The sequence below is a fragment of the Vicia villosa genome, unplaced genomic scaffold (genome assembly GCF_029867415.1).
Source record: "Vicia villosa cultivar HV-30 ecotype Madison, WI unplaced genomic scaffold, Vvil1.0 ctg.000305F_1_1, whole genome shotgun sequence".
In the NCBI taxonomy this organism is placed as follows: Eukaryota; Viridiplantae; Streptophyta; class Magnoliopsida; order Fabales; family Fabaceae; genus Vicia; species Vicia villosa.
The window spans coordinates 491,205-563,293 of NW_026705133.1; the positions used below are offsets into that span (position 1 = coordinate 491,205).

The window sequence follows — 72,089 nt, forward strand, 5'->3', positions numbered from 1 at the left end:
ACCCCATATAAACTTGAACCTGTTGATGAGATGATTATCACATATAAACCCTTGTATGAATAGTTCAAGTATGGCCATTCTCATGATATTAAGCACACATCTCACTCTAAGAGTTTCCATATAACACACACCAAGAAATATGTTGCTACACAATCTAGAAAATCTTATGTTAAACCTCATGCTAAATCTCAGTTCAATCAGAACTTGAGAAGGACTAACCTAAAAGGACCCAAAAGAATGTGGGTACCTAAGGATAAGATAATTCCTGTGGTAGATCTCCTTCAAAGCTCAAAAGACAAACATGTCATGGTACCTGGACTCTGGGTGCTCACGACACATGACGGGAAAAAGGTCTATGTTCCAAGATCTGGAACTTAAATCTACTGGAGAAGTAAAGTTTGGAGGGAACTAGAAGGGCAAGATCATTGGCTCTGGAACCATATGCATTGGTAACTCTCCCTCTATAACTAATGTTCTCTTAGTAGATGGATTAGCTCATAAATTATTGTCTATAATTCAATTAAGTGACAATGGTTATGACATAATCTTTAATCAAAAGTCTTGTAAAGCTATTCGTCAGAAGGATGGCTCAATCCTATTTACAGGCAAGAGAAAGAACAACATTTATAAGATTGATCTTTCAGATCTTAAGAATCAAAAGGTTACTTATCTTATGCCTGTTAGTGAAGAGCAGTGGGTCTGGCACAGAATATTAGGTCATGCTAGTTTGAGAAAGATTTCTCAGATTAACAAACTTAATCTGGTCATAGGACTCCCTAATCTGAAATATAAATCAGATGCTCTTTGCGAAGCATGTCAGAAAGGGAAGTTTTCAAAACCTGTATTCAAGTCTAAAAATGTTGTCTCTTCCTCTAGGCCACTAGAACTTCTGCACATTGATCTTTTTGGCCCAGTCAAAACAGCATCGATCAGAGGGAAGAAATATGGATTAGTCATCGTAGACGACTATAGCAAATGGACATGAGTAAAGTTCTTGAAACACAAGGATGAGTCACATACTGTGTTCTTTGACTTATGCACTCAGATTCAATCTGAGAAGGAATGCAAAATCATAAAGGTCAGAAGTGATCATGGTGGTGAATTTGAGAACAGATTCTTTGAAATTTATTTCAAAGAAAATGGTATTGCCCATGATTTCTCTTGTCCTAGAACTCCACAGCAAAATGGAGTTGTGGAACGAAAGAATAGGACTCTACAAGAAATGGCCAGAACCATGATCAATGAAACCAATATGGCTAAGCATTTCTGGGCATAAGCAATTAACACATCATGTTACATTCAGAATATAATCTCTATAAGACCTATTCTAAATAAGACTCCTTATGAATTGTGGAAGAATAGAAAGCCCAACATTTCTTATTTCCATCCATTTGGATGTGTATGCTATATTCTAAATACTAAAGATCATCTGCATAAGTTTGATTCTAAAGCTCAGAAGTGTTTTCTACTTGGATATTCTGAACGCTCAAAAGGCTACAGAGTATACAATACTGAAACTCTGGTAGTTGAAGAATCAATCAATATCAGATTTGATGATAAGCTTGGTCTTGAAAAGCCAAAGCAGTTTGAGAATTTTGCAGATATAGATATCTCTAACTCAGATCATGAAGAACCCAAGAGTAAAGAAGTATCAGAAGATCAAGTTGCAGCTTCTTTAAAGAATCTCAGAATATCTGAAGAGCCAACACTCAGAAGATCTTCTAGACTCAACTCTGCTCATCTAGAAGATGTTATCATTGGAAAGAAAGATGATCCCATCAGAACAAAATCATTCCTTAAGAACAATGCAGAATGTCAATTTGGTCTAGTGTCTTTGATTGAGCCAACTTCTATTGATCAAGCTCTGGAAGATGCTGACTAGATAATTGCCATGCAAGAAGAGTTAAATCAGTTTACAAGGAATGATGTTTGGGATCTGGTTCCAAGACCAAAAGGATTTAACATCATTGGAACAAAGTGGGTCTTCAGAAACAAGCTGAGTGAGAAAGGTGAAGTCATCAGAAACAAAGCCAGACTGGTTGCTCAAGGCTATAGTCAGCAAGAAGGTATTGACTATACAGAAACCTATGCACCAGTGGCTAGTTTAGAATCTATTCGTCTATTAATTTCTTTTGCCACTCAGAACAACATCACTCTGTATCAGATGGATGTTAAGAGTGCCTTTCTAAATGGTTATATGGATGAAGAAGTGTATATCCACCAACCTCCTGGTTTTGAAGACTCTAATTCTCCAGAACATGTTTTTAAACTTAAGAAATCATTATACTGACTGAAGCAAGCTCCCAGAGCTTGGTATGAAAGATTAAGTTCTTTCCTTATGGATAATGGTTTCACTAAAGGAAAAGTGGATACAACTCTCTTTTGTAAAACTTTTAAAAAGGATTTTTTAATTTGTCAAATATATGTTGATGATAATATATTTGGAACCTCTAATGCTACACTTGGAAAGTAGTTTGCTAAGTCTATGCAGGCAGAATTTGAGATAAGCATGATGGGAGAACTAAAGTACTTCCTGGGCATTCAGATTAATCAAACTTCTAAAGAAACTTATGTTCATCAGACCAAATATGTGAAAGAACTTCTGAAGAAGTTCAATCTGTCTGAAAGTAAAGAAGCAAAGACTTCAATGCATCCAACGTGTGTATTAGGTAAGGATGAGGTAAGCAAGAAGGTTGATCAGAAGATCTACAGAGGTATGATAGGATCTCTTCTATATCTTACTGCTTCTAGGCCTGATATTTAATTCAGTGTATGCTTGTGAGCTAGATTCTAATCAGATCCTAGAGAATCTCACTTAACTGCTATTAAGAGAATTCTGAGGTATCTGAAAGGTACTACTAATGTTGGTTTAGTCTACAGAAGATCTAAAGAATAAAAATTAGTAGGATATTGTGATGCTGATTATGCCGGAGATAGAGTTGAAAGGAAAAGTACTTTTGGAAGCTGTCAGTTTTTGGGTAGTCACCTGATCTCCTGGTACGGCAAGAAGCAAGCTACCATTGCACTCTCAACTACAAAATCAGAATATGTTGCTGCTGCTGTATGTAGTACACAGATGCTCTGGATGAAAAGTCAGCTAGAAGATTATCAGATATATGAGAGTAACATTCCTATATTCTGTGATAACAATTCTGCTATTTGTTTATCTAAGAATCCTATCTTACATTCTAAAGCTAAACATATTGAGATTAAACATCACTTCATTAGGGACTATGTTCATAATGGTGTTCTTTCTTTAAACATTGTGGATACAAAACATCAGTGGGCTGATATCTTCATAAAACCCCTTGCTGAAGATAGGTTTAAGTTCATTCTGAAGAATATCAGTATGGATTTATGCCCAGAATGAAAGGATAAGAAAATCTAATATATGGATTAGATTTGAAATGCTTTTTCATTTTTTTCTTATCAGATGTTCTGGATATGTTGATCATTTAGATACTCTGGTTCTGTTATTGCTAATGTTTCATATGTCTAAGTATGATACAAAATTTCTCTTAAAGCAAAACAACTATCACCAGCTATTCCAGATGATGACCATGTGTTCATTATGAAGGGACAAGCATGCGTGCAGTGATGAGACGCCGCCCTAGGTAATTGTGCAAATCTTTTCAAATTTCACGTTATCTCTCCTAACGTCATTCAGCATTAAATATGATTGATTCAAATTCTGTAATCTCTCTCATTCAGAATTTCGTTGCATATTATTTCAAATTCGTGCCTATATAAACGCATCTCACATTCATTTCATCTCTTTCCTCTCATCTTCACTGTTCATCATTTTATGCATTTTTGCCTCTTCTTCTCTCTATTCAAAAACCCTAAAGTTAAGAAACCCCTAAATCTCAAGTGTTCTTCAATGGCTTCTTCATCAAATACTCAATGCAAGATCTCGTCTTCTCCACAAATCAACCAACTTCCTCCATTCCTTCAACAATCTCACCAATAAATGACCCTTCATCTACCTCGACAGCAGATTCATCATCCTCTCTATCCTCTTCAACCACCTCTGCTTTGTTCTCTAGAGAGAACTTGAACCTTACTTTATTCTTAACCCAGACTCTCCTATCACCCGTCTCAGAATCAACCCTCCTAAACCCTCTGTTAATATTCGTTTTGAATTATTAAAGTATAAGGTACAGATAAGGTTAGATGCTCTGAAGGTTGCTCATGATTCCAAGTTGGATCATGTAGCTGCTGGAAAGCTCTAGAGAGCTTTTGGTCAGGATATACAGGAAGACTTTCTGGATCTTCAGAAAGACTATTTGGCTGCTGGTCCTGCTGGACTCTTCTTGAAGTATGATGATGGAAAGTACTATCATTCTATCACCAACTGGAAGCCTTTAGAAGAGAAGCAGTTTGTTGATGAGTTAGAAGAATAAAATCCTCTGGCTATTGTGGTATGGAAACCACATCCTTACAAGGTTCTGACTGGCGATTTTTAGTTGTTGTTCAACTGGTTCCGGGAGAACCCTCTGGAGAAGGCCCCTAACATGGTATATCCAGAAGTTGAGTACCCTCCAGAACCTGAGCTTCATGTCTTTAAAGAATCTTCTGCTGTGCTGAGGAAAATATGGAAGATGTTCAAATGGTTGAAGCTGATGTTGCTCACCCTGTTCTGGATAATAGCTTTGATGCTTCTTCTGCTAGTCCTTCTTCCTATGTTATGCTGAACACTCTGAAGGAACTCCAACAGAATCAAGCTACCTTGGCTAGTCATTTGGACAAGCAAGATGACACCAATGCTGAGTTCAGAACTTGGATGAAGAACCAAGAAGAAACCTCCAAGAAGCAAGCTGAAGACACTTCTGAGATTAAGAACCTTCTGGCCGCCTTAGCTTCTAAGTTTAGCCAGTCGTAGTTTATCTTGTGTCTTAGTTGTTTTTCTTTGTTTGTGCATCTGTTTTGCTTGCATCTGCTTTTGTATTCTCTTTTGATTCTTATCAATGAAATATTATATTTTTCTTTCTTCACTTTGTTGTGTCTTTCATCTGAATCTTTTATACTTTTTGATGTTATGACAAAAAGGGGGAGAAACGTGATAATTGAATTGATTTATAATATCAGTTGTTGGGCTTAAGTCTCAACATTCCTAACAATTATTTGCAACTTTTCTGTCTTTGATAGTTTTTTGCAGGAATGTGATATTCTGGACAAGCTCAATATGAGAAGCAAATACATGAGGAAAAGCAATTCTAAAGATCTTAAAGAATTGAAGCAAGCTTAGTGCTCTGAAGCTTCAAGATCAGAAGCAAGAAATGATGTGATCATACCTAAAAGCTCTAATACAAGAAGTCTCAAGATCTGATGGCTCAGATACATAGAAGACTGAAGATATAGAGCTCTGATACAAGTGATCACAAAGAGAAATTCAAAGCTCTAAAGTTGTCCAATGGAAGCTCTGAAGAGAAGCTCTGAATGTTCTGAAGTTCTAATTCAACGTGAAAGTCTCAACTGAAATGGAAAAATACTCAGGGAAGTCTTTTAATTATAAATTCTTCTAATATTAATTTCAGGGGGAGATTGTTAATCTCAGGGAGAGACATATTCACACACTCTGAATTATATGCTTATGCTATATCTGTGTAATTGTCTTTGTTCATTTGATATTCTGGATACAAATTCATATCAATTCTGTATGTTTTTATCATCATCAAAAAGGGGGAGATTGTTAGAACAAGAAATGTTCTTATCAATATTCCTAGTTTTGATGATAACATTATGTATGAATTTTGTATAAGACAATTTGGTACTCTAATCCTTTACGTTTTCCATTTCAGGAAAAGTATAAAAGAGTATGCACAAATCAGTGTTTAGAAGCACTGACCCAGAAGTTCTGGATGGCTTCATCAGAACATGGTCTGGCAAGACATCAGAAGATGGTCCTGCAGAATCAGAACATGAACTGGAAAGCATCAGAATATGGCAGTCAGAAGTACAAGCTCTGAAGCTCTGATGGTATCACGCTCAAAGCTCTTCAAAGTCAGAAGACAGAAGATGCTCTGCACCAAAGCTGGAGACTCTGAAATTCAAATGTCTACTCAACACATTCTGAGTCCAGAAGAAAGTACAAGATGAAAAAGCTATAACGTCAAATCTCTGACTGACAAAAGGAACGTTAGAAGCTACAAAAGGCAAAGTCAGTAAAAGCAGCAAAAGCATGGCTCGAGGTAGTTGACAAATGTGTGAAACATTAAATGCAGCGTTGTAGTATTCACGCAAAGCATTAAATGCTCCCAACAGTCATTTCCTCTCAAGCGCCTATATATAGAAGTTCATTCAGAAGCAGCACAACAATTCTTGCGCAAAACTTACAAAAACGCTGTCAAACTGAAAAGCAAAAAGAACTCCATCTTCAACCTCACATCTTTGTTATATCTTAGTGAGTGTTAAGAATAGAACTTAAGAGAAATATCACTGTTTTGATTACAGCTTTATTAGAAGCAAATCAAACTCTTGTAAACATTTATTTTACATTGATTGTAAAAGATTTCCTAGAGTGATCAAGTTGTGATTTGTAGACTCTAGAAGACTTAGAGGGTATCTAAGTGGAAAACCATTGTAATAAGTTGGATTAGTGGATTAAATCCTCAGTTGAGGTAAATCACCTTGTCAGGGGTGGACTGGAGTAGTTTGGTTAACAACGAACCAGGATAAAAAAAATTGTGTTCATTGTTTTTATCTTCCAAGTTTTTGAGTGACATTTATTCAATCCCCCCTTTCTAAGTGTTTTTCACTCCTTCACCTTTATGTTCCTGTTTTAATTAATTTATTTGTAAATTATATGTGGGGTTTAGAAAGGTGTTACATTAGAGGTATTGGAGCAGGTCGGTCCATCCGGCCAGGTTGTCTAATGTTGTTTGTTCCTAAGTACACGACATGTGTGTGAAACAATGTTGGTACTAGTTTGTTTTTCTATTTTTTTTTTGCAGGGGTGGGATTGAGACAAGTGGGGGATAAACTTTTGCTTCTCTAAGATGTTTCCATTGTAGAGTGTTGTTTCAATATGCTGATAATTTCAACGGTGCGAGCGTTGTTTGAGCCGTGTTGTTTTCCGAATCCAATAAGGATTTGAATTGAATATTTTTGTCTACATGTTGAGTTGAAATGTCTTTAAGGGAGAATGATAAGATATTATTAATGTTTGCTTCTCAAAGAGTGGGAGAAATGTGACAACTAGTGATATGCCAGTGGTGTGTAATTTCTTGATGCTTTTCTTGAAGATATATGTGACTTGCCTCTAGAGCATGAATTTGAGTTCGATAAAGGTGAAAAGAAGTTTGTTCTATTAAACGAGTGGACAAGTCTTGTGATAATGGCTTCATATTGGATATTTGCTGCAAAGTTAGGTGACCTGATGAAGCAGTTAGAAGAATTTCTTTAGAAGAAGTTTGTTCGACCAAGTGTTTCTCGGTGGGGTGCACCTGTGTTGTTAGTTAGGAATAAAGATGGTAGTATGAGGTTGTGTGTGGACTTTAGACATTTGAATAAAATGACTATCAAGAATAAGTATCCACTTCCGAGGATTGATGATCTGATGGCTCAGTTAGTAGGTGTTTGTGTGTTTAACAAGATTAATTTGAGGTCTGGGTATCATCAGTGAAAATTCTAGTAACACACGCTCAATGTCAAACTGGATGTTATGACATCCACAATTACGCAGCACAGACAATAATAGTAAATAGCATAAAACAGTAAAGAATACACAGAATTGTTTACCCAGTTCGGTTCAAACAACCTACTCTGGGGGCTACCAAGGTAGGGATGAAGTCCACTATTAGCAGTATCAATTCGGAGCTAAACTCCCAGTTTACAACTCCTCACTTAATCACTACCCAATGACCCTTCTACCTAGGTTCTACCTAGATATGGAATATCTCCATTCCACTCCTCCTCAATCACAGCAGTGATACACATACACAATAAACAAATACATATAGAAGATGTAACACCCCATATTTTCTAATTTTAATTTAATCAGAAATTAAATTATTATTTAGAATTATTTGGTATTTTGTTGAATTATTGGAGAATTATGGATTAAGGGTCATTGGGCCGGATGGTGAGATTAGTAGTATGGGGGTGCTAAGTGAGTAAGCCCATTACTAATTATTTTATGGTTTCATAAAATAAAGAAAATAAGGAAAAAGAGTCAGAACGTGAAAATGAGAAGTGGAAGAGAAGAGTTGAGGAACGTAAAGAGGAGCCAAAGAGGAAGAGGACCAAAGATCAAGAATTTGGCTAAGGTAAGGGGGGACTCTTCCAATTATCATCTCTTATCGTGTTATGAATGATAGGGCATGATTAGGGATATTGTTTGGGTCAATTTGATCATATGTCAGAGTTAGGTTTTGGGATAATTTTAATAGAAGTTGAATAATTGATGAATACCTCTGTGAATTCTATATAGAATTGTATGTTAATTGATGTTTGTGTTGTGGGTATTGTATCAATTGTTGTGTTGTTGTGTTCTTCCATGAACACTGAATCTGAGTTATGGGTTTCCAATAATTGGATAGAAAGTTAGGTTTTAATGTGTAAAACTGACATAGGATAATAGATTGATGAAATTGGATGAATACCATATGTTAATGTGTGAAAAGATGGTGTTTTAGACTTAAAATCGTGGCCTGTTATGAGTGAAAACGAGTGGAAAACGGACTGGTGCTAAATTGCATATTTTTGGAGGAATACTGGTGAAATGCGTATGAGAATTGGTGATACGCGTATGGGATGAGGCCATACGCGTATGGGTGTGTTCATACGCATATGGGAAATTTCAGTGTAAAAATTAGTTCTGTTGATTCGCGTATGGGATGGCTGATACGCGTATGGGTTGGGCCATACGCGTATGGGAGGTGCCATACTCGTATGGCTTCTGTGTGTAAAAATTCAGTTTTGTGATTTTCTTCGAAAGTTCAAAGATGCGTAACTTTTGATCCGTAACTCCGTTTTTAGTACCGTTTCGAGTATGATGAACCTTATGAGATAACCTATGAGTTTAAATGATAAAATGAGGTGTAGCTTTCAATTAATTTTGAATTATGAATTTATTGCTTGATGAATGATGTATTGTACATATATATGATGAGATATGACAATACATGCTATGTTTTAAACATGATTCGTATGATGATTTTGTTTGATTGTGTAATGGAACTCATGAGATATTTCATGTGATGATATGAGTTTGATGTGAATACTTTGTTCGTTTGATGGATGATATATTGTTGCATATGTGATGAGATGTGACAATATAAGATGTGTTGAAAACATGATTATGTGATGATTGTTGAGAATTGTACAATGATGATTGACTTGTTTTGGAAGATGTGAATGCATGTATATTCTTACTTTTGATGATGATGATTAGTGTAATACATGTATGTTTTGTAATGATGGTGATGATGATTGATTTGTGATGAATGATGTTAATGTATATATGAACATGCTTAATAATGATGATGATGATGATGATGATGATGAAATGAGTATAGATGATGCTACTCATAGAATGGTGATGATGAAAGTATGTTATATATATGTTTGCATGCATTCATAAACATTGATGAGGGCTGAATCCTAGATGATGAGAGGATTCAGTGAAGGGCAGAATTCCCATTGTGTGGAATTTGTGCTGGCAGGGCCGTATCTGGATGATGATAGATCGGTCGGTGGATGATTTCCACTGGTGATGTTTGGTACCACATGCATAGAGTCAGTTGCATTCATATGCATGAATTTGATAACATGACTGAATGTATTTCATTGTTATGATTGGTATTGTGTATTTTGTGTGATGATGGATTATCTGAATATAGATGGATTGGGTGAATAATATAACTATTGATGTGTTGTTATTTATAATGCAATAATATTTGTTAATTGCGAATGAGACTCACCCTTACACTATATTTTTCAGATTAAGGATAGCGGCTTCGACTCGGTGAGGATTAGCTCATGAGTCAATGTGTCGGTTAGCGTCGGGTCATGCTCTGATAGATGTAACACTGGGGGAACGCTAGTTTAGAGTTTATGATGATACTCTATTTTTATTTAATTTATTTGAGGATTAATACATCGATGATGTGATGTAATTTGATGATGTTATTCCGCTGTGTCAACATGATATATTATGAATTATGAGTTATAATGAAATGTTCCTTAGTGAATGCATGACATTGACGGATGATGTTTATTTTATTCATGAATTGTGACACTCTTGTGCATGTTACTCTGATTTATGTAATTAATTGCCGCGGGGTTTAGAAGGGTGTTACAATAGTGGTATCAGAGCAGGTCGGTCTGTCCGGCCAATTGTCGAGTCAGTTGAGTTGCGCGACAGTTGTATACTGTCGGCGTTTTATCGCTTGGTACGCGACATGTGAGTGAATCACTATCGGTACTTGTTTGTTTTGTTTCAGGTGTTGGATTGAAACAAGTGGGGGAGAAGCTTCACTCCTCAGTTATGTTTCAGTTGTAAGATGATTGGTTCAGTAGGCTGTTGTTGGCAACAGTGCAAGCGTTGTTGGAGTTGTTGTTTCCCGAATCGAAGGTGACTTGGAATTAAGGCTTGACTGGTAATTAAGTTAGAGCATTTTGAAGGAGGATGATTAGAGGTAATTGATGATTATTTATGGGAGAGGGAAATTAGAAAGTTGCAATGTATCAGCTCTGCTAGTAGACTGCGAAGTTGTCAGTTGAGTAGTCTTGTGTCTCGAAAGAGGTTCAGTTGCAAGTTGCAAAGAGGATTGCAGTCGTGATGTTTCAGAAATAAGACTTCGGCGAAGGAATGTGTTGCTCAAGTTATAAGAATGTTTGGAAGTGAAGAGATATGATAAGGGGCTGTTTGGAATGTGATCGAGTTGAAGAGAATGAGTTTTTGAGTGAGATTCCGTAAGCAAAACGCAGGAAAGTTGTTGAATCGTTATGAAACTTCGGAAATTCATAACTGGAGTTCTAGACATCCGATTCGAGTTCCGTTTGAAGCGTCAGAAAGCTAATGAGATGAACTTTGTTATAAAAATGGTTGCAGCAGCTGTAACATATTTAATTGTGTCAGTAGGATGTTGGAAAGAGGTTAAGTTGCAGTTACGCTTGTTCTTAGAACTAGACTTGTTTGTTGGTGCTGCACGGGATGTCAACGTCAGAGTTGAACGGATTGAAGGAATGATTAGAAGGTTTGTTGAGAAGTAATTTTAAGAATTGAATATACCATTTGGAGATTTTTGGAGATATCGTATAGAGCGTCGCTGCATGATGTCGATGTTGCATTTCGGATGACAAGGGAAAATTCATATCTTGAGTTCCGAGTGTCGAATTAATGTGCCGTTTGAGCCTACGAAGAGGTGAAAATATGTTCTACCTTATGGGAGAGTTATAAATACAGTAGAGTGATTTTATGAAGAGATATTTTGAAGTCGGTTTAAGAAGCGTGAAACTTGTTGAATAGGAACGCCTACTACTGCGATTGTTTGAAACGAAATTGAGTAGAACATGTTGTTGATGAATGAGTTGATGAGATGTTCGGTAATAAAGATGATTTGAGTGCCGATGGATTTTAGCATGGAGTGAATTAGTGGTAAAGGTGGAATAAACTTTGGGAACAGTCGAAGTCGTATTTGTGATGCCAAAAAAAAAGAATTGTAGAGGATTTCTGACACCTATTGATGTGAGGAAGACTTTGTTGAAATTCCTAGTGGAATGATATTTGGACGCAAAAGACGTCATGGGATTGGGAGTAAAACCACGAGTCATGAATGTTGTCGCAGTCTTTTGCTAAGATGAGGATTTTGATTTGGAACGAGAGGAATAGTAATGTACGAGTATATTAGTGATTATGAAGTTTGGAAGTACTTAACAAGTGTGTGTTGCTAAGTGACTATGAAGCAGATTGTGTGAAATGGTTGGGCGTTGGCGTCTCACCGACAAGATCCAATAAGAGGGAAATGTGCGAGTTGTAAAGACTCAAAGTGAATTATTGAACTATAACGATGTTTATGAGTTTGAGTGCAAACTCGGAAAGGACACTATTAGGTAGTAACGACGGTTTATGCTTACATATGGTTGTCGGCTATCTATTGACAAATTGAGGACTTGATCACCCTTAATCTATTGTTGGTAGTAGACGGAATCATATAGATGGGATGAACTTGTTTTGTTACCTTAATGGTTTGGGATGTGAAGAACACTAAGCCGTGAGAATAATCACTCACCATGTTGTGTGAACTTATGAAGAAGTGAATACGAAAGAGTGCAATATATTGGATGATGACTAAAGACGGGTAATCAGAGTCGCGCAACGAAAGTGTGATGTGGAGTAGTGTGCAAGTACTACTCGTGGGCAGTGAGGAATTAATATGTCGGAAGCCTACATAGAGAATATGTATTGATTTATATGTTGGATTTAGAATCTAGTGGAGGTAATGATGTCGTATCGAAGAATTAGAACTCTTTTGAATAATTTCCGAGATGACGAACATATTATTGTGGTTGTACGTAGTTAACGAGTATGTATTTGGCAAAGTTAAGATGACGAGTTGATACTATATGATGCTATAATGATTTTGTTTCGTTGCTAAGGTGATATTATGGATTCTAGATATAATGAGGAATTATACTCTATGAAGGATGAAGTTGATTTAATTCTTAAAGAAGAGTGGGATTCAGTTTCAGCTATGATGTAAGCAATGGTATATCAAGGATGATGAGTGTGATTATAACTACTTGTGTGCACTCATTCCGATGGTTGGAATGTTTAATAGATGAAGTAAATCAGGAATTTGTTTTTGAGTGCGAGTAAGTATTGATGAGTGGTGGATTAGTACCATGGATGGTAAAGAATGATTCTTGAACGAATGAGTAAAGAGAGTCAGAATTGGGTAAAACTGAGAAATCTATTTGGTAATGATGATTGTAATGAGTAATCAAAATAGTGCAGCAAAAGCGGAATGTAACGTGTTGGATAATTGCTGGTATGACTTGAGAGGAGTTAGATAGTTGAAATTCAATGGTATAGGAATGTTATTATCGAGTTTCTTGAAGGAAGCAGTTTGTGAAAAGTGTAAGTATTATTCCGTCGCCCAGATGGAAAAGTGTGTCTAAGGTTGGTACGCTCGGTAGATGGAATGTTTTACTGCAGTGTTGATCAGGTGTGGTCATACCATGGTTGTGTAATTATATTACTCAGTTAGTGGGTGTATTGTATGTGTTGTACCTCAATGTTCCATTGTTGTCAATCTTTTGGAGATATAACGAGTGGTACACCTTTGGATGGTCAAATGTGACGTAAGAGTTGAGACTTGAATGTATGAAACATGTTTTCTGTTGGTAACATCAGATGGATTTTGATGATCGATTGATGGGAATGTTACTTAGGAGCTAGAGAGATAGACGAAGGACTCCTATCTAGATCTTTTCACTACAAGTATGTTTTCGAGGACGAAAACTCTTTTAGTGGGGGAGAGTTGTAACACCCCATATTTTCTAATTTTAATTTAATCAGAAATTAAATTATTATTTAGAATTATTTGGTATTTTGTTGAATTATTGGAGAATTATGGATTAAGGGCCATTGGGCCGGATGGTGAGATTAGTAGTATGGGGGTGCTAAGTGAGTAAGCCCATTACTAATTATTTTATGGTTTCATAAAATAAAGAAAATAAGGAAAAAGAGTCAGAACGTGAAAATGAGAAGTGGAAGAGAAGAGTTGAGGAACGTAAAGAGGAGCCAAAGAGGAAGAGGACCAAAGATCAAGAATTTGGCTAAGGTAAGGGGGGACTCTTCCAATTATCATCTCTTATCGTGTTATGAATGATAGGGCATGATTAGGGATATTGTTTGGGTCAATTTGATCATATGTCAGAGTTAGGTTTTGGGATAATTTTAATAGAAGTTGAATAATTGATGAATACCTCTGTGAATTCTATATAGAATTGTATGTTAATTGATGTTTGTGTTGTGGGTATTGTATCAATTGTTGTGTTGTTGTGTTCTTCCATGAACACTGAATCTGAGTTATGGGTTTCCAATAATTGGATAGAAAGTTAGGTTTTAATGTGTAAAACTGACATAGGATAATAGATTGATGAAATTGGATGAATACCATATGTTAATGTGTGAAAAGATGGTGTTTTAGACTTAAAATCGTGGCCTGTTATGAGTGAAAACGAGTGGAAAACGGACTGGTGCGAAATTGCATATTTTTGGAGGAATACTGGTGAAATGCGTATGAGAATTGGTGATACGCGTATGGGATGAGGCCATACGCGTATGGGTATGTTCATACGCGTATGGGAAATTTCAGTGTAAAAATTAGTTCTGTTGATTCGCGTATGGGATGGCTGATACGCGTATGGGTTGGGCCATACGCGTATGGGAGGTGCCATACTCGTATGGCTTCTGTGTGTAAAAATTCAGTTTTGTGATTTTCTTCGAAAGTTCAAAGATGCGTAACTTTTGATCCGTAACTCCGTTTTTAGTGCCGTTTCGAGTATGATGAACCTTATGAGATAACCTATGAGTTTAAATGATAAAATGAGGTGTAGCTTTCAATTAATTTTGAATTATGAATTTATTGCTTGATGAATGATGTATTGTACATATATATGATGAGATATGACAATACATGCTATGTTTTAAACATGATTCGTATGATGATTTTGTTTGATTGTGTAATGGAACTCATGAGATATTTCATGTGATGATATGAGTTTGATGTGAATACTTTGTTCGTTTGATGGATGATATATTGTTGACATATGTGATGAGATGTGACAATATAAGATGTGTTGAAAACATGATTATGTGATGATTGTTGAGAATTGTACAACGATGATTGACTTGTTTTGGAAGATGTGAATGCATGTATATTCTTACTTTTGATGATGATGATTAGTGTAATACATGTATGTTTTGTAATGATGGTGATGATGATTGATTTGTGATGAATGATGTTAATGTATATATGAACATGCTTAATAATGATGATGATGATGATGATGATGATGATGAAATGAGTATAGATGATGCTACTCATAGAATGGTGATGATGAAAGTATGTTATATATATGTTTGCATGCATTCATAAACATTGATGAGGGCTGAATCCTAGATGATGAGAGGATTCAGTGAAGGGCAGAATTCCCATTGTGTGGAATTTGTGCTGGCAGGGCCGTATCTGGATGATGATAGATCGGTCGGTGGATGATTTCCACTGGTGATGTTTGGTACCACATGCATAGAGTCAGTTGCATTCATATGCATGAATTTGATAACATGACTGAATGTATTTCATTGTTATGATTGGTATTGTGTATTTTGTGTGATGATGGATTATCTGAATATAGATGGATTGGGTGAATAATATAACTATTGATGTGTTGTTATTTATAATGCAATAATATTTGTTAATTGCGAATGAGACTCACCCTTACACTATATTTTTCAGATTAAGGATAGCGGCTTCGACTCGGTGAGGATTAGCTCATGAGTCAATGTGTCGGTTAGCGTCGGGTCATGCTCTGATAGATGTAACACTGGGGGAACGCTAGTTTAGAGTTTATGATGATACTCTATTTTTATTTAATTTATTTGAGGATTAATACATCGATGATGTGATGTAAGTTGATGATGTTATTCCGCTGTGTCAACATGATATATTATGAATTATGAGTTATAATGAAATGTTCCTTAGTGAATGCATGACATTGACGGATGATGTTTATTTTATTCATGAATTGTGACACTCTTGTGCATGTTACTCTGATTTATGTAATTAATTGCCGCGGGGTTTAGAAGGGTGTTACAGAAGACACTCTTCAAAAACACACCTTGATCTGCTTAAAAGCTTCAATCAAGAGACACACACTCGTGCTTAAAAGCTTAGAGTGACACAATAAAAACACAAACTCATTCCAACGCAATCATCAAAGATAAAAGCGTGGATCACAAGAGACAGTTACAGAACAACCGTTCTTCACAATTACAATCTTCTGTCTGCGTTCCAAATTAGGATTGCAGGTCTTTTTATATGCAGTCTTGAGCCTTGGTCTTTTTTAGAAACACATTAGGGTTAACAAAGTTAACCTAATTCACACGCCAACTGTCTGTTACATAATGTGCTGTCAATAGGATCTTCTAGACGAAATATGCAACACTCAATAAAAAGTTTCCTAAACTGATAAAAAGGATAAATCAGGAAACACAACTCATAAACAATAACAGCTCCTGCTGTCACACATGGATGTCATGACATCGATCATGACATTCCTTACAAAACCTGTATTAGCTCCACGCATATATGCAACCTGCATAAACACAATCAACCAGGTATGTTTTACCAATAAAGCAGCCAACATGCAAAGCACCTTTAATCTCCCCCTTTGGCAAATTTTTGGCTAAAACATCCTGTCACACCATACCAGAGAAACACTTGCAGCGGATAGTCAAAACAAACATAAGCTAATACAAACAATCAGCATACATAAGCAGTATGCACATAGTGCTCAGACAAATAAACAAACAGTGCATAAGAGTAGCACAAGCACAAGCCACAAGAGTAGCACAAGCACAAAACAGATCAACACAAATATAAGCAATTAGAATCACACACAACCACCAGTCTTGTTGTTCTGGGGTGACACATATTATTTTCTCCCCCTGTTTGGCCACAAATGTTGCCAAAGCCAGAAGCAGTGTCTTCTCCACCTGTAATTTTTTTTTACTCTATGGTTCTTCAAGTATGCAGAGTTCTAACTTGCTTCGCAAGTTCTCAAACTGTGTAGCATCAAGAGCTTTTGTGAAGATGTCATTGATTTTGTTAGAAGTATTCTCATCACTCTTGTTAGAATCATCTTCAATCTGCATCATATGTCCCATTCGCATATTTGCATCATTCAGAGTTGCTTCAGGGTTGCCCCCTTCTAGGTGAGTGTGTGTGCAAGGTATTGTTTCACGATAGATGAACCTAGATTTTTGAGGCATCTCAACATTGTGAGTTAGCTCTAAACCTGTTTCTGAGGTAAAATTGTACTCTGTGATCATACTAGAGCTATTGTGGTGGGATGTCATCTGATAGTTCTCCTGGATATCTAGCTTGCTGGCCGTATCTGGATCAGTGATTGACTTTTGTATGAGGTCCCATTTGTCCTCCACCTTGTTTTTGATGCAGTAAGGCAGAGTTACGACATTCCACTCTATACTCTGGTGAGGAACACCAAGGTATGTCCAGCTTGTTTTAAACCAGTTCAACAGATTAGTAGAAATCATACCTGTCATCAGCTCAGCATCTTCAGTTGTTATTACAAGAATCTTGCTCTCCTTTCTTACTTGATCTTCCAAGTGTGATTGTGAGTCCAGAGCTCTTTCCATCCAGAATCTTGAGACTTGGTCTATATCTAGACTCTTCTTTCTCAGAGGATCCTGACTGTTGATGGATCCCTTCCTTGGGACGGTATTTAGAGCAGTGATCTCCTGTTGAATGATTCTTTGAATATTTACTGAAGAACATTCATCAATCCTGGATGCTTTGTTCGTCTCAACTTGCATAATTGAGTTCTCATCCAGTTTTGATGTTAAGATATATGTATTGACATTGACCTGGTCAGCTGTGTGAGTCAACTTACTTCCTTCTACATTGTCCTTTATGACTGTTTTGTTACTGTTTGTAGCTGAGAAACCTACATCCTTTTTGTGATGTTTGTTTCGTCTGGATTTCCCTTTTCTGGAGTTTCCTGCTTTCTTTACGCCTTCTCTTCAGGTATGTGATGGCTTGAATGATTGGCTTTCACCCGTGGCTTTTGTTGCGATGGCTTCTCCTTAATCAGGTTTTCCTGATGAGGTGTACTTCTATAGGAAGACTCCTGAGTCTCAGGGCAAGTGAATCTCAGATGACCTAGCTTACCACATTGATAGCATCTTTTGGCTGAGATAGGAGTGTGCTGAGCCTCTTGTTTTGCCTTCTTTCCCTTTCTTGTGTCTTGCACTTCTCCTTCTAGATCAACAATGTTCATTATGAGTTTTGCTCTTTCTTCTTGTAATAATGCATAAGCATTTTCATACATTGTCAATCTCTTTCTCAATTCCCCATTTAGTACACACATCTCAGAGTATCCAGCAGCTAGTTCTTCGCTGGTGAGTTCTTCAATGAAGATTTCATCATCAGACTCATCCATTCCTTCTCTCAAGATTCTTGTTCTGGGTGTAGAAGCTTCTGATTTGATGGTTCTTTCTTGATCTTTTTCTTCATTGATCCTATTGGTCATGGGGTAAGTAGTTAGAGACTTGAAATTTGTTGGCTCCCATAGATAACAATTGTTTTCAGATCTGACTCCTTTCATGACTTCTTCATTTTCGTTGTTGGTAACAATGCACTCTTCTTTAGTGAATCTGACATACATTCCTTCATCACATAGTTGGCTGATGCTTATAAGGTTTGTGGCCAGTCCTTGCACAAGTAGTACATTATGTAAGTTAGGAACACCCTGACCTTCTATCATGCCAACACCTTTGATTTCTCTTATATCTCCATCACCAAGAGTCACATAGTTGGATTCCTCAGGTTTGAGGTTTACCAGTGAGTTCGTGCTACCAGTCATATGGTTTGAGCAGCCAATGTCAAGGTACCAATCTTCTTTGGTGGGCATTCTTAGAGCGGTGTGTGCTATTAGAGCAACATTCTTAGCTATCCTAGATTGTTTCCGGGTACAGGTATCATGATCAAGTTTGACTTGCTGAGTTTGTTCTGGATATCCAAATAGTCTGAAACAGAATGGCTTTATGTGACCAAATCTTCCACAGTGACGACACCTCCATTTCTGGAACCTTTTCTTTGAGGGCCTCCTTCTTCTGTTTTCTTGATGTTGTGAAATTTGGATTGACATCAGGTTAGTCACACACTTCTTGGATTCTATCCTCCTGATTCCAGAGATTAATTCCTCTTTAGCCACGAGTCCCACTCCAAACATGTCTTTTGATCTTTGTCCAGATTCTAAAACTTGTTCTAGAGTATCAGATCCATTGTTCAGCATTTTGAATGACTTGGTCATTTGATCAAGTTTATGGTTCAGCATGCTTACTTCACCACTGAGGGAGTCTATGGTTGCAAAATGTTTAATCTTTTCAGATTCTAGATCTCTTATGATCACCTCTTGCTTATCCACTTGTTTGCAGACTTCACCATTCTCCATACGCAGCTTCTTGTATGAGGCAGCTAGTTCATCAAAGGTTAGCTCATCATCACTAGAATCATCATCAGTTTCATAGATTCTTGTTGAAACTGTGACATGCTTTACAGTTTCCTTTTATGAATCCGAGTCTTTGTCAGACCAAGTAACAGCCAGTCCTTTCTTTTGCTCTTTGTGGTAGGTAGGAAATTCAGCTCTAATGTGTCCGAATCCTTCACATCCATGACATTGAACCCCTTTCCCCAGATAGGGCTTCTCCTCAGCTTTGAACATTTTACTTGAGTCATATGTCTGACTGATGTCATAGGAAGTGTTCCTGACATCGGGTTTGGACTTCTGATTAACCTTTTTAATAAGTCTGTTGAATTGTTTTCCAAGCATGGCTATGGCGTCTGATAAATTCTCATCACTTACACCAGTGCTTTCTTTTGAATCATCACCTGTGTTGGTGACAAACGCAATGCTTTTGTTCTTCTTTTCAACAGGCTCACATATGCTTGACTCAAAGGTTTGGAGAGAACCAAGAAGTTCGTCCAGCTTCATGTTGCTGATGTCTTGAGCTTCCTCAATGGCAGTTACCTTCATATCAAATCGCTTAGGCAGTGATCTGAGGATATTCCTTACCAGTTTCTCTTCAGTCATTTTCTCACCTAAGGCTGCAAAGTTGTTTGAAATCTTATGGACATTCATGTAAAACTCATGAATGGTTTCATCCTCTTTCATCTTGAGATTTTCAAACTTAGTGGTAAGTAATTGAAGTCTCGACATTTTTACCTTTGACGTACCTTCATGTGTTGTTTTGAGAATATCCCAAGATTTTTTAGCCAACTCACAGTGTTGCACAAGTCTGAAGATGTTCTTGTCGATACCATTGAATATTGAACTTAGGGCCTTGGAATTGCCCAACGCTAACTCTTCTTCATATTTGCTCCATTGAGTTTCAGGAATTAGAATAGTGGTTCCATCTTCCAGAATTTTCTCAGGATGTTTCCATCAACTTTCAACAACTCTCCAAGCCTTGCTGTCCACTGACTTAATGACTGCTACCATACGGGGTTTCCAGTAGTCATAGTTAGAGCCATCCAGGATAGGTGGTCTGTTTCCAAACACTAACAGTTCCTTCTCCATAGTACCAGAATTTTGTTATCCCTAGATCTCACCCAGATGTAAACAGGCTGGGTGCCTGCTCTGATGCTAATTGAAAATTCTAGTAACACACGCTCGATGTCAAACTGGATGTTATGACATCCATAATTACGCAGCACAGACAATAATAGTAAACAACATAAAACAGTAAAGAACACACAAAATTGTTTACCCAGTTCGGTTCAAACAACCTACTCTGGGGGCTACCAAGCCAGGGATAAAGTCCACTATTAGCAGTACCAATTCGGAGCTAAAATCCCAGTTTACAACTCCTCACTTAATCACTACCCAATGACCCTTCTACCTAGATATGGAATATCTCCATTCCACTCCCCCTCAATCACAGCAGTGATACACATACACAATAAACAAATACAGATAGAAGACACTCTTCAAAAACACACCTTGATCTGCTTAAAAGCTTCAATCAAGAGACACACACTCGTGCTTAAAAGCTTAGAGTGACACAATAAAAACACAAACTCATTCGAACACAATCATCAAAGATAAAAGCGTGGATCATAAGATACAGTTACAGAACAGCCGTTCTTCACAATTACAATCTTCTGTCTGCATTCCAAATTAGGATTGCAGGTCTTTTTATACGCGGTCTTGGGCCTTGGGATTTTTTAGAAACACATTAGGGTTAACAAAGTTAACCTAATTCACACGCCAACTGTCTATTACACAATGTGCTGTCAATAGGATCTTCTAGACGAAATATGCAGCACTCAATAAAAACTTTCCTAAACTGATAAAAAGAATAAATCTGGAAACACAACTCATAAACAATAACAGCTCCTGCTGTCACACATGGATGTCATGACATCGATCATGACATTCCTTACAAAACCTGTATTAGCTCCACACATATATGAAACCTGCATAAACACAATCAACCAGTTATGTTTTACCAATAAAGCAGCCAACATGCAAAGCACTTTCAATCAAATTTGAGTTAAACTAGAGGATGTTTCGAAGATGACATTCAGGATGAGATATGGTCACTATGAGTACACGATGATGTCGTTTGGCGCATCTAATGAAACAAGTGTATTTATGGAGTATATGAATTGGATTTTACATGTGTATCTAGATAGGTTTGTGGTAGTCTTCATTGATGATATTTTGATATATTCTAAGACTAAGGAAGAGCGTGCATAACATCTCTAGATTGTGTTGTAGGTGTTAAGGGAGAAGAAGCTTTATGCAAAGTTGTCGAAATGTGAATTCTGGTTAAAGGAAGTGAGTTTCCTTGGCCATGTGATTTCGAGTGGTGGAATTTTTGTATATCCTTCTAAAGTTGATGCTGTGTTGCAACGGGAGACTTTGAAGTCTACTATTGATATACAAAGGTTTATTGGTTTAGTAAGTTATTATCGCATATTTATTGAAGGCTTCTCGAAGTTAGCATTACATTTAACTCAGTTGACTCGAAAGGGCCAAGCTTATGTATGGGATGTTGCATGTGAATAGAGTTTTTGTGAACTCAAGAAGAAACTGATGAGTGTTATGTGTAACACCCCTTACTAACCCCGCGGCAATTTAAACAAATATTCAGAGTACATGAAATAAGGGTGCCACAATTCATAATAAATAAACATCATTCAGTCATGTCATGCATTCACTGAGGTAATCATCATAAATTAAAACGTTTCATGTTAACACGGCGGAAATTTATTCAACGCACTAAGTTTAACATCTTTAAAACTTATCCTTCAAAACATCAAAACATAACTAGAGTCATAATCATAAACTCTAAACAATCGCGTCCCCATTGTTACAACTATCAGAGCATGACACCTGACGCTACTAAAATAACTGACTCATGAGCTAATCCTCACCGAGTCGAACAACCGCTATCCTCAATCTAAAAATGACAACATGTAAGGGTGAGTCTCATCATAATTAACAAATGTTATAAGGTTATAAAGCAATAACACATCACAGTTGCATCATTCACCCCATTGTTTCATAAACAGACATTCAAAACAAGTCAAACAACAATCAACACATCATCAACATTTACAACACTGGAATACATCCAATCATGTTATAAATTATGCACATGTATGAACTAACACTATGCATGTGGTACCAACATCATCAAATGGTAATAACCCATGACCGATCCAACATCATCAAGATACGGCCCTGCCAGCACAGATTCCACACAATGGGAATCATGCCCTTCACTGATCCAACACACCCTTATGGATACAGTATCACCAATGAACATGAATGAATGCAACATATACAACATACTTATACCATCATCATCAAAATCATCATCATCATCATCATCATCAAGTATGTTCATATATATTAACATCATTCATTCACAATTCCATCATCATATACAAAACATACACGTATTTGCACCAATCATCATCCTCAATAAGAAATAGCATACATGTATTTTCATCATTCTAAAACCAATCATTCATCATCATATAAATTATTCCATAAGGTTCGTTTAGCTCGAAACGGCACATCAAACGGACCAACAGTTAAAAAGTTATGCATCTTTGAACTTTTAAAAAATATCTCAAAACATCAACAGCACGCGGCGCCATCTTAGTTCGCGGCGCGAACTGAGCGTTCCAAGAATCCTTGGCTCTCTGCCAAGCTATTCACGGCGCAACCATCTGCACGCGGCGCGAAACGAGAAAAAGTTACGCCTTCGCGGCGCCAACACGGGTACGCGGCGCGACCTGTGCGTATCACAACTTCCTGGCATTCTGCCCACCTGTTCGCGGCACCAACCCTATGCACGCGGCGCGAACCGGAGATTTCAGAAACCCCAACCTGCAGAAAACAGCATTCTACACATTCCAAACTCACCCAATCCATACCAGTACGAACCTAGGGAAGTGGAATGCACAAACAACACAAAATACATCTCATAATACACCAATTATGCATCAATTGAGATCATAATAACACAGACATCATGGATTCAAACATAGAGATCAAACATCATACAATTTGACTCAATCCCTAAACCTATCATATGACTCAATTGACCCGAATTCTACATCTATTCAGTATTATCAACCCCTAACCCGATAATAGATGATAATCAGATAAGTCCCCCCTTACCTTAGCCAAATTCTTGAACTCTTCCTCTTTCTATGCTTCTGCACTTTCACGTTCTTCCTCTATTCTCCTCTTCTGCTTTTTTCACGTTCTTTCTCTAATTTCCTCCTTTTCCTTCTTTTATGAAAAATAATATAATTTAGTAAAAAGGCCTTGTGACTAACACCCCTCCTTTTACTAACACTACCTCGGCCCAACTCTATTATTTTCCATAATTTTTAGAGAAATGCCAAATAATTCCAATAAAATAATTTAAATCCCAATTAAATTAAATTAAGGAAAATTACGGATGTTACAACTCTCCCCCACTAAAGAGTTTTCGTCCTCGAAAACATACCTCAAGCAAATAGTTCCGGATAGGAAACTTTCATCTGGATTTCTAACTCCCAGGTGACATTTCCATCGGCTGGTCCTCCCCAAGCTACTCTGACTAAAGCTATTTCCTTGCCCCGCAATTGCTTCAGTCTTCTATCTTCAATCCTCACAGGCAACGTTTCAACCGTTAAGTTGGCTTTAACCTGCACATCGTCCACTTGGATCACGTGGGACGGATCCGAAATGTATTTCCTCAATTGAGACACATGAAATACATCATGCAAGTTGGCAAGCATCGGCGGTAACGCAATACGATATGCCATTTCTCCCACTCTTTCCGAAATTTGGAATGGTCCAATAAATCGCGGAGTCAACTTCTTTGACTTTAAAGCTCGACCAATACCCGTCATAGGAGTAACCTTCATAAACACATGATCTCCCTCTTGAAACTCAAGTGTCTTCCTTCTTTTATCATAATAACTCTTCTGACGACTCTGAGAAGCTTTCATCTTCTCTTGAATCATCTTAATATTCTCCGTAGTCTGTTGTACAATTTCTGGTCCAATCACAACACTCTCACCAGCTTCGTACCAACACAATGAAGTTCTACATCTCCTACCATACAATGCCTCAAACGGAGCCATACCTATACTCGAATGAAAACTGTTGTTGTAGGTAAATTCAATCAAAGGCAGATAACTATCCCAAGCACCTCCTTTTTATAACACACAAGCACGTAACAAATCTTCTAACGACTGAATTGTCCTCTCAGTTTGTCCATCTGTCTGCGGATGATAAGCAGAACTCAGTCTCAGCTTAGTACCCAAAGCCTTCTGCAAACCTTCCCAGAACTTAGAAGTAAATCTCGGATCTCTGTCTGACACGATACTCGAAGGAATACCATGTAGACTGACTATCTTCTCAATATATAATTGAGCCAGCTTTTCCATCGGATAATCCATTCTTACCGGTATGAAATGTGCAGACTTTGTCAACTTGTCTACCACGACCCAGATAGCTTCACAATTCTTAACAGTTCTCGGCAAACCCGAAACAAAATCCATCGATATGCTATCCCATTTCCACTCAGGAATAAACATCGGTTGCATAAATCCAGATGGCTTCTGATGTTCAACCTTTGACTTCTGACAAGTCAAACAAGAATACACAAACTCAGCAATTTCTTTCTTCATTCCAGGCCACCAAAATAGCTTTCTCAAATCATGATACATCTTGGTAGCACCAGGATGAATACTTAATCCACTACGGTGTCCTTCTTCTAAAATACTTCTTCGAAGTTCAGCAACATCAGGAACACAAACTCTGTCTCCAAACCTCAGTATACCATTCTCGTCAACTCTGAATTCACCACTCTTGCCTTGGTTAATCAAAGTCAACTTGTCGACTAATTCGACATCAGCCTTCTGGCCCTCTCTGATCTCTTCAAGAATACCACTGGTCAGCTTCAGCATTCCCAACTTAACACTAGTAGGAGTACCTTCACATACCAAACTCAAGTCTCTGAATTGTTCAATCAAATCCAATTCCTTCACCATTAGCATAGACATATGCAAAGTCTTCCTACTTAAAGCATCAGCAACTACGTTTGCCTTACCCGGATGGTAATTCAAACTAAAATCATAGTCTTTAAGGAATTCCAACCACCTTCTCTGCCTCATATTCAGTTCTTTTTGGTCAAAGAGATATTTCAGACTCTTATGATCACTGAACACCTCAAATCTCGAACCATACAGATAATGTCGCCACAATTTCAAAACAAACACTACCGCTGCCAACTCTAAATCATGAGTCGGATAATTCCTTTCATGCACTTTGAGTTGTCTCGACGCATACGCGACCACTTGTTGATTCTACATCAGTACACCACCTAAACCCATCAACGAAGCATCACAATAAACCACAAATGATTCTGTCGGATTCGGCAAAATCAAAATAGGAGCACTAGTCAACCTCTTCTTCAGCTCTTGGAATCCTTCCTCGCATTTTACATCCCAAATAAAAGCCTGACCCTTTCTGGTTAATTTAGTTAACGGCAATGCTAACTTTGAAAATCCTTCAATGAATTTCCTATAATAACCTGCAAGGCCAAGAAAACTACGAATCTCTGACACTGACTTCGGCGCTTCCCACTGAGATACAGCCTCTATCTTAGTAGGATCGACAACAATACCATTCTTAGAAATTACATGTCCAAGAAAACTGACCTCTTCTAACCAAAATTCACACTTCGACAGTTTGGCAAAAAGTTGCTTCTCTTTTAACAACTCCAACACAGTTCTGAGATGTTCCGCATGTTCTTCCTCACTCTTAGAATATATTAGGATATCATCTATAAACACCACCACGAACTTATCGAGATAAGGATGAAATATCCTATTCATATACTCCATAAATACACCAGGTGCGTTAGTAACTCCAAACGGCATTACCGAATACTCATAATGTCCATACCTTGTTCTGAAAGCGGTCTTCTGAATATCATCGTCTTTCACACGAATCTGGTGATACCCAGACCTCAGATCAATCTTACTAAACACACATGCTGCAACCAGTTGATCCATCAAATCATCAATCCTCGGCAAGGGATACCGATTCTTGATAGTAACCTTGTTCAGTTGTCTGTAATCCACACACAACCTCATTGAACCCTCTTTCTTCTTCACTAGTAACACAGGTGCACCCCACGGAGAAACACTAGGACGAATGAACTTCTTCTTAAGTAATTCTTCCAACTGCTTCTTCAGTTCAGTCAACTCAGACGGTGACATACGATACGGTGCCATTGACACTGGACTAGTTCCCGGAATTAATTCAATGGAAAACTCTATTTCTCTTTCTGGTGGTAATTCATTCACTTCTTCCGGAAAAACTTCTGGAAACTCACATACCACTGGTAGTTCACTACTTACTACTCCTTCCTTTGAATTTGCCAATGCAAACAACATAAACACCGTTGCACCAGTCTTGATAGCTTCATCCACCTGTCTAGCTGTCATCTCCAGATCATCAGAATGAACTTCTTCAGGAAAGATTACTGTCTTCGAAAAACAGTTGATGTGAACACGGTTAAATTCTAACCAGTTCATCCCCAGGATTACATCGAGTTGTTTCAACGGAAGGCACACTAAGTCCATCCCGAATTCTCTACCAAAAATGTCAACCGGACAATTCAAGCATGCAGACGAAGTAGTTACTGAACCCGACGCTGGAGTATCAATAACCATACTTCCATTTATTTCAGATATTCCCAAATTCAACCTCTTAGCACAATCCAAAGAAATAAAAGAATGAGTTGCTCCAGTATCAATAATCGCAACTAAAGGTGTGCCATGAATAAAACACGTACCTTTAATTAGTCTATCCTCTGGAGTGGTTTCTGATCCAGACAAAGCAAAGACCTTTCCTCCAACTTGGTTCTTCTTCGGTTTAGGACACTGTGGGCTAAAGTGACCCTCTTCACCATAATTGTAACAAGTCACAATCTTCTTCTTACAATCAGCGGCAACATGACCCACTTCTTCACACTTGAAGCACTTCTTCTGATTCAGCTTGCACTCATTCCTACGGTGCCCGACCTCACCACAGTTATAGCACCTGACAAAAGCACTGGAGTCTCCCCCACTAGGCTTCTTCCAACCACCAGTCTTTGGATTACCTCTACCATATGGCTTACCCTTATCCATAGGCTTCTTCCCTTTTCTGTCAACTAACTCGCGAGAGTGAGATGACTTCAGCTTGAGATTATCTTCCTCGAAGATCCTACTACAGTCCACCAAGTCTACAAATCTTCGGATTCTTTGATATCTGATACCCTGCTTAATCTCATCACGGAGACCGTTCTCGAACTTGATGCATTTCGAGAATTCACTAGCTTCATCGTTGTTGTAGTGAACGTAGTACTTCGCCAACTCAACGAACTTCGAAGCATACTCTAGTACTGTCATGCTTCCTTGAACTAGTTCCAGAAATTCAATTTCCTTTCGACCTCTTACGTCTTCCGGAAAGTACCTTCTCAAAAATTCTCTCTTGAACACAACCCAAGAAATAGCCACACCATCAGTTTCCAGCTCAGTCCTGGTGGCCATCCACCAATCGTCAGTTCTTCAGACAACATGTGAGTACCATATCTCACCTTCAGATCCTCAGCACAATCGATGACTCTAAAGATTCTCTGGATCTCCTTAAGCCACTTCTGAGCACCTTCAGGATCATGCGTGCCCTTGAACAATGGAGGATTGTTCCTCTGAAAACTGTTCAGCTGCCTGTCAGCACCAATCGCAGCTCCATTGGCATTTCCCCCCAGCACACCAGCGATCATGCCCAGAGCCTCAGCAATAGCATCATCGTTTCTTCCTCCTCTTCCAGCCATTGTTCTGCTTAAATCACAACCAATTTAATCAGAACAGAAGTATCGACAGTTAACTCTTACTAGTCGTATACACAGGAAACAAAACTAACACTAAGACTCTGGTCATAACGACCGACTATGCTCTGATACCACTATTGTAACACCCCTTACTAACCCCGCGGCAATTTAAACAAATATTCAGAGTACATGAAATAAGGGTGCCACAATTCATAATAAATAAACATCATTCAGTCATGTCATGCATTCACTGAGGTAATCATCATAAATTAAAACGTTTCATGTTAACACAGCGGAAATTTATTCAACGGACTAAGTTTAACATCTTTAAAACTTATCCTTCAAAACATCAAAACATAACTAGAGTCATAATCATAAACTCTAAACAATCGCGTCCCCAGTGTTACAACTATCAGAGCATGACACCTGACGCTACTAAAATAACTGACTCATGAGCTAATCCTCACCGAGTCGAACAGCCGCTATCCTCAATCTAAAAATGACAACATTTAAGGGTGAGTCTCATCATAATTAACAAATGTTATAAGGTTATAAAGCAATAACACATCACAGTTGCATCATTCACCCAATTGTTTCATAAACAGACATTCAAAACAAGTCAAACAACAATCAACACATCATCAACATTTACAACACTGGAATACATCCAATCATGTTATAAATTATGCACATGTATGAACTGACACTATGCATGTGGTACCAACATCATCAAATGGGAATAACCCATGACCGATCCAACATCATCAAGATACGGCCCTGCCAGCACAGATTCCACACAATGGGAATCATGCCCTTCACTGATCCAACACACCCTTATGGATACAGTATCACCAATGAACATGAATGAATGCAACATATACAACATACTTATACCATCATCATCAAAATCATCATCATCATCATCATCATCAAGTATGTTCATATATATTAACATCATTCATTCACAATTCCATCATCATATACAAAACATACACGTATTTGCACCAATCATCATCCTCAATAAGAAATAGCATACATGTATTTTCATCATTCTAAAACCAATCATTCATCATCATATAAATTATTCCATAAGGTTCGTTTAGCTCGAAACGGCACATCAAACGGACCAACAGTTAAAAAGTTATGCATCTTTGAACTTTTAAAAAATATCTCAAAACATCAACAGCACGCGGCGCCATCTTAGTTCGCGGCGCGAACTGAGCGTTCCAAAAATCCTTGGCTCTCTGCCAAGCTATTCGCGGCGCAACCATCTGCACGCGTCGCGAAACGAGAAAAAGTTACGCCTTCGCGGCGCCAACACGGGTACGCGGCGCGACCTGTGCGTATCACAACTTCCTGGCATTCTGCCCACCTGTTCGCGGCGCCAACCCTATGCACGCGGCGCGAACCGGAGATTTCAGAAACCCCAATCTGCAGAAAACAGCATTCTACACATTCCAAACTCACCCAATCCATACCAGTACGAACCTAGGGAAGTGGAATGCACAAACAACACAAAATACATCTCATAATACACCAATTATGCATCAATTGAGATCATAATAACACAGACATCATGGATTCAAACATAGAGATCAAACATCATACAATTTGACTCAATCCCTAAACCTATCATATGACTCAATTGACCCGAATTCTACATCTATTCAGTATTATCAACCCCTAACCCGATAATAGATGATAATCAGATAAGTCCCCCTTACCTTAGCCGAATTCTTGAACTCTTCCTCTTTCTCTGCTTCTGCACTTTCACGTTCTTCCTCTATTCTCCTCTTCTTCTCTTTTCACGTTCTTTCTCTAATTTCCTCCTTTTCCTTCTTTTATGAAAAATAATATAATTTAGTAAAAAGGCCTTGTGACTAACACCCCTCCTTTTACTAACACTACCTCGGCCCAACTCTATTATTTTCCATAATTTTTAGAGAAATGCCAAATAATTCCAATAAAATAATTTAAATCCCAATTAAATTAAATTAAGGAAAATTACGGATGTTACATTATGGTATGTATTTTGCCTAATTCGAGTGAACCTTTTGTGGTATATTGTGATGCATGAAAGATGGTTCTTGGTGGTGTGTGATATAGAATGGTCAGGTTGTTGCTTATGCTCCCAGACAATTGAAAGTTCGTGAAAGGAATTATACTACTCATGACTTAGAGTTGACAACTATGATATTTGTTCTGAAGATTTGGAGGCATCATGCTTTTGTCTCCAAGTTTGAAGTGTTTAGTGATCACAAGAGTTTAAAGCATTTGTTCGATCAGAAGGAGTTGAACTTAAGGCAGAAGATATGGCTTGAACTTCTGTGAGATTATAATTTTGATTTGAGTTATCATTTGGGAAAGGCTAATATTGTAGCTGATGCATTGAGTAGGAAGTTCTAACATATGTCGATGCTTATGGTTCAAAAGTTGGAATTGATCGAACAATTTAGATATATGAGTTTAACGTGTGAAGTGACTACTAGCAGTATGAAGTTGGGGGATGTTGAGGCTGACCAGTGGTATTTTGGAAGAGATCTGAGAAGGTCAAAAATTTGATTTGGGTTTGGTTAACCGTTTGTTGCTGACTAACCAAGGTAATAAGGGTGATTTATGAGTTGACTAGAATGGTGTGATGAGGTTAGAGATAGAGTGTGTGTTCCTGGTGTGCCAAAAATTAAGAAGATTATTCTTGAGGAAAGACATTGAAGTGGTTTAAGTATTTATCTTGGTGCGACGAAAATGTATCAGGATTTGAATAAATTATTTTGGTGGTTCGGTATGAAAAAGGAAAATGCTTAGTTTGTCTATGCTTGCTTGACTTGTCAGAAGTAAAAGATTGAACACCAGAAACCTTTGGGTCTGATGCAATTGTTAAATATTCCAGAGTAGAAATGGGAAAACATTTATATGAATTTTGTGTCAGGTTTATCGAAGACTTCTATGGGCAATGATTTGATTTGGGTGATAGTGGATAGATTGACTAAGCCGGCTCACTTCTTACCAATGAGTATCAATCATTCCTTGAAGAGGTTAGTTGAGATGTATATCAAAGAGATTGTGAGGTTACATGGTATACCTTCGAGTATTGTGTTGTATAGAGATCTGAGGTTTACATCAAGGTTCAGAGAAAGTTTACATAAGGTTTGGGTACTAAGTTGAGGTTGATTTCTGCTTATCATCTGCAGACGAATGGTCAAACAGAGAGGACCATCCAATCTTTGGAGGATTTTCAGAGGGCTTGTGAGTTAGAACAAGGAGGTGCTTAAGATAGCCACTTTCCATTGATTGAATTCACTTACAAAAACACTTTCCATGCTAGTATTGGGATGGCACCGTACAAGGCATTGTATGGTAGGAGGTGTAGGATTTTGTTGTGTTTGTATGAGTCATGCGATAGTGTTGTATTCTGACCTGAGATTATGCAGTAGACGGCCGAAAAGATCAATATGATCCAAAGGAAGATGAAAGTTTCGTAGAGTTTTTAGAAAATTTATCATTATAAGAGGAGGAAAGCATTTGAGTTTCAATAGGGAGATCATGTGTTCTTGAGAGTTACTCCACTAACTGGTGTTGGTAGAGCTCTGAAGCCGCGTAAGCTCACGCCGCATTTTATTGGTCTCTACCAGATTATGCATAGGATACGTGAGGTGGCCTATCAGATTGCTTTTTCATCGTCGCTTTCTACTCTTCATAATGTGTTTCATGTGTCTCAATTGAGGAGATACATTCCAGATCATTCTCAAGTGATTCAAGTGGATGATGTGCAGGTGAGAGATAACTTGACAATTAAAGCATCACCCATATGAAAAGAGGATCGAGAAGTGAAGCAATTTAAGGGAAAAGAGATTGTCTTGGTGAAGGTAGTGTAGGGAGGTTCAGCTGGCGATAGTATGACTTGGAAGTGTGAGGATAAGATGAGAGAGTCGTACCCGACTCTATTTTCATCAGGTAATTTTCGGGGGGAAAATTCTATAAGTGGGGGAGAGTTGTAACACGCCCAATTTAAAATTGTGTTGTTTATAATATTTATTTGTGAATATTGTATGAATATTGTGTTTATTAGACTTTTGGTGGGGGTGTAAGACCTTAAGATAGGACATATATTATATGGATTATATAATAGTTTATGTTACTAGTAATTAATAAATAAGAAAATAATATAAATTAGATGTCTAGAGAAAATAAGGACAAGATGGTCATTTGGAGAGTATGTGAGGGCATATTAGGAAAAGCCTAATTGGGATACTATTTCTTAATAGTAAAAAATTAAATATGGAGAATAGAATATATTTTGTTTTGTATGTGAAATTGAGAAGAGGAGAAGAGTGTTAGGGCAAGATGAGGCTTAAGGAGAACAACACATCCATAGAAGCTTGAGAAGAAAAATTACTAGGAATAACAATCTTAGGGTGGGTAATGGTTCTCAATTATAATTAATATGAGGGAAGAGTAGATATAGGGTTTTAGTTCTCGTTGATTCATATTGATTGTTATGAATATTGATGAAAGTGGTGAAATCTTTGATGTTGATGTTGTGTGCATATGTTGTATTGTGAAATCTTTGATGATGTTGTTGCTTTAAGTTAATTTTTTATTGATGTGTTTTATGAACCATGTTGGATTTGATATGAATTAGTGATTAAAGATGATGAATTTGGCGTTATGGTTATGATGTATTTAGAATCCATGATCATATGAAATAGTAGCTTGAATTAGGATGTTAAAACAGTAGGAAAATGTTGGATTTCGAATCCTGAGATCAGAGTTTTTTAAAGAATCGAAACCGGTGGTCTGGAAGATCTCTAACGATAAAAAAAACACAGAAAATTCTTCATTGTGCAATTGAGCTCGCGAGTATCAGAAAATTCTTCATGATATGTTGTCAATGACACACTTGACTAGTCGAGGTCGAACAAATGTGTGTCGTTGTTTTTATTGCATGTTGAGAGTCTATGCATCCATGTTATCAGAACTTCGGTTCTAATTATGATGTGGAATCGATCCTATGGTGTTGATTTGAGTGCGAGTATCTAATTTCCTATGGTGGGAATTAGTGAAGTGTTACCTATGGTGGCAAATCCTCTATCATATGGTGGTGGAACAGGGAGCTAAATGAACCAGTGTGTTCTTAAACTGGTACCACGTGCATTGAGTCAGTATTGTTGCATAGAATTCTATGTGGCATTGCATAATTTTGTTGGTGTTATGTGATTTGGTGATACTTGTAAATGTTATATGACTATATGTAAGTCTTGTGATGGAAGATGTACATGAGTTACTTGTGATGTTTGGGTATGAGGCTATGATGTAATTGATGTTGTTGATTTGTAGCATATAATTGTTTCAAAACTATTCTTTCTTATATCTTTTATAATTGATTATGATTACACACCCCTTCTATTTGAATGTTGTCTCTACGTGGATAATTAACTTGCAGATACTCAGGAATAGTTCTCGCGGAAAGTAAGTGGAAGCTAGTTGCGCAAATATTTCTTTAGTTATTGTTTTATAGTGGTTTTTGCTCTGATCATGTGACATCGAGTTGAGGTTGACGCTTGAATTTCTTAAACTTTGATGTTGTTTATTTTAGAAGAAAATTGTTAAACTATGCTTTTCATGTCTCGAGTTAAATGTTTAAGACTCATGAAGTGTTTTATTTTAAAATAAAAACAAACTAAATGATGATGATTCTGCTGCGACATTTTTAAATGTGAATTGATGTCTTATAAACATCATGAATGTGTATTTGCCTTTAAAAATTAAATGTTAATTTTGTGTGACCCGTGTTACGGAGCAGGAATGAATATGTTTCTATGAAGTGTGAAATCTTTGTGTGGTTGTTTTAATTAATTTATTTGTAAATTATACATGAGGTTTAGAAGGATGTTACATTTATCACTTGAAACCATCTCAAGGTACCAACTCTCTTTGGGCTGCCATACCATGGAGACTCTTTTTGAATTTGTTTCAACAACCTCAAGCAGAGCACTTAGAAAATTGTTTCATAAAGTAGAACTCTCTCGGCTACTTTTGTACTATTATAAACGTAGATAGAAGTTGTAATGACATACCAACTCACAATAGTTTTTGCAGTACCTTTCACACCTCATTTGGAACGTGGCTATGCAATTTCTCTAATTGATATTCTCTATGCTAAACTTTGGGTCATCCGGCGGTGGAGAATATCAAAGATGTTCTCCACACTTGATCCATACCTTCCTCTTCCTTCTCGGGATTGCGTTACGCCTTTACTAATGATGTTGCATGAACTTTATTTTTAAAAATCTACTTCTGTTTACTTTTTTTTCTTTTGGTTTTTTTTTAACTTATCAAAGATGACTCATTTTGAGAAGAAAGGAGTATTATTCATTAATTAGGAATTGCTACGCATTAGCTGAACAAGTTGTGAAATTGAGGCCATGTGGTTATGTGAATTTTTTAATCATGTTGTTCTAAAGCTAGAGGCTATGTGATTTTTTACTTTCTAGTTCTAGGATATAAGATGGGCAAAAAACAACCCAACTAATCTTTGCGGACCGGCGGTGTGTTAGCCACCATGTTTATGGGTGGCATTTTAATATCCAATTATTGTTTGCTTTTTCATGATTTTTGTTTAAAATGTTTTTTCTTTCTAATAAACAGAACTTTTGTTTTTAAAGTAAACATAGAAATCTTAGACTTAGGAAAATTGTCTCAATGAATATGTTTAAGAATTTTAAACAAAGACACCACTCTCAGTCTCATGTTCAAAAGAATTACATGATCAATCATGAGGACACCACTCTCAACATAAAAAATATATAAATGCATAAAGTGTAGATAATGGATGCCATAAACAAACATTGATTTAGGAGGCTATGAATGCAACACCTACAATGTTGGAAAAGTCTTTTCTCTATCAAAAGATCATAGGAGGAGGGGGCGCTTCCTAATAGAAAACTTTGCATGGTTAAATCACAAATGTATTGCCTAGAATAAGAAGTATAAAGCTAAATAGTTGATAAAATCAATTAAAAACTAAAATAAGTTAAAAGCACTACACTACTAGTCACCCGTAGTATAAGAAGCTTCTTATTTTTTTACTCAATTGAACTGGTTTTCATAATTCCATTTACAATGAGGGTGTTGAAAAAATTATTCAATAGTTGAATAGGTGTAATGAGATGTTGAATAAAGAGTTGAAAGTGATGTGGATTAATATGTGTTGAAAACATTCAACAGGTTGAATGAGAAAGTGTGGGCCCACATATATTACTTTGCAAAATTTTATTGATTGTTGTGATTGTTTAAAATGGTGGGATTGAGTGTTGAATTTTATTAAACAAAACAATTGTAGTGAGTAAAAATTAAATGAGTGTTGAATTATTATGTGAAAGAAAGAGAAGATGATGTGGAGAATAAAAAGTGAAAAAAAGAAGGTATTGAATATGCAAACGATTGAACATAGCCTAACATGGTGGGGGTGTAGGTAGCACTTCCCACCCCAATAAAAGCAAGAAAGATTGTGAATTGAAAATATGTTAAGAGAGAGAAAAAGGAAAAATAGAAATTCACCATTTTTTTTAGTTTGTTAACAAAAAGAAATAGAAAAATACTGGTAACAGCTCTAAATAAATACTCCAATTTTAATTTTTTTTGTTTCGTTGAATAATTGATATATCTAACCTATAGTTCAAATATATTATTTATTCAATTAATTTAAAAAGTCAAATTTATTTATAAAAAAAAGAGAAAGTATTTATTTAAATTTTTATTAGGATAATATAGGAAATTTAGAATAAAAAAAGTTAGAATGGATTTGATACATATTTGATGTCCTTAGGGCAGTTATTTGCTTTCAATTATATTTTTTCGTTTATAGTTGATTTTTGGAGATTTGGTGTAATTACTCGGAAGTAGAACAAGTTGTATATTGTGTATATAGATTCGCCTATGAGCATCAATTCAAACAACAGTTTCTATTTCATTCTCTTCCTCCTCACATATTAACTTGGGCGTTAAAATGCTAATTTTGCAGGTCCTCGCACTCCACTATATCAAAAGCTTTAATTCACTGTCATCATTGTTTCTCAACTCATTCTTGATTCCTGTGAACGGAATAGTGACGTCATTTGTAGGAATCTACTTATACTTCCTATGAATTCACATTTACTCTTCAACTAGTGTCTTACCCGTGCGTTCGCACGGGTACCCGTCGTTTCCGCGCATTTGGGTTTAGGAAAATCAGAAATGTTTGAAAAAGATTATAAGTTAGGTTAAAGGTTATCATAAAGAAAAATAGCGCATGTAAAACATAAGGGAATGGAAAAGCCGTTGTTTGGCAAGATTCGTTTGAGGATATTAGTGAAGTTGCATCGAAGGACAATAGTGAAGGTGGAAGGTGTGACAAAGGGAATGGTAAGTATGTGGGATCTTCTTCTGCTGGTGTTGATGAAAGCGTTGATATGCAGTCAGACATAACTATTTCGTCGGGATAGTGACAGGTAAAGGTATTGTGAAGTAATAGTGAATAGGACTGAGTTATTTATTTTGAGTTTATTTTGATCAGTAATTTAATATTTCCGTTAATATTAAATATTTTGATCAGTAACTTCATGTTCCCGTTAATATTCAATATTTTGGTTAGTAACTTCATGTTTCCGTTAATATTCAATAGTTTGATCAATAACTTCATGTTCCCGTTAATATTCAATATTTTAATTAGCAACTTCATGTTCCCGTTAATATTCAATAGTTTGAGCAATAACTTCATTTTCCGTTAATATTCAATAGTTTTATCATTAACTTTATGTGAAACAATTGCATTGTACCGCTGTGTTACGCACAATTTTTAAAAATATTGCATCTTAAATTTTTAAAAAAAAATCAAAATAAAGTTTATATTGTTTTAGATTGAATAATACATCTAAGGATGCATGTAAGAAATGTAGAGGTTCCATTGAGAAATAATATGTGTAAAGAAAATGTATGGATTATAACCCATAAAATGAATGGACTATTTATTGAAAGGCTCATATAACCGAAGTCCCAATAAGAACAGGACCAAACATGGACTCATTTTGTTTTGTTGCGAATTTTCTGTTTGTTGGTTAGTATGACAATGGAGGGAGGTGTTCAACACTGTCATGGTCAATTTTCCGAACGTCATATTTCCGTTAATATTCAATAGTTTGATCAATATCTTCATGTTCCCGTTAATATAGAATATTTTGATCGACTTCATGTTTTCGTTAATATTTAATATTTTGATATGTAATTTCATTTCCCGTTATTATTCAATATTTTGATCTTTCCGTTAATATTAATATTTTGATCAGTAACTTCATGTTCCTGTTAATTTTCAATATTTTTATCAGTAACTTCATGTTCCCGTTAATATTCAATATTTTGATTAGTAACTTCCTGTTTTTGCTAATATTAATATTTTGATCAGTAACTGTAACTTCATGTTCCTGTTAATATTCAATATTTTTATCAGTAACTTCATGTTCCCGTTATTAGTAAATTCAAATTTCTGTTATTATTCAATATTTTGATCAGTAACTTTATGCTCTCGTTAATATTCAATATTTTGATAAGTAATTTAATATTCCCGTTAATATTAATTCTTTTGATCACTAACTTCATGTTCCCGTTACTATATATATATATATATATATATATATATATATATATATATATATATATATATATATATATATATATATATATATATATATATATATATATATATATATATATATATATATATATATATATATATATATATATATATATATATATATTATAACATAAATAGAAATACGTTTAAATGAGTTAATAATGTATTTGGAATATATATAAGGTATTAATAATATAAGATAACAAATCGGTGTCTATAATTCTTTGAATAAAGAAAAATATTTGAATTAATAATACGTTTTATAAACACGTTTATTAATTATCAGTACCTGTGTTTTAAAAAAGAAATTATTAATTATCAGTACACGTGTTTTAAAAAAATAAGAAATTAGGATTAGAATCAACAATATCTTTTTTCCGTTTATAAAAATAATAAATATTATATTTTGTTTTGACATTATTAATTTTTCAGTTCATTTATATGCTCGAATCTGAATAGGGAGTATCTTGGATTAGTGACAAATGTTAATACTTAGTTGTTTTGTCCATGTTATGTGTTATGTGAACCGTTAGTTATTTGCTTGACCGAAATATAGTCACAATGTTGAAGCAAACCGAAATCTGCAGGAGTACATTTTATATGGTGAAAAAAATAGACTATTATAATTAACATTGATGTATAGTTTTGCTGATACCTTTTTGGTTTGTTAACCAATTGTTTTTAAGAAGCACAGGTTTTGAAGTTGAACTGAAGAGGTGTAGCCCAATAGTATAAATATATAATAGGTTCATGTAATTATGATATAGAAAGTTGCAAAGTCCCATAAATGAAAATCTAAAAACCGTGAAATTGGGAGTTTCATAGTTGGTACAAAATTGGGAGCTTCATAGTTGTCTGCAAACAAAAATAACCATAAGATCTTAAAATATATGTATATATATTATTAACTAATCAGCTAAGGAATAAATTATATTTTCATTAAAATTGCATATGAATCATATTGTTGACATACAAATGAGGAATAGGTTCGATACATACTTGATACGTGAGTTCCATCTAAAGGCATGCTTTTTGTCTTGCATCCAAAGGGTTTCTAGGTATGGATAAGGTTGTTTTAGAGGTTTAGACATGAGATATAAGAATCTATGTTGGACTATATACAGTTAGCTTGGTATGTCCAAAAAACTTTATCATCAATTTAATAAATGATTATATAAGTAATCTATAAAATACATATATTTGTTTTGTTTTATATGGAGGTGATAATACAAAACAGAATGCATTCCATATGTAAACTTGGTATGGCCAAAACACTGTACTGTATATACACGAACCAAAACAGTATGTGATGATACAAACCTGTCTGCAACAGAATTCACAATAGAAATTGATGATAAATACGAAATAGATTAATGATAAAGAAACTGAGGTAATCATCATGATACATATAGTTGAACACCTTATAGGTTCATTAAAAGCATATATAGCTGGAATCAATTGTTACATACTTAGATTGACTTCAAGTCAACAGAATAATGAAAGACTTAAACAATAATCAAAAACTAAATGATGCATTGACTGGTGAACTCTGCTTGACAATACCGAATGAGTTTTAGCAGTAGATATAGAATTTGAAACTTGGAAACTATATAAGAGTTGAATAAAAAACATTATGAAGAGACTTTCCCATCATAAATAATTTCAGCTTGTACCGAGGCTCTCTTGAACCGAAATAGTTGTAACATCAACTCAGGTCTGACATTTATAGCAGGCTTCACAATCATTTCTTGCAGGAGAGGAGAATTCAGGAGTAAACATCCTCGTCAAATAAATATATACCAACTCTTCCTAACACAAAAAATCATTTTAAAATTCAATACAAAAGTATATATTGTCATGTGTGATGTTTCTGATGTTGAAACAGAGTGATTAGGAGTGAGTATTCAGGTTTGTTAAGTAAACCAAACTACTTAGTAAAAGATAGATTGGAGGGACCAGAATGGAATGGGGATGAAAACATGGTCATATTTCACATTGTTGCCTGCAGAAATTTGTAACAAAAAATACAAACTAAAAACCGAAATTTAAAGGGAAATTTAGTACCAACCCGGACTCATATATGTCTCCTGTTATATTTTTTGCATAATCCAATTTTGACTTGTTTGTAGAGTCCAGTAAGTTGCTCGAGCACGTTTGCATAAACACTCTCATGCAGATACTGCAGTAAAACGCAGCTCAATTAAATATTACATGTACTTTACAAAAATCATATATGGCTACATTCAAATTGTGAAATCAATTTTCAATACCAGTCTACGGCAGGTTGTACAACGCTGGCCAGCGGTACCGACAGCTGCAAAGAAAATAGAGCGTACAGCCAGTGTGATATCGGCATCATCCATGACTATTATTGCATTGTTACCACTTAACTCAAGCAAGGGTTTGCCAAATCTTTGACTCACTATTTGCTGGACCAGTGCACCCACCTATAATAGGAACCCGTCATTATCAGCTCAATAGCATACTGTAATCTACAATGGGCCTAGCAGTAAAGTAAACAAATAAAACAAACAAAGAAACTACCTTTGAGCTTCCAGTAAATGAAACCAAAGGAATGCGTGTGTCTTTCGATATTGCCTCCCCAATATCAGCACCTCCACAGAGACCGGCAAATATTGCTCCAGGTAAATTGTTCCTCTCAAGAACTTCAGCAATCAGCTTTGTCACAGCAACAGTTATCAGTGGAGTAGTTGGAGCGCCCTTCCTGTAATATGGTGATAAGAAAAAATTGTAATATTTCCGGCTATCGTCTATATGCATAATGATCTTGCCACCAACTTTACCGCAAGCCTCGGGATGGCTAGTATCTAATTTTGCAACTTCGTTGTCACAGCGGATAAGGTAGCTGGCAAGTAATATTATTAAAATACAAATCACTCATCAATTCGAAAAATAACGATAAAACAGAAGTAAAAATATAGACCAATATGTTTGAAACCATGAAAACTAAAGTCATCAACACTGCATTTAAATCAGCATTGTCAATCGCAAAATTCCTCTAGGCAACAGTGCTTTATGGTTGCAAAATATTTGACACCATTTAACACTAAATAGTTATCGCAGAATAAAAGCGATTTTTTATCTAGAGATCCATCATCCACAAAGCGATCAACACCAGCCTGCAATTCAATATCCTTATCATCCCACTGCCAAAATGGAATGGTAATGAGTCTACTTGCAAGGAATGAAATCATTCCTTTCATCAATCAGACCATGAAAAAAAGCAACTCACTAACTGGTTTGAAGGTGACGTAAGAGTTCCGGCGCCATCAGTGCCAAACATCATTAGAGGCTTTGAAGAATTCCCATTATGAGGCAAGCAGGCATTGACATAGCATCTCCAGGAGTATGAGTTGAGGGTGTTGAAGGTGCTGAACTTGGTGAAGAACCCGCTGTATTTGCTGTTCCTGAACTGTTCGCAGGACCTGAGGAAGATATAGTCAGCTTTCAGTATTTTTTAAAGATGATTCAGAATTTCAGTAGCAATACCGCGTCGCTTCGGAAAATCCAATTCAAAAATACCCTGCATAAAATAGTGAGAACCGGTTCAAAACCTCATCAGTACTTAGACGAATATCTGCAGCATATCACAAAAAATCAATCCAAATCGGTTCAGCAAGAGCAACATTACCCTTTGAATTACCAAAACAGGTTCAACAGAAAAAAGAACTCAACAAAAAAGGATTAAAGAATAGGAGAATACCTCTGTGACCAATCTCAGTTGGTGAACATAATCTCTTCCAGGGAATAGGGTTGTCATGTTACGATTTCACCGACTATGCAAGTTGCAACCGACATACCATATATACTCAGTCATGAAATCGGGTTCTTCTTATCCTATGATTGGGTTCTTTTATCCTGCCCGATTTTTGTTGTACTGACAGGAATTCAAAAAAACTTAAAAACTACGAAAACTCACAACACAATCTTCTTTGTTCTTCATACAAATTATTAGATTGGTTATGACCAATTAGTGATGCAAATAGTTACTAATAAACAGGTTCAAATAATATGAAGTAGAAGATATAAAGTGTAAGACAAATAACTCACCGAAACTCACAAATCTGAGGAACAAATCATTATTCTATTGCAATTATCACGCTTATTCTTCTTTGAAGAGCAGCAACCCTACTCGGCCCTGAAAAATAAGGAAAGCAATAAAATTAAAATCGGCACTACAACGAATTAAACAAACATGGTAAACAATTCAAAACCAACATCAATATCAATATTTTCTCCACTTTTTGTATCTCTAATGGTCGACGATAAAGGGATAGACAATAGTTAGTATACTCAATTATGTAGTAAAAAGAAACACTACCAATTCAAGTTCTACCATGGTTGTTTTATGATTTCTCGTGTTTACGATCTTACGGTTGCTCCACACATGCTGCAATGGCAAACCATTCAAAACCAAACATTCGCACTTACAATAAACCAAAAACAGAAACCCAATTGAGGCCTTCATGTTTGGCTTGTTCTTCAAGTCCAATTTTGCCCAACCAAAACCACATAAACACAATTCATCAATGTCGTGTAGATACAATATAATTCAAACACGAAAAACATTCACACAATTTATGTAGTCGTAGTCTCACATACCTCGGCAACTTTAAGAGCACGTTCATTAAGTACAAGCACCTTCCTCAACAGTGTTGTTCTTTGTAAAACCTGTGAGAGTTGTCTTTATTCAACCTGGGCATTAGCAGTTAATATAATCTTCTTGACCTTCTGGTCGGTCTGAAAGCTTCCTTGCCATACACCTTGTATAAACATTAACTGCAAGTTTCCAACAGCACATGCTACTTCAATTAAAATCACATTTTAGATATCAGAATATAGCATCAAGTGATAACGCACAACAACACATGCTACTTCAATTAAAATTACCTCAAAATTCCTTGTATTGTATTACCACACTTTATCATAGCTCTATAACAATAACAATAAAATGAAAGTAGAGGTTATTAGATATCAGTTCTCTAAGAGGTTTGTTTGATTGTAACCGACTAAGTGCATTACTCAAAGCTACTACATATCTCCACATTTCTCTCCATAATCACCATCACCGATTTCAATCTATATGAGAAAAATCAGAAAACCATTAGAATATCGGTAACAAACTTCCATAACACAAAACTCACCTCATAACAAAATGCATAATGTTCTACCTTCATCCCAATCAAGTCCAAGCCAAGAAAGACCTCGAAGCACCGCCTCCTCATATTCTCTTGTAGACCTCTCCAAATCAGTATCCTCTATTCTCAACACAAATTTTTCACCTTTAGACATAAATCAAAAAACACATAACAAAAAAAATCAAAACCATCCAAACCCAACCATGTTCGATGATTTTGTGAGAGGAAGATAATATAAAAGTAGAACTTAGAACTGATTTATAAATATTTCTACCATGATTGCGAGTGAGGTGTAAAGATGAGGAAGTTGTGGAAGAAAACGTGGATGGTTATTATTCTCAATCATCTCAACCAAAGTCTCTGTGAGGCACAACCTGTGCAATAGAATGGAGAGGAATCGCAAGCACCGTCGCGATCCATCGAAGAAGCAGCCAGAGCGCCTGGATTGAAAAGAACAACATCAAAAAAGTTAGTGAGTTTCTTGATAATCAACAACAATACTGATTCGCATCCCGTCTTCAATCGATTACCTTTCGGTGTTCACAAATTGCATCGACGCATTTTTATCGTCGCATCATCGTCGATCTGCAAATAACAACGAACTATCATCACTTCAACGCATCCATACCAAGAACGCATCGCGAGAGACTTCAAAAAGAAAGAGAAGATTAACGATGGTCAGAGCGAAGAAAATCATACCTGAAATTATGGAATTCTTGCTCGCGTTTATTTCGCCAAGTCTTCAGCCAAACAACCACCAGAGTTGCTCAGAAAGGTAAATCCTATTTTCTTCATTCTTCGATGAAAAAGAGATGGAGATGAAAGAAGAAGAGGGAGAAGGAGAGGGAGAAAGAAGATGGAAGCAGAAGTCACATAGAAGAAAAATCAATCCATAGAGAAATCAACAGTTGTAAGCATTTCAATTTCGTAACCGTGTTGGAAGTGGAGAAACCAATTGAATTTAAGACCATGAAGTAAATAAGTAACGAATGCATAGTGGAAGATGGAGGGAGAAAATTACACAGCAATAATATCTTGCTGATGTGGATTAACCATAGAAGAGTTGCTGATGTGGATAGCCTAAGAAAGTCCCAAATGGTAGACTTTTCTTATATGATAGATTCGTCAATTTACAACCCATTCAAGTCACAAAATCAAAAGCATTATGAATCGAACTCGAAGATCTACCACATTTTGATTTAATCAAACATCATCTCAAACTTGCTAAATAGGAAGAAAAATGCTGATTTTTTAAATAGAGAATTAAAATTTAAAACTTAAAAAAAAATAAAAATAGGAGAAGGTCAAAAATGTGTGTTTGTGTACCCCGTCCTTAAGAAAAAAATAAATTAAATATAATATATTAAAATAAAATAAAAATTAATAAATATTACAAAATAAAATATATTTCAACAATAATTATTCTTTGCATAAATTTGTTTTTTTTTTCTTTCAATTTTCTTTCCATTCATCATCAAATCAAAACAAGAAAGAGTGAAAAGCTTAAGGCGCCAAAAGTTAAAAAAATCACATTTTCCAAACTTCGAACAAAATATACCGCCACGTCATCGATCCGTGTACATTCTAATCTCATATCACAACCGTACCTTACTCTTCCATCAACGGTCTAAAACACCTATCAAAATCACTCGAATCCACGCATTCCCATCAAACCCCAAACAAGACCCATAAATAAACCACACACAGATCCATCTTCTTCACAGTCAATTAACACTCGCTCGTTTTACCTTCAAGAAATTCTCAAATCACACTTTGAAATCACCAGATGTCAGGACGTGGAAAAGGTGGAAAGGGTTTGGGAAAGGGAGGAGCAAAACGACACCGTAAGGTTCTCCGGGATAACATTCAGGGTATTACGAAGCCAGCTATTCGTCGTCTTGCTCGCAGAGGAGGAGTGAAGCGTATCAGTGGTTTGATCTATGAAGAAACTCGCGGTGTTCTGAAGATATTTTTGGAGAATGTGATTCGTGATGCTGTTACTTACACTGAGCATGCTAGGAGGAAGACTGTTACAGCTATGGATGTTGTTTATGCTCTTAAGAGACAAGGAAGAACACTCTACGGATTTGGGGGTTAGGGTTAGGGTTTCATTTTCGATCTTTTGCTGTTGGTTGTTATAACTGTTTATTAATATGGGATTGAAATATTACATCAGTATGTTAGATATGATTTTAATTTCAACAATTATGTAATCAGTTCATTATAATGCTAATGTTACAACCTTCTTGCTCAATTTTGGATCTATATTATTATTATTTCTGATTTTGAAATTTCAGTGTCTCAGTTCTATGTTTTTCTTTAAAGAACCTTGAATTGCAGTAATATGTAGTTAAGATTTAGGTAGAAATTTATGTTTCATGTTTGTTTATCTATACTATGAGGAGTTAGTTTTTTAGACGCTTAGCCGTTTGTTTGTTTCTATGGTTGTCGGATTTCTTTTTTGTATTTTTATTTGTGTTCCTCGTGGCCCGTTGGACACTTCTTGTACTAACTTACACCATTTTTTATGCTTTGATGATCTTCACATTTTATCTAACATATATTTTGCCATTGAAAAATAAAGTAAAAAGAATGTAGTATGTGAGGCAGGTCTTTTTTATCTTTATTTGTAGAATTTTATTTTGTTGTCAGAATTTAACCTGCGATCAGAGGAATCATGATTCAAATTCAAGAACCAAAATGACCACAGGTCACTGGTATGTCTTATGCTAAATTATCCTTTTTCAAATATGACACTGATCATGAGCAAAATATGCACATAAAGTTTTGTAACCAAAGAACAAGTTACATCATGCTGAAAAAGACCATTTCACAGAATTGCATACTTAGCAAATTGGTCTTTATTTACAACTCTATTGTTAGGAACAACAGAACTACAGTTTAGAACTCACAATCCACCAAAACCATAAAAACTCGTGTAATACGCAAAATTTAAATGAGTTATTCGACAATGAGTTATTCGACGTCACCTTCCCTCGGACTTCACCAACTGCGAGAATACTTTACTCATAGAAACACCAGACAGATCATCAAGACTCGCAGCTTCAAATTGCGCAACCGAAACACTTTCTTCGTGGTTGTAGTTATTGATTTGCGGAGAGAGTTCGATCATATTAGTGCTGTTTTCTTCAGGATCGCCTTTAACAACAGCCTCTTGAAGTTGAAGAGCATACTCCAGATTCCACAATACATCTCCCATAGAAGGCCTATCAACACCGAAATCAGCCAAACATTTTTCAGCCGTTTCTCCGAATTTTCTTAGAGAATCCGGTCTGATTTTCCCTTCTAGCGTTGGATCCACGATTCGCGCAAGTTCTCCTTTTTTCTGCCATTTCATCGACCATTCTGCCAAATTCACCATTTCTCTAGGAAGAGATGGATCTATAACAGGTCTTGCACATAAAACCTCGAACAAAACTACCCCAAATGAATACACGTCAGATTTCTCCGTTAACTGCTGCCTTCTGAAATACTCCGGATCAAGGTAGCCAAAACTTCCTTTCACGGCTGTGCTCACGTGCGTCTGATCAATTTCCGGTCCGATCTTTGATAGCCCGAAATCGGCAACTTTCGCCATGAGGTTCTCATCAAGAAGGATATTTGCAGATTTTACATCGCGGTGAATAACCGCTTTAGCATAGCCGGTATGAAGGTAATGAAGTCCCCTAGCTGCTCCGATGCATATCTCGAGCCTCTCTTTCCAACTTAAGCTGGGGAGACCTGAGCCATAGAGATGACTCTTGACAGTTCCATTCTCCATGTACTCATATATCAAGATCATTTCATTCCTTTCATCACAATATCCGATCAATGATACCAGATGCCGATGACGGAACTGAGACAACATTTCTATTTCGGTTCGGAATTCTGCAAGTCCCTGATGTGACCGAGGGTTCCCCCTCTTACAAGCAACTTTAGTTCCATCGTTTAATTCACCTTTGTAAACCTTACCAAAACCACCTACGCCAATAACCCAACTCTCATCAAAATTGTTTGTGGCCTCTTGAACTGCCGCAAATGGGAAGCGGTACTCGAAATTCGAAGCAGCACTTCCTGTTGTGGCGTTTGAATATTTACTTCCCATTGTGTGAGAAGTTCCATCGTTGATCGATAAAGGAACCCACGTCTTTGAATGCCCTTGTTGTGCCAACCGTCTTCTTCTCATGAAGAGCACAAAGAAAACTCCAACCACTGCGCAAACTATCCCAAGACTCACACCAACTATCACGCCAACTTTCTTAGAATTCGAACCATGATTACTCGTCAAAAGCACGGCTGTCGATGCACTGAGACTGCTCTTAGAGTTGTTCATTTTCATGATCTCAAGTCCATTCAAAATGGCATTAGGATAATCACTATTTGCATCAGAAGGCCCAATACTTACAAAAATTTTATCATCCACCGACGGTGTTGTAACGAAATCCATAAAATAAGGAGTACCCAAAACATTATTAGTCTTTGCGGCGAGATCAAGATCCTTTGCAGCTAACAAGGAATTAATGTAAACATTGAAATAGAGTTCATTAAGACCTTTACTAACAATGTCACAGAAGTGAAGTCGAACAAGGTACTGAAACTCCGGCTCCACATCAAACTTCCATGTCACATTGAAAATGCTACGCGGATCACTCTCCGAGTTCATCTCAGTTAAAGTACCATATACACTAGCCGGAGCAATATTCTCTGTTGGCCCGCCTTTTACATACTTAACAGCACCTATACTCGAAAAATTTCTAGCAAGATTAGGTAGTATAAGAAAACTTACATCAGGAACCCAAGTTCGACGAAGCGGATCAACGTCAAAAGAAACACTCGGACCACCCATGTTAACCCTGAAAACCGTCTCTAACGCCTGTGTCAACAACCCTGAATAACTTCTCCGCGGACTCAACGCGATAGCATCATCGGGAATCAAATCATCAGGCACAGAAACAACTTCGATCGCATTCACAAAAGCAGTCGAATTCATCGACGGGGTAAACGTCACAACAACTTCATCTAACGTCACATTCACTAAATACTCCTTCATGACACCATTTTTTTCCAGCACACTAAAGTTACTAACCAGCACATTATTTTGAGTCCTAACATCGAAATTCGCAGCAGTAAGATTGTAATTTCGATACGAAAACGGAAAGAAATGAAGCCTGATCCAAACCCTACCCTTTCTGCTAACAGGAAAACTATACTTTGAAGGTGAATTGAAGATTCTTGCAGTTTGATAAAGAGGTGAATAACCAGCAGTGGAATTGATTGAACTTAAAGTAGTATTTGCAAGAATATCTTCTTGTGTGGAAAGAAAACTCTTATAGAATTGATCTGATGTAAAATTGAGATTACCTATTGAAGTATTTGTATATGAACCACAATCTATAAGGTAATTATCTATAGGAACAAAGTTTGCAGAAAAACACACCAAAGGAAAAGTTGATAATAACACATAGATGAACATAAATAACCAACCTTGTGTATGATTCCACATCATAGTGATGAATCCTGGTACATGCAATCAAAGAAAACAATGAAGTTGTATTACTAGAGAAATATACCTTAAGACAGGAACTAGGAAGATCTAGCAACCTTAAAAATTTGATATAGTCCTAGATTCTTGTCTGTACAAGATATTATTTTAATTCTTGAGCTGGAAATTGGAGTGAAAGCATGATGAGTGAATGAATAAAGAAAGAGAGGTGAGTTGGTAACTGACTGTGAAGCAATAAAAGCAAGAGTTAATGAAACTGTTATTATAATATAGGAGTAAATTAATAACAGATGGATATGGATGAGTGTTTAATGTTTATGTAATTAAGGTATTAAGATGTGGTTGATTTTGTTGGTTGTTAGGTTTGGTTTTGATGCTGGCAATAACTATCAAATCAAAACCGGAAAATAGTTGGTAAAGGAGTATTCAAGAATTTCTTTTATGCTTTTTATTTTTGGAAGCTACTTTAGAATAAGCAAAGATTAATTTATTTGAAATACTCAGTCACATGGAAGCACAAGCTGTTCTCCAAATTGAACCGCAAATCAATCGGGACGTGTTATTTTCCTCATTTTCTAGTCACCCCTGAACTGCATACACGTTAACAAAAATAGGTAAATAATAATGCTATTTTTTAATTGCAATATATAAATAAATAAAAAGAATGCACACGATTGAGAAAAATATAAGAAGTGGTCCACAATTCTAAAAAATAATAAATCCAACATAGAGCTCTAAAAAAAAAAATTATACATCACAAATCATAAGTGATAAAAATAAACACCCTCGCCAAGAAAATCTTCATGAAAAAAAAAAATAGAGTGAAGGTCCATTTTAGTCCCTCACAAAAATTGCAGAGGTCAGGTTAGTTCCTGAGAATAAAAAAGTCTTTATTAAATCCCTTTCAAAATTTAACCGAGTCATATTAGTCCCTCTACTAATATTTTTTTCAAACCGTTTTTTTTTCCTCTTACTTTTGAACCGTGACTGGACTAACAATGAAGTCCAATTTTAGTCTCTCACAAATAAGATAGTCCAAATTAGTTACTAATAAAAAAGTCTTTGTTTAATCCCTTACAAAATTTAGCTGAGTTATGTCCGTCACTCTTTTAATATTTTGTTCAAACGATTTTTTTTTAATTTTTAAACCGTAACTGAACATGACAAGATAGATCGGCTTTCAGAAATTGATTACGGGTAAGAGGTTAAATTTGTTTGCACATGGTCTTTAGAGTCTGAGTTTCCACCAGAAGTTAGGTTACCTAGTATACCTAATTGTTTATTAAATACTTTGTTATCATCAAAACTTAAGGAATATAGTATAAACCAAATTTCTTCCAACATATATCATGTGTATTATTTTCTCCACAAATATTATTTACATAAGTAAGAAATTAGCCTAAATCACCTCAGCAGCAGAACTAAACATTCATAAATGATCAATAACAATTGAAACAATAACAACACATAATACACAAGAATACATAACAAGAAAAACCGTAGTCACTCATCCATAAGCCTGATAATAAACATAACAAAAAAGAACATTGTGGTATCGCGATGATTTATCTACAATCCCTTCAAAAATAATTTCAAATCAACAGTCGTAAAAATAGGAGTCCAGTCACGGTTTAAAAATAGGAAAAAATCGTTTGAAAAAAATATTAAATGAGGGATTAACATGACTTAGTTAAATTTTGTAAGGGATTAAATAGAGACTTTTTTTTTCTCACGGACTAATTTAGACTCTCTTTTTTGTGAGAGACTAAAATGAGTCTTCCCTGGCAATCCAATTATGGTTTAAAAATAAGAAAAAATCGGTTTAAAAAAATATTATTAGAGGAACTAACATGACTCGGTTAAATTTTGTAAGGGATTTAACTAAGACTTTTTTCTCGGGGACTAATCTGACCTCTGCGGTTTTTGTGAGGGACTAAAATGGACCTTCACTCAAAGAAATATTGAAAAATTCCTCCCAAAACTACCCGATGATACCGCTTCAAAAATAGCTATGATGTGGTATTATATTAGAATTTTGAATATCAACCCAATTCTTTTCCTAATTCTCCATAATTCATTAAAAAATTACTTCTTCTTCTGTCTCATAAAAGTATTCCCTCCGTCCTAAAATAATTGTTTCAAAATACTTGTCACTTTATATTACCAAGATAATTTTATATTTAATCTTCCAATTATATTATCCAATAAATACTCCTAATTTATTATTTTCTCACTTAACATTAATGCTAATTTGAATACATCAATAATTAATAAGGATAATTTGGTAAAGTCGTTATTCTCTCTTTTATTTATTACTATTTCTTAATCTGTGTGAAATGATCAAATATGACAAATAATATGGGACGGAGGGAGTATCTTATTTATATTTTTTTCGATCTCAAAATAATTGTTCATTTATAATTTCAATGCAACATTTATTATTATTTTCCATTTTTATACCCTATTTATTAGCTTTTACTTTATTCAACTATTATATTAACTACACACATTTTACACACATGTTTAGAACGTTATAAAAAGTTCCTCGAAAAAAAAGAAACTCAAAATTTGATTTCTAAGTCGAGATTTGCATTATTTTTATCATTATCTTTTGAATTTTAAAAAATTCATATTTAATTCTTCTCATTACAAAAAATTATATAATTTGGTAAAGAAATATTTTATAATATTCTAAACACGTATGAAAAAATTATTCAAATGTTTAAAATTTTAAGGGTAATTAAACAGTTTACAAAATTTTAAAAAATAACAGGGACTAAAACTGCAAGCATAAAAATTTTATAGGACTAAAATATGTCATCTATCATATAAGAAAATTTAATGTTCTGAAAAATATTTTTCTACCACTTGCCCTTCTTGCAACACATCATCAAAATGAGGGCAATTAGTGTCTAAAAAATATTTTTTTTTAACTGATTATGTCTTATGGTTCTATTTAAATTACATAGTTGTTGATTTTTGCCCATGCTTATTGAGTTTGGATCGGATGATGATGTCACAGGATTCCAATTCAGTTTCTTTTTCCTCTTATCTCTTATTCCAATTACACCTTTAATTCAAAATTTGAATTGAATTTTGAAATATGCTTTGTCTGACTTCATGACTCACGTCCTTTCCCTGCTATCTCTTTTCTCTTTCTCATCTTTTTCTTTTTCTCTTTCTCTCTCGTCGTTTCTCATCCTCAGATATTCTTTCTCCCTATTCTTCTTCCTCCTCCTCCTTAACCTTCTCCTTCTTTTTCTTCTCACTCTCTTCTCTCTTCACTCTCTTCATCTTCTTCTTTCTAATATATCCTTTCCCCATCAGATTTGGTTTCTTTCATGATTTAACAGATATATTGTTTTGGTTTTGCAGAACAAGAGAGAAGGAAGCAAGAAAAACGAAAACACGAACATGAAAAACGAGAACAAGGAGAGAGAAGGAAGAAAAGGGTTGTAATTAATTTGTCGGTAAGAGATTTCATCCACCTCTATTTTGTTTCTGTTTTGTTTTCTTATAAATTTAGGGTTTTGATTTTGTAGTTAGGGTTTCTGTTTGTTCTGTGATTTATGAGTGATGAGGAGTTGTTATTCTTGTAGCTATTTGATTATTTTGAGGTTTATTTTTTAGGTTATAGACTGGATCGAGTTTTATTGGTGATTTTTGAAGCTAACAAGGTAAGGGTTCTGTTTGGTTTTCTTATAAACTTAGGGTTTTGATTATGTAGTTAGGATTTTTGTGGTTGATTTGATGATTTTGTGGTTTATTTTTCAAGTTATAGACTTGTTTGAGTTTTACCGGTGAGTTTTAAAGTTAACAAGGTATGAGTTCTGTTTGGATTATACAAAACCTTGGGGAAGAAGGATTCGGGCACAACCTTGCAGCAACTTCCGAATTTGTATTCTCATAAGTCGTGTTAAAAGAACATGATGTAAGAAACATATTCTTGCCATGGCTCTGATTTAAACAAGAATGCATTTTTTTCTTCAAAAAATTCATGTAAGTTGTTTTTGTAGCTTATGCAATTGACGTAGCAGATCGATTTTTGATGAATAAAAAGTGCATAGTGTATTTGATAATTCTAAAATCCTTATTTTTCTTGTCATTCTAAATATCATTCTTTTAATACATAATATGATTGAAAAATTAAAGACAACATGATTCACGGTGAAGTTATTTTTCTTCATGAAAATGATAATTAAGTAGTGACTATATCAGAATAATGTAACTAAACATTTGACTAAGCATTAATATATCATAAAGGCATATTTCACATCCATAATTTGCTTTTGATTCCTCTTCGACTCTACTCTTTCTCGTCGGAAGCGATTGGTGATTTGCTGTATGTTGATTCACAGGTTCCAAACTTTGTGTCGGTGATTGTTGTGTTGAAGAGCAGTGTAGTGTTGTGAAACTTCGAAGTCAGATGCGCTGCTACTGAGTTGTGTTTGTCGGTGATGAGGTGATGTTGATATGATATGCATCGATCCGTTGTATGTTGAAAGTTGACGTCGTTGCTGTTGCAATCCGTCATTCTGAGGTGATTTTTGCTCAGTTACGAATGGTTGTGAGTTGTTGTTGCGATCCATTATTGAATCGGTTTGTTGTGTCGGGGATTGTGCAAACCGATGAAGGAAGTTATGAATCTGGTGTGAATTGGAGATGATGATGAAATTGTGAATTGGTATGAATTGAAGATGGTGTGTTGATCTAAGAAGTGAGGTAGATCGTGATGCAAGTTTGTTTTGGGAGGAAGCTGTAAAGAATATGCCATAATAACAGTGTTCTTCTCCTCCCCTGTTTGGTAACTTTGTTTTGTTGTTTTTTGAATCACGAAAATTGACAGGTTATTGTACTCCACTAAACCTGTCTCAGGGGTTGTTGATTCTCATTCTTAGATATGGTTTGTATGTTGTGATTCATTCAGTTGATTTCAGCTGGTTTGTTTATATGCTGATGATTTTTTACTCTTTTTTTATTTTGTTAGCACGCTGCATATACCGAAGAAAGTTGAAGGTCAATATGAAGTGGAAATGGGATGGAATTGACACACAATGTTGCACTGTCTCGGTTCACAAAACACCTTCCTTATCAGTATAGAAAAATATGTTGAATCTCCAGGTATACTCATATACCAGTTCTAGAATCTACAGGATATTTTGATTTGTTAATCAAGATATGTCACCATTTGTAGGGCATTACTTTTCTAATTTTGTTGATCATCTAGCAGGCTCTTTTAAAGAGGCACTTCGGTGATAGTGATCTTGATTGTTGCAGGTGTATCTTGAAGGAAAAATGAGCCAACATTTAGTAAGCTTAAAACCAGGTGATGTCGTCAAATTGAAAGGGTATGTCATTCGCAATATCCATTACTGTGAACCTTATTGTTCAATCAACTTAAGATTGGTGAAAGAAAATATTAAAATAGAACTAATGTGAATTAGTTGGGCTAAGGAAACTTGATGGAGTAGTGGAAGCCATTCATCAAAATCTAATATACTTAGAGAATAGGTAAAACTCTAATGTTCATTATGATATTTGAGACGCTACTTTCATTCATGCCTACTATTTCAATATGAGACGGTACTAAGCGTGATTCTTTCCTATCGCTGTTTGTTTTTACTTCGTCTACTTCTTCTTGGGTCCATGGATATTTTCGTTGTGCAGGTTGTCGTAATTGTCAGTGTTGCTTTGCATGTTCTAGAAATCGATTGGATCCTATCACAACTCATTAAACTGATGTAGCTTCTTTGTTTGCAGTTATAATTAAGAGCATATGGAAGTAAAATTTGTGCATATGGGAGGAACATTATCAGCTCCTGAATATATTCAAACAGGACGTCTCACTTCAAAGTTTAACTTATGGAGTTACGGTGTCTTCCTTTATGAACTCATTACTGGGAATCGTCCTTTTGATCGCAATCATTCGAACGGTGGGCAGAAGCCTTGAATAGTGTAGCCTCAGCCGATGATTCTTAAAACACTGAAATACAAAACAACAAGAGGATGATGGATCCAAATCCAGATTGTACTTGGTTTAGGTCGTTGTAGCGAGGAAAATCTGAGATCGAAGCCATAGGATTGACTCGACTCAATATTTTAGTGAAAGTCGCTAATGCGCTTTATTATTTCCAAAGGAAAAGCAAAAAGAACGAAGAAAACCCAAAGTTTAAAACAAGAAAGAGATCTTAGGTACGTGTGTTGATTATACAAGGGGAAGGTTTTAAGCACCCCTCATATCTGTGGTACTCCACAGGAACCTTTTTGAAAATTTGTGTCTTGTGTGCTAAAAAAAGGGTTTGTTTTATTTTTAAACTAAGCTCGGCAAGACATTAAGCCTTGTGCCTACATACCTCCTCGGTGCAATGGAGAATTCAGAGCTAATGTAGTTCCGCTTAAAAGGGAAACAATTTTAAAAAAACGAATAAACACTTTATCGTCGTCAGAGAGAAATACTCAGCCATTGATCTTGAGCATGAGAACAAACGAGTTCTTTGCATCGCAAATGAAAGAAGGGCTCCAACTCGGATGGAAATCAACGAGTATGCCACTAGCTCTCTCACGCGGAAAAGATCTCATTATATCAATCAATTTCAAAAGCGTGGGGTATCGCCACTCGTTACAACAATTAGTCGTGTCTAAACTTTTGAAGAAAAAAGGCCACTAAGGGCAAAAGATATTTTAAAAGAAAAGGTTTTTAAAAGGGTTTTACAAACATAAGAAGGTTTTATAAAAAGGGAGAATATTTTGAAAATCTAAGAAGTGGGAGGAGATGAAGAGGCTATCCTAATGCGTAAAATAAAAGCTAAGGAAAAGAACGATCTAACCGGAAAAAGAAGCCAACACTTGACATTATGAGTCAAGGTAGATTTCCCATCCTTTGGACTTATCAATACCAAATCAACACATTAACACTTGGGGATCCAGATGAACTTATTATCTTTAGCACCACTTCGCATTAAGCACATTAAAATTTTGACGAAAATCGGGCAGAGTAACGCCTGTTTTCGGGTAAAATCCTTATCTCAATGCCTTGGAATTAACCATTAAGGACTTTCAAGGAAATACCTGTATATACAAATAAACAACAATCCAATGCCAGACAGACAGAATAACAACAGAGTAATAACAGAATAAGGGTCCAGAGGTACTAAGTCCATAAGTCCAAGTCTCCAAAATGCTAGGGATAGTAACCAATAGTCCAAGAGAAAACCTTAGGTGTTTTTTAGATTTTTGTTGTTTATTAGTGTTTTAGCATAAAAGTAAAGCATGGTCCAAGTGGACAAAAAGAAAATAGCGGAAACATAAACAATACGTCCAAATGGACAAAGAGAAAATAGCGGAATATAAATGTCCAAATGGACAAAGAGAAAATAGCGGAAACATAAACATGATGAAATGATAAAATAAAGCAATAAAGTGAAAAATAAAAGAGCGATATAATAAAATGCGGAAATTAAAGTCAATTGTTAGATGTTAAAGATAACCATCTTGAAAACTTGTCAAGTATGTTATCAAAGTTAGTAATAAAGATCGATGGTGAGTGAAGGATGTTCTCGGATTTAAATTCAATGGACATTTATCAGAAGCTTGATAAAATCATAGCGACTACACGATAAACCTCCATAAGTCTTAAATTAACCGCATACAATTCTCTTCCATGTTTGATCTTTTTGATTCGAGACACGAAATATTGCGCTATGTTAAGCAGATCGCCAAGTGATTTATGTAGAAATCACCCTACAACGAGGCCAGTCAAGACTTTATGTGCTAATGCATGCGAGAGAAGCGATAAGTAGATCACTCTCTGAAAGCAATACTGCACGAAAAGAAAATAGGTAGCGATCTAGTCTTTACCAAGAATTCATAAGAATTCTCAAGGTATTAAGACTTTCATCGATCAAAAGAAAAAAGAGAAGAAGAAGAATAAAAATGCATAAAGTAAAATCAACTCACACTATCATTAATATCATTCATCTAATATTATGGATTTAGTCATTTCAAACCTATCAACATCCTAGATCCAATGATATTAATGAAGTGGAGGAAGAAGGAAGGCAAAACAAGCATAAAAAAGGCAAAAAAAGCATTCTGCCTCACTGGAAATCGATTTACCTCTGTAGGAAATCGATTTCCTGAGTGCAGAGTTCAAATTTGGCATAAAAACAAGGTGGAAATCGATTTCCTACAGAGGGAAATCGATTTCCTGCGCGCAGCTTTCATAAAAATCCGCATTAGGAAGCATAAAACTTGATTTAAGCAAACATACTAACACCTTATGATCACATATTGTTAGAACAAGATTTTTTCTGATCAATTATCTTAGTTTTGATGATAACAATAATATGAATTTTGCTTAAGATAATATGGTACTCTAATCCATTGCAATTTCCTTTTCAGGAAATATATAAAGAGTATGCATAATTCAGCGCTCAGAAGCTTTGTCTCAAAGGGTTCAGCATGCAACATCAGAACATGGTCTGGCAAGACATCAGAAGATGGTCGAAGCAGAATCAGAACATGGGTCTATGGAAGCATCAGAAGAACATGAGATCAGAAGCACTGAAGTTCTGATGGTATCACGCTCAGAAGCACTTCAAGGTCAGAAGATCAGAAGATGCTTTGCACCAAGCTGTTTGACTCTGATGATATTCAAACGTTGTATTCACAAACATCAGATCAGAAGGAAGTACAAGTGGCAGGCTACGCTGACTGACAAAAGGAACGTTAGAAGCTATTAAAGGCAACGTCAGTAGACACAGCGTGAACAAGGCTCGAGGTAGTTGACAAAAGCGTATAACATTAAATGCGATGCTGTACGGAACATGCAAAGCATTAAATGCACTCAACGGTCATCTTCTCCAACGCCTATAAATATGAAGTTCTGATGAGAAGCAAGGTTAACAAACAAACACAATTTCTGTGAATATTAACTTGCTGAAACACTGTTCTATTCAAAGCTCAGAATCTTCATCTTCATCAAAGCTCACTACATTGCTGTTGTAATATATTAGTGAGATTAAGCTTAAACGTTAAGAGAAATATCACAGTTTGTGATTATAGCTTTTAAGAAGCAATTATAATACTCTTAGAATTGATTACATTAAGTTGTAAGGAACTAGAGTGATCGTGTGGATCAGAATACTCTAGGAAGTCTTAGAGGTTATCTAAGCAGGTTGTAACTAGAGTGATCGTGTGGATCAGAATACTCTAGAAAGTCTTAGAGGGTATCTAAGCAGTTGTTCCTGGAGTGATCAGTGTGTGATCAGAAGACTCTGGAAGACTTAGTTGCTGACTAAGTGGAGAACCATTGTAATCCGTGCGATTAGTGGATTAAATCCTCAGTTGAGGTAAATCATCTCTGCGGGGGTGGACTGGAGTAGTTTAGTTAACAACGAACCAGGATAAAAATAACTGTGCAATTTATTTTTATCGGTCAAGTTTTTAAAGCTACACTTATTCAAACCCCCCCTTTCTAAGTGTTTTTCTATCCTTCAATTGGCATCAGAGCGCCGGTTCTAAGGTGCAAGCACTTAACCGTGTTTAGAAAAGATTCAGGAAGAGAAAAACGCTTCAGTAAAAGATGGCTGATGAAACTGCAAAGTCTACATCTACATCTGGCTCTGCTGAGCAACACAACGGTAACAATGGTTATACTAGACCGCCGGTATTTGATGGTGAAAACTTTGAATACTGGAAAGATAAACTGGAAAGTTACTTTCTTGGTCTAGATGGTGATCTATGGGATCTTTTGATGGATGGTTACAAACATCCGGTAAATGCCAGTGGCGTAAAGCTGACAAGGCAAGAAATGAGCGATGATCAGAAGAAGCTTTTCAGGAATCATCATAAATGCAGAACTGTTTTGCTGAATGCTATCTCTCATGCTGAGTATGAGAAGATATCTAACAGGGAAACGGCCTATGACATATATGAGTCCTTGAAAATGACTCATGAAGGAAATGCTCAAGTCAAGGAGACTAAAGCTCTCGCTTTAATCCAGAAGTATGAAGCCTTCAAAATGGAGGATGATGAAGACATTGAAAAGATGTTTTCAAGATTTCAAACTCTTACTGCTGGATTGAGAGTTCTTGACAAGGGATACACCAAGGCTGATCACGTAAAGAAGATCATCAGAAGCTTACCCAGAAGATGGGGTCCTATGGTGACTGCATTTAAGATTGCGAAGAATCTAAATGAAGTCTCTTTGGAAGAGCTGATCAGTGCCCTGAGGAGTCATGAAATTGAACTGGATGCAAACGAGCCTCAAAAGAAAGGTAAGTCTATTGCATTAAAATCCAATATTAAGAAATGCACTAACGCTTTTCAGGCTAGAGAAGAAGATCCTGAAGAATCAGAATCTGAAGAAGAAGATGAACTGTCCTTGATCTCCAGAAGGCTAAATCAACTCTGGAAGAACAAGCAAAGGAAGTTCAGAGGCGTCAGAAGTTCAAAGAAATTTGAACGTGGAGAATCTTCTGATGACAGAAGATTTGACAAGAAGAAGGTCATGTGCTATGAATGCAATGAGCCTGGACACTTCAAGAATGAATGTCCAAAACTTCAGAAGGAAAATCCCAAGAAGAAGTTTCATAAGAAGAAAGGTCTTATGGCAACCTGGGATGAGTCAGAAGATGATTCAGACTCTGAAGATGAGCAGGCTAACTGTGCGCTGATGGCGACAGAAGATGACGGATCAGAATCTACATCAGAATCAGATTCTGAAGAGGTATTTTCTGAACTTACTAGAGATGAGTTAGTTTCCAGTCTAACAGAACTTCTGGAATTCAAGTCTCAGATTAGTCTCAAATACAAAAAGCTGAAAAAGCTATTTGAATTTGAAACAAAGAAGCTTGAGTTGGAGAATTCTGAATTAAAAGAAAAACTTTTAAAATTATCCAATAATGTTGGATCTCCTTCTGATTCAGAAAAATCCACTCCTAGTCTAAACCATATTCTGAAAGAATATGATTTAAGTTTCAGGAAGTTCTTATCTAGAAGTATTGGCAGAAGCCAGCTAGCTTCTATGATATATGCTGTGTCTGGAAACAAAAGAGTCGGCATTGGTTTTGAGGGTGAAACCCCATACAAACTTGAACCTGTTGATAAGATGAAAATTACATACAAGCCATTGTATGATCAGTTCAAGTATGGCCACTCACATGATATTAGGCACACTTCACATGCTCAAAGTTTTCACATTACACACACTAAGAAGCATGTGACACAACCTAGGAAATATCATGAAACTCACATTAAGAATTATCATGCTGTTCCTCCTATTGCTTACAATGTTAAACCCAAGTTCAATCAGAACTTGAGAAAATCTAACAAGAAAGGACCCAAGAAAATGTGGGTACCTAAGGATAAGATTATTCCTATTGCAGATATCCTTGGCTGCAAAAAGGACAAAGCACAACATGTCGTGGTACCTGGACTCTGGATGCTCACGACACATGACAGGAAGAAGGTCTATGTTCCAAGACCTGGTGCTTAAGTCTGGAGGAGAAGTCAAGTTTGGAGGAGATCAGAAGGGCAAGATAATTGGCTCTGGAACTATAAAGTCTGGTAACTCTCCTTCCATTTCAAATGTACTTCTTGTAGAAGGATTAACACATAACCTCTTATCTATCATTCAATTGAGTGACAATGGTTATGATATAATCTTTAATCAAAAGTCTTGCAAGGCTGTAAATCAGAAGGATGGCTCAATCCTATTTACCGGCAAGAGGAAGAACAACATTTATAAGACAGATCTGCAAGATCTTATGAGTCAGAAGGTGACTTGTCTTATGTCTGTTTCTGAAGAGCAGTGGGTCTGGCACAGAAGATTAGGTCATGCTAGTTTGAGAAAGATTTCTCAGATTAACAAACTGGATCTTGTCAGAGGACTCCCTAATCTGAAATTCAAATCAGATGCTCTTTGTGAAGCATGTCAGAAGGGCAAGTTCTCCAAACCTGCATTCAAGTCCAAGAATGTTGTTTCTACCTCAAGGCCATTAGAACTCTTGCACATTGATCTGTTTGGCCCAGTCAAAACAGCATCTGTCAGAGGGAAGAAATATGGATTAGTCATCGTAGATGATTATAGCCGCTGGACATGGGTAAAATTCTTGAAACACAAGGATGAGTCCCATTCAGTGTTCTTTGATTTCTGCATTCAGATTCAATCTGAAAAAGAGTGTAAAATCATAAAGGTTATAAGTGATCATGGTGGTGAATTTGAGAACAGATTCTTTGAAGAGTTCTTCAAAGAAAATGGTATTGCCCATGATTTCTCTTGTCCTAGAACTCCACAGCAAAATGGAGTTGTAGAATGAAAGAATAGGACTCTGCAAGAAATGGCCAGAACCATGATCAATGAAACCAATATGGCTAAGCATTTCTGGGCAGAAGCAATAAACACTGCATGCTATATTCAGAATAGAATCTCTATCAGACCTATTCTAAATAAGACTCCTTATGAATTGTGGAAGAATATAAAGCCCAACATTTCATATTTCCATCCTTTTGGATGTGTATGCTTTATTCTAAACACTAAAGATCATCTTGGTAAGTTTGATTCCAAAGCACAAAAATGTTTCCTTCTTGGATATTCTGAACGCTCAAAAGGCTACAGAGTATACAATACTGAAACATTGATTGTAGAAGAATCAATCAATATCAGGTTTGATGATAAGCTTGGTTCTGAAAAACCAAAGCAGTTTGATAATTTTGCAGATTGTGATATTGATGTATCAGAAGTTGTTGAGCCAAGAAGCAACGCATCAGAAGCAGAGCTTCTCAGAAGCAAAGAATCTGAAGATCAATTATCAGCTTCTCTGGAGAATCTAAGCATTTCTGAAGAACCATCTGTCAGAAGATCATCCAGACTCATCTCTGGTCATTCAGAAGATGTCATTCTTGGAAAGAAGGATGATCCAATCAGAACAAGAGCATTCCTTAAGAACAATGCAGACTGTCAATTAGGTCTTGTATCTTTGATCGAGCCAACTTCTGTTGATCATGCTCTAGAAGATCCAGACTGGATAATTGCTATGCAAGAAGAACTGAATCAGTTTACAAGGAATGATGTTTGGGATCTTGTTCCTAGACCAGATGGATTCAATATAATCGGAACAAAATGGGTCTTCAGAAACAAGCTCAGTGAGAAAGGTGAAGTGGTAAGGAACAAAGCCAGACTGGTGGCTCAGGGTTATAGTCAGCAAGAAGGGATTGACTATACAGAAACCTTTGCACCAGTGGCCAGGTTAGAATCTATTCGTCTATTAATTTCATTTGCCACTCAACATAACATCACTCTCTATCAGATGGATGTTAAGAGTGCCTTCTTAAATGGTTATATAGATGAAGAAGTTTATGTCCATCAACCTCCTGGTTTTGAAGACTCTATGTCTCCTAATCATGTTTTTAAACTAAAGAAATCGTTGTATGGATTGAAACAAGCTCCCAGAGCTTGGTATGAACGCTTAAGTTCTTTCCTTCTGGATAATGGTTTCACTAGAGGAAAAGTGGACACTACTCTCTTTTGTAAAACCTTTAAAAGGGATATTTTAATTTGTCAAATATATGTAGATGATATTATTTTTGGAACATCTAATGCTACACTTGGAAAGGAGTTTGCTAAGTCTATGCAGGCTGAGTTTGAAATGAGCATGATGGGAGAACTCAAGTATTTCCTTGGAATACAAATAAATCAAACATCAGAAGGAACGTATGTTCACCAAACCAAGTATGTGAAGGAACTTCTGAAGAAGTTTAATCTTCTAGACTGCAAAGAAGCCAAAACTCCTATGCATCCAACATGCATCCTAGGTAAGGATGAGGTAAGTAAGAAGGTAGATCAGAAGTTATACAGAGGTATGATTGGATCTCTTCTATATTTGACTGCTTCTAGACCTGACATTCTGTTCAGTGTTTGTTTGTGTGCTAGATTCCAATCAGATCCTAGAGAATCTCATTTAACTGCTGTTAAGAGAATTCTAAGGTATCTGAAAGGTACTACTAATGTTGGCTTAGTTTACAGAAAATCTAAAGAATACAACTTAGTAGGATTCTGCGATGCTGACTATGCTGGAGACAGAATTGAAAGAAAGAGTACTTCAGGAAGTTGCCAATTTCTTGGAAGTCATTTGATCTCCTGGTATAGCAAGAAGCAAGCAACTATTGCTCTATCAACAACAGAAGCAGAATATGTCGCTGCTGCTGGTTGCAGTACACAGATGCTCTAGATGAAGAGTCAGCTAGAAGATTATCAGATATATGAGAGTAACACTCCTATATTCTGTGATAATACTTCTGCTATATGTTTATCTAAGAATCCTATTCTTCATTCAAAAGCTAAACATATTGAGATTAAACATCATTTCACAAGGGACTATGTTCAGAAGGGTGTTCTATCTTTAAACTTTGTGGATACAGACCATCAATGGGCTGATATCTTTACAAAACCCCTGGCTGAAGATAGGTTTAAGTTCATTCTGAAGAACATCAGTATGGATTTATGCCCAGAATGAGAAGATGAGAAATTCTTATGTATGAGTATCTTCTGAAATGAAAGTGGATTATTTTTTAATCAGAAGTTCTGATTGAAATCTTTTAGAAATTATGATTCGGTTATTACTAACGTTTCATTGTCTAAGTTGATTCAGAACCTCTTTTAAAGCAAAACAGCTGTAACGTTTTATCTCGGATGGTAAACCTGTCTTTACTGTTCATGGATAAGCGCGCGTGCAGTTGAAGGGACGCCGACCATAGGTAACTATGCGTATCTTATCTTTTGTCAAAATCTCTCTCCCGTCTTGTCATGTAACATTAATTGTTTTTCACCATTTTCTTTATTGTACTTTTTCATTTTTTTTAGTCTATTTAAATCCTCCGTTCCTTTGCATTCCTCATCAAGTTTTCTCTCTCTCTCCTGTTTTTTCTCTTGCTCAAACAAAGTTTTTCTTTCTTTAAAAAATCCTAGTTCAAACCTAGCGTTCATCTTGAATCCTTTGTCAGGATCTCTTAATCATGCTCTAAGCCTGTTGAAGATCTATGACTCAAAGGCGGCAGATCTATGCATATCTCGGGATGGCTCTCCTAATACCTCTCAAGTCAGACCTCTTCTTTGATGTTGTTATCAACGTTCACCCAAAGACAGAAGACTTTCTTGAGTTATGGGAAGAGGTTAAGAATGATATTCTTAACTTCTATGTTAAGAGAAAGCCCCGTTTGCAACAGCAGTTCTCTGTCTGTGAACTGTCCCTCTCTTCCTCTTTGGTCTCTTGAATCTCTCCTACAGTGGAGGTTCTATTCTGGAAAGACAAGAAGACCACAGGGATTCTTGATGGGTTGACACAGAATGTGTCTTGCTAGGGTTTTGTTTTTAATTTTTGTAGTCATTTCCTCTTGGGATGACTTTTTATGTATTTGCTAGGAATGTTTCTCATCTTGTTAAACATAAGAACCTTTTGTAATATCTTTTGATTATCAATGAAAAGTTTCTTTGTTTTTACATTCCAGTGATTTTATTTGTCGTTTTATACATCTGAATCTTTTGAAATATTCTTTTTGATGTTATGACAAAAAGGGGGAGAAGATAAATGATAAATGATTTGATTAATCTATCAGTTGCTGGGTAAAGCTCCCACACATTTACTAACAAGAACTGCAAGTTCTATATGGTTTAAGTGTTTTGCAGGTATAAAGAAGTGAAGAGAATCTTCAAAGCACACAAGAAGCAAAACCATAAGAAGCGTTATTCTGTAAAAAAGAATAAGCTTATGGAAACTGAAGCAAGCTGAGTGCTGTCAAGCTTCAGAAATCAGAAGAAAGAAAGAAGAATGATCAGAATTTCTGATAATAGAATTTGATCCAAAATTTGTCTATTTTCTCTGACAAAATTCTATTTGCTCTAATACATTATTTTAAGCCTATATGGCTCTGATACATATCATGTGTTCTAATATACATTTTATGTTCTGACTCGTTCATGCTGACTTTTGTCGTTTAGTTTTTGTTCTGTAACATTTCAGGATGTAGAGATGCTCTGATGATGCTCTGGTACATTCAACAATGTTCTGATACAAATCTAGCATGAAGTGATGTTGGTAGAAATTCAAAGCTCTGAAGCTATCCGAGGGAAGCAGAAATCAGAAGCTGTGAATGTTCTAAAGATCCAGAAAACTCAAGTTCTGAAGCTGTCCTAAATGGAAGCAGAAATCAGAAGCTGTGAATGTTCTGAAGATCAAAGAAATTCAAGTTCTGAAGCTGTCCTAGATGGAAGCAGGAATCAGAAGTTGTGAATGTTCTGATGATCAAAGAAATTCAAGTTCTGAAGCTGTCCTAAATGGAAGCAGGAATCAGAAGCTATGAGTGTTCTAGGGATCTAAAGAAATTCAAGTTCTGAAGCTGTCCAATGGAAGCAGAAGTCAGAAGCTATGACTTCTCTGAAGACAGAAGCTTATGTGATCGTCTCTACCGAAATAATCAGGGAAGTCTTTTATTAAAGTTCTTCGAGTATTTATTTCAAGGGGAGATTATTTATCTCAGGGGGAGATTGTTAATCTCAGGGGGAGACATATTCACATGCTTATGCTATAGCTGTGTAATTTGTCTTTTGCCGACTGCTCTTTCTGATCGCAAATTCATATCATTTATATATGTTTTTGTCATCATCAAAAAGGGGGAGATTGTTAGAACAAGATTTGTTCTGATCAATTATCTTAGTTTTGATGATAACAATAATATGAATTTTGCTTAAGATAATATGGTACTCTAATCCATTGCAATTTCCTTTTCAGGAAATATATAAAGAGTATGCATAATTCAGCGCTCAGAAGCTTTGTCTCAAAGGGTTCAGCATGCAACATCAGAACATGGTCTGGCAAGACATCAGAAGATGGTCGAAGCAGAATCAGAACATGGGTCTATGGAAGCATCAGAAGAACATGAGATCAGAAGCACTGAAGTTCTGATGGTATCACGCTCAGAAGCACTTCAAGGTCAGAAGATCAGAAGATGCTTTGCACCAAGCTGTTTGACTCTGATGATATTCAAACGTTGTATTCACAAACATCAGATCAGAAGGAAGTACAAGTGGCAGGCTACGCTGACTGACAAAAGGAACGTTAGAAGCTATTAAAGGCAACGTCAGTAGACACAGCGTGAACAAGGCTCGAGGTAGTTGACAAAAGCGTATAACATTAAATGCGATGCTGTACGGAACACGCAAAGCATTAAATGCACTCAACGGTCATCTTCTCCAACGCCTATAAATATGAAGTTCTGATGAGAAGCAAGGTTAACAAACAAACACAATTTCTGTGAATATTAACTTGCTGAAACACTGTTCTATTCAAAGCTCGGAATCTTCATCTTCATCAAAGCTCACTACATTGCTGTTGTAATATATTAGTGAGATTAAGCTTAAACGTTAAGAGAAATATCACAGTTTGTGATTATAGCTTTTAAGAAGCAATTGTAATACTCTTAGAATTGATTACATTAAGTTGTAAGGAACTAGAGTGATCGTGTGGATCAGAATACTCTAGGAAGTCTTAGAGGTTATCTAAGTAGGTTGTAACTAGAGTGATCGTGTGGATCAGAATACTCTAGAAAGTCTTAGAGGGTATCTAAGCAGTTGTTCCTGGAGTGATCAGTGTGTGATCAGAAGACTCTGGAAGACTTAGTTGCTGACTAAGTGGAGAACCATTGTAATCCGTGCGATTAGTGGATTAAATCCTCAGTTGAGGTAAATCATCTCTGCGGGGGTGGACTGGAGTAGTTTAGTTAACAACGAACCAGGATAAAAATAACTGTGCAATTTATTTTTATCGGTCAAGTTTTTAAAGCTACACTTATTCAAACCCCCCCTTTCTAAGTGTTTTTCTATCCTTCACATATCAATTGGAGCACGAATTTTCCATCAATTCACCATCAAATAGGACCAATATAGCATCAAAGATGCATCATACACAAGCACAAAAGAATCACATTATGATAGATGAAAAAAGATGAAGAAAATTACCAAATCTTGAACAAAACTTAGATCCACTTCAAGAATCACCAACACAAATCTTGATCTCTCAACAATTGAAGAAAAAAGAGTGAAATGGATGGTGGTTTAGCTCAAAGTTTTTGAGGTTCAAGATGTGACTCACAAACTTTATGAAAGAAAAAGAGCTTTGGTGAATTTGGTAGGGATGAAGAGAGAAATGGCAAGAGTTTTATTGGCTTTCTAAGCTTGTGAAATGAGGGAGTAGAGACCTCTATTTATAGGATTGGAGCAAGAGTAGTGGCAATTTGGTCTTTTAGCATTTGGTAATTAATTTGTGCTTAATTGGTGTTTAAATGGTAAAATGAGGTTAAAATGGGTTTAATGAAGGGAATTAATTTTGGTGAGGTGGAAAATTGGTAAAATGACAAAAATGATCAAAGAAAATAGGTTCCAAAATGATGTCATGTTTTCCTCTTATTTTTTTTTTAATTTTCGCCCCAGGAAATCGATTTCCCATATGGGTAAATCGATTTCCACCTTCAAATTTTCAAAAATTGTTTTCTTGCACTGTTTTGATTTTTGCCCGATCTTTTACTTGTAAAATATAAACAAAAGAGACAAAATACATATTTTTGGATTTTGGTTAGTATAAAACAAATAAAAACTAAAAATGCTTTATGGTTCCCCTCAGAGATAATCACAATGTCAAGAATAGAACTTCACAATGGTGCTCTTGATTGATGATTAAAATGCAATTGATGTATGATCTTAGGGTCAAAAATTGGGGTATGACAGATGCCCCTATTTAAGTTTCTTCGATCCGGAGATACGATGATTGTAAATCTTTGTTTTGACGAGATTGAAGAGACTTAAATATATAAAACACACAATTTTTGAACCTAAGATGCAATGCAATGTTTAACGAATGCATATGATGATGAAACAAAACACCACTGGGAGGAAAAGGAACTCCACTGGGGAAAACAACTGTCTTGCGGGAAGAACTCCAGTGGGAAAAACAAGACTTTGTTGGAAAGATAGAATTTTGCCGGGAAAAGAAACTTCGCTGGGGAAAACATTTCTCACCAGAGAGGTTAAAGCATCACTTTTCACTGGAGATGAGAAAAATACACCAACTTTCAAAGAAGGTGGAGGAGGATTGCATCCTCTTTCACTGGGGATGAGAAAATATATCACCTTTCACTAGAGAGTGAAGAATACCAATCCTTCTTTTGAGGATATAAAGGGAAAACACCATCATTCCACTGATGATATGAATAGAAATTCATCAATGTGCCACTGACGATGAAAATATAACAATATACACCAACGTTCCACTGAAGGTGAGCTACCAACGTTCCACTTGAGGTAGAAAAGCGATGTACCGTCGCACCATTGACGATAAAATATACCAATGTTCCACTGAAGGTATGAATAGAAATACACCGACGTACCATTGACGATGAAATATAACAAGATACACCAACGTTCCACTGAAGGTGAGCTACCGACGTTCCACTGAAGGTAAGCTACCAACGTTCCACTGGAGGTAGAAAAGCGATGTACCGTCGTACCATTGACGATAAAATATACCAACGTTCCACTGAAGGTATGAATTGAAATACACCGACGTACCATTGACGATGAAATATAACAAGATACACCAACGTTCCACTGAAGGTGAGCTACCGACGTTCCACTAAAGGTAGAGGAGATATACTGTCGTACCATTGACGATAAAATATACCAACGTTCCACTGAAGGTATGAATAGAAATACATCGACGTACCATTGACGATGAAATATAACAAGATACACCAACGTTCCACTGAAGGTGAGCTACCGACGTTCCACTGAAGGTAGAGGAGATATACCGTCGTACCATTGACGATAAAATATACCAACGTTCCACTGAAGGTATGAAAGAGATACACCGAAGTTCCACTGAAGGTGTAGAATTGCATGCAAACTGTCACTTCTGCTGAAGGGACTTACCATTTACTGAGCTTCTTCCATCAACTGGATGCCAACTGTCACTTCTCATGAAGGGACTTGCCATTTACTGAACTTCTTCCATTAACTGGATGCAAACTGTCACTTCTGCTGAAGGGACTTACCATTTGATGAGCTTCTTCCATTTGGATGCAAACTGTCACTTCTGCTGAAGGGACTTACCATTTGCTGAACTTCTTCCATTAATTGGATGCAAACTGTCACTTCTGCTGAAGGGACTTACCATTTGCTGAGCTTCTTCCATTTGGATGCAAACTGTCACTTTTGCTGAAGAGACTTACCATTTGCTGAGCTTCTTCCATTTGGATGCAAACTGTCACTTCTGCTGAAGGGACTTACCATTTGCTGAACTTCTTCCATTAACTGGATGCAAACTGTCACTTCTGCTGAAGGGACTTACCATTTGCTGAGCTTCTTCCATTTGGATGCAAACTGTCACTTTTGTTGAAGAGACTTATCATTTGCTGAGCTTCTTCCATTTGGATGCAAACTGTCATTTCTGCTTAAGGGACTTACCATTTGCTGAACTTCTTCCATTAACTGAATGCAAACTGTCACTTCTGCTGAAGGGACTTACCACTTGTTGAGCTTCTTCCATTTGGATGCAAACTGTCACATCTGCTGAAGAGACTTACCATTTGCTGAACTTCTTCCATTAACTGGATGCAAACTGTCACTTCTGCTGAAGGGACTTACCATTTGCTGAGCTTCTCCCATTTGGATGCAAACTATCACTTTTGCTGAAGAGACTTACCATTTGCTGAGCTTCTTCCATTTGGATGCAAACTGTCACTTCTGCTGAAGGGACTTACCATTTGCTGAACTTCTTCCATTAACTGGATGCAAACTGTCACTTCTCATGAAGGGACTTACCATTTGCTGAGCTTCTTACATCCGGAATCAAGAAGTTCATAAAGCCTGAGAGATTATCACTTGCTGTGAAAATAAGATTGATATGTGTAGACATACAAACTTGCTCAAATAAAGAGGCTTCCATTTGTTGTCGAACAAAACATGCTGAGGACAATACAAGTTACTCAAATTCAGAACCTGTCCTTTGCTTTCAAGCACAAATTCCAAGGGAGTGCAATAATAATACTGCTGGAAAATAAATCTTTCAATATCTTATAAGAACATCAATCACAAACGAATTTTCCATTGTTGAGGAAAGAAGAATCCTCAAGAGGTGCAAAATAAATGCCTTCTCAATCTAGGTTTCCCAGCCTAGAGAAGTTCAAAATAGTATTGCAAGAGACCAAAGTTCAACTCTAAGAACAAATTGGATAGAAACGGTCAAACAAAACTCTGCCCCTTGAGGAATAAACTCAACAGGGGATTAGTTCTATCCCGAAAAATTCTGAGGAGGAACACTGAAGCAAAATTCTTCCACGAGGAATAACTCAACAGGGGATTAGTTCCATCCCAAAAAATTCTGAGGAGGAACACTGAAGCAAAATTCTTCCACGAGGAACAAACTCAGTGGGGATTTAGAAAGGATAAACACTTTCTGCTTAGGGTAGACGCTCTAATGGAGAGAAATCATGTACTTTCGGGGATCAAAGAGAGTGGATCTAAACATTAAGAAATGCTAGATGAATATGATTTTTTTTTCATGTTGTATGTATGAATGAATGAATGTCATGTATATGCTGACAAAACAAACACAAAAATACTAGGAAGTGACAAGACATCACAGTACAAACAGACACTCGGCGAATCTCAATAAGCTGGAGGTATCAAGAAAATCCTTTTGAAGACCCATGCTAGGAACGCAACTGCAGATAAACACAGACTACCTAGAGGAACAAAGTCCTACAAGAAGTCTCAAGAGAGAGCTACTGACAAAGTTAAAGACCCAAAGTCAAACTTCAACATCCACACATCCATGGAAGGAATAACAACATGAACTCCGCACTGAGGTAAAACTTGTTGGAGATACACACCAAGCAAAATCTTTGGGAACTATCAATCTCTGCGAAGAATTTACAGATCATCTTCTTCTTAACAAAGGATTGGACAACCCACCCTTGCAAGCTCTACCACGGGAGGTCAGAGAAAATTTCCTTGAAGAAGATCACCATTCTGAACTTGCAGGGGAAATAAGAAGTTATCAACATAGCAAAAGAATTAACATGCGAGGGATTTTAGTCCAAAACTCAACACAAGGTGAGAAAGAAAACCCAACAGTCAACTGCTATCTCAAAACTTCTTGGTAGAGAGTGACATACTCTGGATTGATCATGGTAACGATCTTTGTACTTCAAGCTAATGAGGTGATAAAGGTAACTTCTGATTCACAACTTGCCCCAGACTACATGGTCTATGAGAGGCATCTGCCTCAAAAAAGGTTCATAGAGATCCTTGGCATCATAAAGACTTGGAATAATTTGCCCCAGATCAACAGATTCTTGGAGAGATTTGTCAAATCTCGACGTAACTGCCCCAGATTGACTAAACTTGGCACATTCTTTTACTCGACAGAGTCTTCAAAATTTTCCCCATAATGATAATCAAACTTGGCGAAAGCATTATACTGGGAAAACAACATGCCCATGGCAATGTTTTAGTTTTCTACTTATGATCAGATGTAAACTTCATGGATGTCAAACAAATGTTTACAAGCAGAAAAATGTTTATTCTGAGAATGGAAATTAAAATGCAACAATTATGTAAGTCTTGAGGTTTTATTGAAAATATGTCGCAAAACCTTGTGAATGAATCACTGGTTAGATATGACATTGTTTTTTTTTTGTTTTTTATGCATATGATACCAACACAAGTTTTCAGCATAACCAATAGGAGTCAGGAACACTTTCTTGTTTAAGTATGCTTTTAAAATAAACCCTGCTTCAATTAGGGCTTTTGAGGGTTGTAACGTGGTCGGGTTCATGGTTTTCAGAAAAAAGATTTTTAGGCTCAAAGTTTATTTAGCCCACCCCATCTTCGTGATGTTCTCCAGTACTTTGTTCAGTTAACTTAAGATGAGTATTCATCTCTCAAAAGGATTTTATGCTATTAAGGATCCAATGAAACTTTCATGGAGTAGCAGTCACTCATTTTTTCTTCGTTTTTGTATTCACACAGATTTGTTCATTGTTGAGGACTTTTGCTTTGTAGTCCTTTCTTTTCACTTTTCGCTTTTTTTTTCGTTTTTTTTGTTATTTCCCTAACTTTTGCCTGGACTGATTCTTTTGAATTGGTCGTCCAGCGGGATGCTCTAACTTTTGCCTAAGTCATTTATTTTCAAGTTTCTGACTTAACGAGCTTTTTTTTCTCTTTCTTTTTTTTCTTTTGATTTGAACAAATCGTGTGACATTAACTCTGTCTTGACTTCTTGAGAGGGTTGTGACTGCTTCGCTCCTTGGTGGGTGAAGGATAACCATTGTGGTTTCACATTTTCCAGCCCTTTGATGCGCGAGGGATAACCACTGTGGTTTCCCATGATCCAACCTTTGATGTGGATATGACATGATTGACACTTGGATGTACAATCCTTTTTGAAATATGAACACTCGGTCAAATTAACTGAAGACTACCCTGCCCCAGGTTAAAAATTAGGGTTTTTTTTGTGTTTAGAAAAGAAACTCCTACTTCAAGGCTCAATGGGGTTA

At 36.2% G+C, this 72,089-nt stretch overlaps 3 protein-coding genes across 3 annotated transcripts; 1 reads left to right on the forward strand and 2 right to left on the reverse strand.

Annotated features, from left to right (window-relative positions):
* Nucleotides 1-39,194: 39,194 nt before the first annotated feature.
* Nucleotides 39,195-43,399, reverse strand: LOC131626561 (uncharacterized). The gene is made up of 13 exons (XM_058897384.1): nt 43,354-43,399; nt 43,056-43,123; nt 42,877-42,920; nt 42,757-42,773; nt 42,570-42,643; nt 42,444-42,512; nt 42,216-42,267; nt 41,364-41,418; nt 41,078-41,266; nt 40,365-40,686; nt 40,091-40,267; nt 39,889-39,999; nt 39,195-39,629 (listed from the first exon to the last, which is right to left on the reverse strand). The coding sequence occupies exons 1-12, from the start codon at nt 43,397-43,399 to the stop codon at nt 39,895-39,897; spliced, it is 1,218 nt and encodes a 405-aa protein (XP_058753367.1). The 3' UTR covers nt 39,195-39,629; nt 39,889-39,894.
* Nucleotides 43,400-44,654: 1,255 nt separating this feature from the next.
* LOC131626552 (histone H4) lies at nt 44,655-45,233 on the forward strand. Its single transcript, XM_058897373.1, has one exon. The coding sequence runs from the start codon at nt 44,766-44,768 to the stop codon at nt 45,075-45,077; it is 312 nt and encodes a 103-aa protein (XP_058753356.1). The 5' UTR covers nt 44,655-44,765; the 3' UTR covers nt 45,078-45,233.
* Nucleotides 45,234-45,792: 559 nt separating this feature from the next.
* Nucleotides 45,793-48,901, reverse strand: LOC131626551 (receptor-like protein kinase HERK 1). Its single transcript, XM_058897372.1, has 2 exons — nt 48,581-48,901; nt 45,793-48,496 (listed from the first exon to the last, which is right to left on the reverse strand). The coding sequence occupies exon 2, from the start codon at nt 48,483-48,485 to the stop codon at nt 45,966-45,968; it is 2,520 nt and encodes an 839-aa protein (XP_058753355.1). The 5' UTR covers nt 48,486-48,496; nt 48,581-48,901; the 3' UTR covers nt 45,793-45,965.
* Nucleotides 48,902-72,089: the final 23,188 nt, after the last annotated feature.

Bases quoted from the DNA above. Each gene is read 5' to 3' on its own strand.
- LOC131626551 (XM_058897372.1), bottom strand. From the start codon at position 48,485: ATGATGTGGAATCATACACAAGGTTGGTTATTTATGTTCATCTATGTG.
- LOC131626561 (XM_058897384.1), bottom strand. From the start codon at position 43,399: ATGGATCGCGACGGTGCTTGCGATTCCTCTCCATTCTATTGCACAG. The intron at 40,687-41,077 runs GTTAGTGAGTTG...ATTACTTGCCAG, and splicing joins CTTACGTCACCTTCAAACCA to CTACCTTATCCGCTGTGACA. The intron at 40,268-40,364 runs GTAGTTTCTTTG...TTCCTATTATAG, and splicing joins CATTTACTGGAAGCTCAAAG to GTGGGTGCACTGGTCCAGCA.
- LOC131626552 (XM_058897373.1), top strand. From the start codon at position 44,766: ATGTCAGGACGTGGAAAAGGTGGAAAGGGTTTGGGAAAGGGAGGAGCA.